At 36.8% G+C, this 72,089-nt stretch overlaps 3 protein-coding genes and 1 long non-coding RNA gene across 12 annotated transcripts in view; 2 read left to right on the top strand and 2 right to left on the bottom strand.

Moving 5' to 3' along the window:
• The window catches only part of sema5bb (sema domain, seven thrombospondin repeats (type 1 and type 1-like), transmembrane domain (TM) and short cytoplasmic domain, (semaphorin) 5Bb), a 116,883-nt gene extending 83,161 nt beyond the window's left edge, over positions 1–33,722 (bottom strand). Inside the window, exons 1-2 of the mRNA XM_087256449.1 lie at positions 33,596–33,722; positions 6,045–6,111 (exon numbers count right to left, since the gene is read on the bottom strand). The gene's annotated coding sequence lies outside the window, so the exon portion shown is untranslated. The remainder of the gene's footprint in view (positions 1–6,044; positions 6,112–33,595) is intronic.
• A 17,029-nt stretch (positions 33,723–50,751) lies between these two features.
• LOC110439848 (uncharacterized) lies at positions 50,752–60,638 on the top strand. Of its 8 annotated transcripts, none has more exons than XR_015493024.1 (11): positions 50,752–51,415; positions 51,838–51,975; positions 52,944–53,078; positions 54,327–55,208; positions 55,312–55,406; positions 55,508–55,558; positions 57,965–58,457; positions 58,726–58,839; positions 59,232–59,661; positions 59,780–60,011; positions 60,130–60,638. XR_015493024.1 is itself a non-coding variant. In XM_087256466.1 (9 exons), the coding sequence occupies exons 1-8, from the start codon at positions 51,172–51,174 to the stop codon at positions 58,803–58,805; spliced, it is 2,118 nt and encodes a 705-aa protein (XP_087112592.1). In that variant the 5' UTR covers positions 50,752–51,171; the 3' UTR covers positions 58,806–58,839; positions 59,237–60,638. The 8 variants fall into 8 exon arrangements, 2 of the variants coding, with proteins under 2 accessions (XP_087112592.1, XP_087112591.1); XR_015493027.1 differs by having other exon boundaries at positions 50,991–51,415; positions 59,237–59,661; positions 59,780–59,970; positions 60,134–60,638; XR_015493026.1 differs by having other exon boundaries at positions 50,991–51,415; positions 59,237–59,661.
• Positions 60,639–62,392: 1,754 nt separating this feature from the next.
• On the bottom strand, positions 62,393–66,099 carry LOC147843313 (uncharacterized). Its single transcript, XR_015493102.2, has 4 exons — positions 66,051–66,099; positions 65,625–65,688; positions 65,215–65,341; positions 62,393–64,248 (listed from the first exon to the last, which is right to left on the bottom strand). It is a non-coding gene; the product is annotated as an uncharacterized LOC147843313 (long non-coding RNA).
• Positions 66,100–69,581: 3,482 nt separating this feature from the next.
• The window catches only part of unc50 (unc-50 homolog (C. elegans)), a 14,038-nt gene continuing 11,530 nt past the window's right edge, over positions 69,582–72,089 (top strand). The window contains 1 exon segment of one of the 2 annotated variants that reach the window (NM_200247.1): positions 69,582–69,722. The gene's annotated coding sequence lies outside the window, so the exon portion shown is untranslated. 2 annotated transcript variants of the gene reach the window in all.

Genomic DNA, 72,089 nt, shown 5'->3' with positions numbered 1-72,089 from the left:
GAAATGAAAATCAGGTTGACGTCAAAACCCAACGTCAGGCCGACGACAATGTCCAACGTCCAACCTAAAATCAACCAAACATCAACGTCTAATCATGTTACACCTTGACGTTGTGTGGACGTTACCACTATGACATCTATCAGACGTTGGATTTTGGTCACTTTCCAACACAACCTAAAATCAACCAAATACCAACGTACTTAGTTTGAGTATCCTTCTTCTTTTAAACACAAATGAAGACATTTTGAAGAATGCTGAAAACCTGTAACCACTGACTTCTATAGTATTTGTTGGAAGTCAATGGTTACAGGTTTTCAGCTTTCTTCGAACTATCTTCTTTTGTGTTTAACAGAAAAAAGAAATTCAAACTGGTTTGGAAGAAGTAGACAGTAAGAAAATGATGAGAGTGCGTCTTTCTTGAGTCTTTTAAAAGAACTGCAGCACCATGTTGTTGGAAGCAGGATCAGGTAATTGATGCATCTACAGCCACATTCATGAATTCCACAATAAATCATATGCAAATCATCACATTTCATTCACTGCAATGATTTTGCATGAGAACGCTTTCATAGATAGGGTCTGCAGTATGTGATTACCAGTGTAAAATGCACAGCACATCATCAATATGACAGAAAATAACTGAACAGACACTGCCCTCAAAGGGGCACAAGATAAAGAGCTTCTATTTTGCAGATGCGCTAGAATTAAAATGCAAAGCGCATGCAATTTAAGCTAATTTGTCTAGAATCACTAAAACTACCTGCTAAAAAAACCTCCTCCTCAACAAACATGGCCTTTGACATCGCCCACAGAGACCATACAGTTTCAGCCCATGGGAGTCCGGCCACCCTCAATCCCACTATTCCTCCAAGAACTGAAAGGGGTCACACAACCGAAACCTTCATCCCCTTAAAAAGACCCCGAATGAAGTGTGTTCCCATTCACGCAGCTGGACGTCCACGCACCACCCCTAGTTAGGGCACTACGATGGGCCAGCCAACAGTCAATGCAGTCATCCTGAGATAGACGTACAGTGAGTCTGATCCAATAAATTAGCAGCTCCACATATATTTGTTGTATCTCTGAAAGCGTTTGCCTTTTCAGATGTGTCCTTGTTTGCTATTTCTCCCCTCCACTCCTTCACTGTCTCTGCGTGAAAGCCTTCTCTGTGCAGGCGGCCAAATATCTGCCAGAGCGGAGGCTCTTTAGCACGTGAATGAAGTCCGTTGAGCTTTACAGGCGCTCCGTGCGAGCACGTGGTCATCCGCCAAAGCTGAGCACTTTCACTCAGGCCTGACCACGGACCCGACACCGGGCAGAATCTTAAACAGCACGGCAACAAGACCGGCCTTTTATTGTGTCCATCCTCACGCCATTCACGTTTCACTCATTCTCTCACTCTCCTTTTCTCCGGCCGTCTCTCTTTCTCTTTGTGTCACTGAAAGCGTCAGAAGCATCCGATGGTGAATTTAATAATTCAGTGTTTTAAAGTGCACAGAAAAAAAGTGCGACTTTGAAAAAAACCTGTGTGGACAGGACTTAAAGTACACATGAAATCAAAACTAACCATATCGATTTTGTGAGCTCGCATTGCTAGTTTTGTGGTGAACAATTCATCTCTGCATGTCATTAAAAAAATTTATAGTTTGGCCTTGTAATCTTAAACTGAAATCCGAAAAAGCACTTCCTGTTTGTTTTCAGTTAAATTATCAGATTAGGTCTGTCTGAGGTATTGGGCGTGGCTAACATAATTAACCACGCCCCTCCAGCGGTCAATTTCACAACAAACAGAGATGATGAAAACCATCAAATTTTGCATAAGAATGTTTTCATGAATGAAGTCTGCAGTACAGTATGTGGTTATCCAACCCAGGCTCATTCTGCAAACGTACCCCTATATACATTTCTGGAGAGCGCAGATGAGCTAAGTTAGTTTTGTAGTTTTTGTTTTCGCGAATTCACCAAAGGCAGCTGTGTACCATTTTTTGAGGTCTCAAAGCGAGTGCCATTTGTGACTGCTGTTCTCACGTAAATCCACCAGTGGCCGCTGTAGACTGAATGACCAACCGACTGGTCCACCCACTCACACCCTTACATAAACCCAACCGATACTGTTTTCAAAAGTACTGATTGACCTGTGTGCACCCACTTCCCTAAACCCAACCGACAGTGTTTTCAAAAGCACCAATTGACCCGCCTACCACCTTCCCTAAACCCAACCGACAGTGTTTTTTGAAAAGCATTGATTGACCCGTGCGCACCCACTTCCCTAAACCCAACCAACAGTGTTTTCAAAAGCACCAATTGACCCGCCCACCGCCTTCCCTATTCCCAACCGACAGTGTTTTCAAAAGCACCGATTGACCAGCACCCACAGCCTTCCCTAAACCCAACCGATAGTGTTTTCAAATGCAATCCAGAAATAGAAAAGCCATATTTGATTTTACCACGTTTTCAGATTTTACCACTTCCTCACCCTGTTATTTACTTGTTTATTTTATTTTATTAGCTTTTGTTTTTGTTTTACCTGCTTTCTGGAACCATTCTTCGCTGGACGTGAACCCCGCCATCGCGGTTAACTCCTCATGACAAGTCCGCCAATGTACATGTCTAGCCACAGGACAAACTGGTAACAGCGGGAAAGCCGTCCATACGGCGGTAAGCGGCCTGCTGTTAAGCGCGAAAAAAAATGCCGTCATACCACCCCATAGCATTAATTTTAAAGATGAAATGCAGTCATATGTTCCTACGGCTACATAATGCGCGATCTCCAGAAATGTATATAGAACAAGGTTTTCACATGTGTGATTACCTGTGTAAAATGCATTCACGTTTCACTCATTCTCTCACTCTCCTTTTCTCTGTGCATCTCTCTTTCTCTTTGTGTCATACAGTACACAGCCTCAGTCTGTGAATTTAAAAATTCACTGCATTAAAGTGGGAAAAGAAGGTTTAAATTAACTTTATAAGTCTGAAACTGAATCGCGGCTCGCAGCTGTATGATATTTGCATATTTGTTCATGAATGGTTGCACATCGACGGCTGGCCCTGAATAATGGACAACATCTACTTAGACTCAAACTTGCAGATCCATGAATTTTCATCATGCTTGTGTTTAGGTTTTCTGCTAGCAATTAATCCTGAGTTATGAAATAAATCCTACAGTTTATATTCATAACATTTCAGAGACTTTTCCAAACAAAAATGAATTCCCAAACATTTCTTCAGCCTTTTTCTATAAAAACGGTCTATATTAAGTTAGTTTTTCCAACACATCCAGCATGATTTTTACAGCATTCAATAAAGGTTATTTTCAAATAGTTCACCTTTATAAATAGCCAACATAAAGTGGCAATACAATTATTATTGTTAATAAATGTAGTAAAAATTATTTTATACTTTTAAAATTTTAGATAAAAACATAATATTAATGATGATATTTATAAATATTTATGAAGTCGGGGCATCATGGTGGCGCAGTAGGTAGCATGATTGCCTCACAGCAAGAAGGTCGCTGGTTTGAGTTTTTGTGTGGAGTTTGCATGTTCTCCCCGTGTTGGCATGGGTTTCCTGCGGGTTCTCCTGTTTCCATCACGGTTCAAATACATGCGCTATAGGGGAATTTGGTAAGCTAAAACTGACCTTAGTGTATGTGTGTGAATGAGTGTTTCCCAGTGATGGGTTGCAGCTGGAAGGGCATCCGCTGTGTAAAACATAAGCTGGATAGGTTGATGGTTCATTCCGCTGTGACAACCCCAGACTAATAAAGGGACTAAGCCAAGAAGAAAATCAATAAATGGATTTATAAAGTCTCTTATTTTCACTAAGGCCGCATTTATTTTTTAAGAAATAATTCAATAAAACAAGAAATACTGCAAAATGTTATTACAATTTAAAAATAATAATAAACAAATATAAAACAGTTTTTCTGTTATATATTTCCTATATACAAATTATTTAAGAGATGTCAAAGCTTTACAATCATATATAAAAACAACAGAGCAAAGACAATAGTTATATATGCTTCATGGTTTTTTAGAGGGTCTAACATTATTCACGTAACATTTCATTTCACAACATTGAACAATCAATGTAAAATAACATGGTCATCATTGTATAAATTATTTAAAAATAATATAATATATAATATCTCTTAAATTTGACACATTGCGTCTCCAACTTGCTTCAACACACCTGCCAGGAAGTTTCTAGTATGTCTAGTAAGAGCTTGATTAGCTGATTCAGGTGTGTTTGATTAGGGTTGGAGCTAAACTCATCTGTACACCGCCCCTCCAGAACCGAGTTTGGACACCCCTGTACTGGAAACTTTCTGGCAGTTGTGTTGAAGCAACTTGGAACCAAACTATGCAGGACAGAGTTTGGACACCCCTGGCTAAAACGATATATTGTTTGGCCCTACTTAGTACCATTACTTCATTCTGTAGTATTGCAGGAGCCTTTTGAAATCTTTAGATTTCGTGCATTGAAAAATTAATAACACTAAAGTATTATTGCATTATTATTATTATATATTATTATTAATATATTAAAAATCTTTCAAAAAAAAGATCACAGACCTTAAACTTTTCTTATTTTAACTGTATATACTTGGTGTAAGCAAACCATATTCTACAATATACAATAGATCGAAATTCTTCCATATCTGCAGGTCAAATTACTGCCATGACAACAAAAACATGAATTTGATTACATTGAAAATGAAACCAAATTACATTGAAATGGAACTAAAATGAGCAGAGAGAAATATAGAGCAGTGAAACCCAGACAGACGGAGCCACAAAATTAACAATCATGACTACAGACTAATATAATAACACTGAAATTAAAAAAGAATTGAGTCGACTACGCTACACTTGTCCGGTTGGATGGATGGATGGATGGATGGATGGATGGATGGACGGACGGACGGACGGACGGACGGACGGACGGACGGACGGACGGACGGACGGACGGACGGACGGACGGACAGACAGACAGACAGACAGACAGACAGACAGACAGACAGACAGACAGACAGACAGACAGACAGATAGATAGATAGATAGATAGATAGATAGATAGATAGATAGATAGAGCTGGTTTTGGCTGGACTCCCAGCTTGGCTAGGCTGGTCAAGCTGGTTTTAGCTGGTCATCTCCCAGCCTGACCAGCTAAGACCAGGCTGGAAATGGCTGGAAACCAGCCTGGAAGTGGCCAAAACCCCTCTAAAACCAGCCTGGTCGACCAGCTAAAACCAGCCAACCAGCTTAGGCTGGTTTAAGCTGGATTTTTTAGCAGGGAAAATAACTGAAAGGGATCATTTTCCCAAACTTGTTTTAATTCTGTCACAAATTCCTCACTTTTCACTTGTTTCAAGCCTTCAGGAGTTTCTTTCTTCTGTTGAAGACAAAATAAGATATTTTGAAGAATGTTGAAAACCTGTAACCATTGACTTCCATAGTATTTTTTTCCTACTTTGAAAGTCATATTTCCAGCATTCTTCAAAATATCTTCTTTTGTGTTCAACAGAAAAATCGCTTGAGGGTGAGTAAACAGTAAATTTAGATTTTAGGGTGAACTAACCCTTTAACCGAATTGACAGACAGAATAAACAGACACAAAAGAATGAAAACGCGGTGACACTAAGAACAATATGGCTAAATTCTTGCATGGCAGACCTTTCTATTCACTAAAACACACTTGAAGTGGTCAATCACACACACACACATATACACACACTCAAATCCACAGGCTGAGAGAACAAAGAAAATTGGACACACAATGGGGGAGGTCTGGAGATGACGGCCAAACTATTTATCAGAATACCTCAACAAAGACACGGAGTGAGGGAGGGGACAGAAAGAGGGAGCGACGGAAGACAGGATGGAGCGCAAAGAGAGAGAGAGAGGGGGAAGAAATCGGAAAAGATACGGGAGGACACGAGGGGAGGGAAGACATGTGGGCAAAATTGCTTTCCAGACAAAAAAGAAGCAGCGCAACAAAATAAAGTGCATAGTCTCGTGCACAAAAATAAGTGTACTCACCCAGGAGTGTGCTGTCAACAAGGGCTCATTCCTCAGGAGCGCATCGGATACACTTCAGATCTGAATCCTTACGGAGAAACAGACAGACAGAGAGAGGGAGAAATAATTTTAGTCAGCCTCTCTCTCACGGACCGGAGTAAAGGGGGGAGATGAAGGGGCTTGGGTAATGTGTGCAGTGAGGCATTCAGCGCTGTGAAAAACAAACTGTTAACTTTCTGAATGGAGGGAGGCTGCTGGGGGCACAGCGGCGCGTATATGTGTGTGTGGCGTCTGTGGGGAACGCAAGGGTTAAAATTCCTCTAATTGTTCCCGAAACTGAGGCTGGTGCACCTCGCATGTGTACGGCAGCTTCAGAGAGTGTTTCAGCAATGATGCTACACTTTCAGATGTCTCAGTGATGTTAAATTGATGCACTAATGCAATAGGATCTTTTTGCTTCACTTTTGTTTTGTGAAATCACACATGAAATAAAAAATTCAGAAGGGTAGTGGGTGGTGGTTGAATTAAGATACAGTTGAAGCCAGAATTATTAGCCCTCGTGAATTATTAGCCCCCATGTAAAGTTGAAGTCAGAATTATTAGCCCCCCTGAATTATTCGCCCCCCTGTTTAATTTTTCCCCCAATTTCTGTTTAACGAAGAGATTTTTTTCAATCCACTTCTAAACATAATAGTTTGTTCTGTAGACTATCAAAAAATTTTGCTGAATCTTTGTCTGAAAGGCACTAATATGCACGCAAACCACATGCCTCCAATGGAAATAACGAACTTGTGCGCGTAAAATATGGGATATGTGAATGACCCTTAGTTAAAAACCTCCCCAGCTACAAGCTCGGAACTTTAAACTAGTGCATAAAGACTTAAACTAGTTAAAGTCGGCATAACTTTAAGTTGCAGCAGTTTTGTTCTATGCAGAAACACGGTGTTGAGAAGCCTTTACGATTTATTAACCGTGACAAATTAAATCGCGATGAATAGTGAAATCCTCAGGCTGTTGATGTTGCCATCCACTCTGCAGATCTCTCACACGCCCCCATACTGAATGTAACCCCAAACCATGATTTTTCCTTCACCAAACTTGACTGATTTCTGTGAGAATCTTGGCTCCATACTGGTTCCAGTAGGACTTCTGCAGTATTTGTGATGATTGGGATGCACCTCAGCAGATGATTCATCAGAAAAATCCACCTTCTGCCACTTTTCCAACTAGAAGTCAAGTTATTATTTGTTGCTCTTGCGACTGGGATCGACGACAAGACTTTAGTCAGGTAGTGCAGGGGTTCCCAAACTTTTCAGCCTGCGACCCCCAAAATAACAATGCCAGTGACTCGCAACCCCCAATATCCTCTGAGGTGGTTATAAATACAGAAACCTTGCATGCAATGACGCAGACACACCAATTAAATTTGTGTCAGTGCTTTAAATGTGCCAGAAAGTATAACCTGATGTTATAAAATCAAAATGCATCTGACGCTATTGCTGCCTTTAATATAATGTAATTACCCCAGGGGTCGCAATCCAATAGAACTAGTAACTATAAGCTACTATAGTAACCATATAGTATATAGTAACTATAAACGACTATTTTTATGTTCAGTATAGTTATGGATAAAATATGTTAATTCTTATGGTTTAATAAAAATAAATAGATTTTTGGAAATCACCAGGCGACCCCCCCTTCATTGCCCCGCGACCCCTCGGGGGGTCCCGACCCCTACTTTGAGAACCACTGAGGTAGTGTAAGGTCACAAATGACAAGTGACTGTAAGGTCTGTACAGTTCATTCCATAGGTTGTAACTTGACCTGTTGCCCAAGTCAAATGAAACTCTATAACTTTGTCTAAATATTTTAATTACAACCCACTGTATGTCTCTCTATCTCAGACTTCCTTTCATATCTAATCTGACTCAGCTCCAGTTTTATTACATAAAAAACGTAACACAATTTTGGAGAATTGTTCAGTTTATTAAGTATACATGTTCCTTTAATTACTGTAAATACCACTTGGGTTGCTATTTTATTTTTATGCAGTGACATTCAGGCATTTTAAGCATAACCTAAGTGTCCAAATACTTTTCGTGCCAACTGTATATTCAGCATGAGACCTTATGCTTACTTATTAGCTAAGAACAGCACTTTGAGAAGCAGCAGTCTAGTTTCTGTGGCAACAACACCCCTCCCCCGACGCCATCCCATAATACAGCTGTAATTTTCTTTTCAATCAATTCAAATTTGACATTTCACAGTGAGAATAGGTGAAAGGAGATCAAGAAACATGTTCAGTCCCCTCTGTCATTATTGGGTTTTCCTCCATCTCCAGGCCCCCGGCGCACACAAAAACACAAAACGCAACGGGGCGGTTGATTTCGAGTTCAAGTTTTTGTAGCACTTTCTCTTCAAATCAATCAATTCACTCACTCATTCATCCATTCATTTGTGGCTCCATTCAACCAAGTTGCTTAATTCAGCAGAGCAAAATGAGATATTCATTCATTTATTCTCTCAGAGTGAGATTTTCTGCATGATGGGGGTTTATGAGACTCAAAAGATCGACACTTGTAGAAATGTTGCTAGTTTGTTGAGCAAAAAGCTTAAAACTTATGATACAACACATTCAGATTGACTACAACACATTCAGATTGACTTAAAACATATTAATTGTAATAGTAAATCATCATGCTTTAAAAAATCTACTCAACTGGCTTTCTCAATGTCTTGTTTTTTTTTTTTTGTTGTTGTTAAACCATCTCCGAATTACCAATAACTAGCCTGAAATTGCTATTAAGCTTCTAAAATAGCACAGATCAGATTTACTGACCTGTTTCAACAGCAAGAAAAGCTGATTTGTTTTAATTAACCACAACGTTAACAAGTTTACAATATCCACCAAACAATTTTGTGTTTAAAAGACTATCTAAAGGATGACCAAACAAAGACATCTTTGCTAAAACAAGGCAACATTTTGGCTGTCATGCAATGAAAGTGTAGGTGACATCTAATAATAGTTCAAATATCACCTAGTCATCAAATATGGCGCATTGGAAATATGGCCCATATGGCCAATGGAAATTTATGCATCAGCCTACAATAAAATACATTGCTCCAGGTTCATTTCACAGCACGTTTCAGATGATAAATCCACTAGATGGCGCTGTCTTCATTTTTGCGAATCTGAAATATGTTCATAAGGGTAATTTTTACTGTAAGCTTTAGAGAAGGCAGAGCTTGTTGTAAAGATGACCAGCAAGCCTGTTTTTTTTTTTGTTTGTTTGTTTTTTTTTGCTGTTAAACCATTCTCGCATTTCCACTAACTAGCACAAAACAGCCACTTAGCATCTATAATATCAGACTTACTGAACTGTTTTAAGAGTAAGAAACTTAGATTTTTTTGATTTACCCAAAACGTCAACGAGTTTTACAAGACCCACCAAACAATCTTGTGTTTAAAAGACATCTAAAGGATGACCAAACATAGACATCTTGGCTAAAACAAGGCAACATTTAGGCTGTCATGCAGTGAAAATCTAAGTGACGACTAAAAATATTCTCAAATAGACAGACTAGACCAACACAGGCTCATTGGAAATTTATGCTTCAGCCTACAATTTTCTAGAAGGTAAAATGCATTGCTTTGTGTACATTTCACTGCACATTTGTAGATGATAAATCCACTAGATGGCGCTGTCTGCATTTTTGCAAATCTGAAATATGTTCCTTAGGGTAATTTTTACTGTATGCTTTAGAGAAGGCAGAGATTGTTGTAAAGATGACCAGCAAACCTGTTTTTTTTATTTTATTTATTTATTTATTTTTGCTGTTAAACCATTCTCGCATTTCCACTAACTAGCACAAAACAGCCACTTAGCATATCACCGAACTGTCTCAAGAGCAAGAAACTTTGATTTTCTTGATTTAACCAAAACGCCAACGAGTTTTACAAGACCCACCAAACAATTTTGTGTTTAAAATACATCTAAAAGATGACCAAACGTAGACATCTTGGCTAAAACAAGGCAACATTTAGGCTGTCATGCAGTTAAATAATCTAACTGACGACTAAAAATATTCTCAAAAAGACAGATTAGACCAACACCTGCTTCAAATTCCTGCTTCAGCCAAAATGCTCCAGGTACATTTCACTGCACGTTTCAGATGATAAATCCACTAGATGGCACTGTCTGCATTTTTGCAAACCTGAAATATGTTCATAAGGGTCATTTTTACTGTAAGCTTTAGAGAAGGCAGAGCTTGTTGTAAAGATGACCAGCAAGCCGTTTTTAAATTTTTTTAATTTAAATTATTATTTTTTTTGACCAAACAAAGACATCTTGGCTAAAACAAGGCAACATTCAGGCTGTCATGCAGTGAAAAATCTAACTGACGACTAAAAATATTCTCAAAAGGACAGATTAGACCAACATAGGTCTTATTGGAAATTCATGCTTCAGCCTACAAATTTTTTGGAAAGTAAAATGCATTGCTTTGTGTACATTTCACTTCACGTGTCAGATGATAAATCCACTAGATGGCGCTGTCTGCATTTTTGCAAATCTGACATATAATACTTAGGGTCATTTTTATTGTACATTTTAGTAAAGGCAGAGCTTGTTGTAAAGATGACCAGCAAACCTGTAATTTTTTTTCCTTTTTTTTTTTTTTTTTTTTGCTGTTAAACCATCTCATTACCACTAACAAGCATAAAGCAGCCACTTAACATCTAAAACAGATTTACTGACTGGTTTCAACAGCAAGAAACTTCAGTTATCTTGACCACAATGCCAACAGGTTTACAAGACCCACCAAGCAATTTTGTGTTTAAAAGACATCTAAAAGATGACCAAACATAGACATCTTGGCTAAAACAAGGCAAAATGTAAGATTTTTGACATCATAATATCTTTAGAAAACAGAAATAAGACATGTAAAGATATTATTTTTGGGTGAACTATTTAACATTCTTCAAAATATCTTTTTTAGTGTTCAACAGAAAAAAGAAACTCAAATAAGTTTTGAACAAGTGAACTATCCTTTTAATGTCGTATTCATGAAATGAAGTAGTATCAATATATCCTGACTACACTACTGTAGTCTCAAAGAAGAGGGATACTACTAAAACAAAAGAGTTGTACAATATGTTAGCATTCAGCGTGGATTTAGTCTGGTGTTAATTATTCCAGACTCCGCCCCTCATGGGTGTGTACCCTCTCCAGGGGTTCACTATGAGCATGTCATGTCTGAACACACGCCAGTACCATAAGTCATTCTGGAGATCTGCATGAAGAAACACGAAACAGATTTACCCAACATGATCTCACTGCGAAATACATGACTTATGCTGTAATCATCTCAATTCAGCACACATTTTGAGACGCTTTATTCGTTCCACTCTCTATTCCTCTCACTGATTTGACTTAATTCTTAAAAAACGTTCTTTATAAACGCATGCGTTATGCTGGATGTGTGCCATGTCCTTCTCAGCAGGCGCTGAATGTGGGTGTTTGTGATTGAGACAGATGGGGAAATGAGGTAGCAATTTTCCAGGGGAGCCAAATCAAACTCAAAATTAAAAATAAAGAGATTATTCCTGTCAAATGTGAAGTCTCGGTGTCTGAGCATGAAGTATTTAAAGGACACGAGAACAGAGGTCTATTGGTTTGGGTTATTTTAACTTATTTTCAGTGCACCTCACAGAACGGCCTGTATGTTTCTGATTTTCCCGCGGTCAATCTGATGGCAGCAATCACGAGATCAGCACAGCATGAGGTGACAGGTTTATTTAGTTTTTTTTTTAGTATTTATTTAGTCTTTTAGCAATACTTTACAACTTAAAAATGAACATTTTGTCATAAATAATTCTGTAAATGGTATTTTTTGGGTCTTTGTTTTTGAGCAAAACTTTCTAAACATTTATAAATGTACAAGAAAACAACAAGAGTTTTTTAGGGTTTTACAAATAAATAAAATACAATTGAATAAACAAATAAAATAACATAAACAAATAAAATAAGATAAAATAAATAAAATAAACAAAATAAAATAAGATAAAATAAAAAACAAAATAAAACAAAATAAATAAAATAAAAAATAACTAAAATTAATTAATAAAATAAAATAAAAATGTAAAATAAAATAAAATAATAAAGTTAATTAATTAAATTAAATTTAAAAATTCGATAATAAATAAAATAAATAAAATAGTAAAATAAATAATGAAATAAAATAAAATAAAATATTAATCAAGTAAAATAGTAAAATAAAATAATAAAATAAAATAAATAAGTAAAATTAAAAATAAGTAAAATAAAAAGTAAATAAAATAAAATAAACTATTTTTGTTGTTATAAAAATCCTTCATTAAAAAATATTTTAAACGTGCAAATTTTTAGTTTAATGATTAAAATATTAACTCTAAAATGATTACAGTTCAAATGAAAGTGGTTGAAATGGAGTCCATTACATAAAATATTGACTATATTTTTGAAAAAAATATATATATTCCTATTTGCTAACAAAACAACTGTGAACATGCAAATATTTAGTTAAATGATTTAAATATTAACTTCGAAAAAATTACGGTTTTAATGAAAAAAGGATAAAATAAAGTGGTAACACTTTACAATAAGGTTCATTAATGCATTTACTAACATGAACTAATCATGAACAACACATGTACAGCATTTATTAATCATAATTGAACATTTACTAATGCATTATTAACATCCAAGTCCATGCTTGTTAACATTAGTTAATGCACCATGAGTTATGAACTAACAGTGAACTACTGTATTTTCATTACTAATGTTAACTAACATGAACAAATACAGTAGTAAATGTAATGTTCCTTGTTTGTTCATGTAAGTAAATGCATTAATTAACATTAACTAATGAACCTTATTGTAAAGTGTGACCAATAAAGTCTATAAAATATTGACTATAATTAAGAACAAAAAAAAATCCTGTTGTAATACAATACAAAAAATGTTTCTTAAAATTGCGTAAAACAAACAAACAAAAATAGATCATCTTGACAATTAAGGCCAAACACAGATTTTGCAGTGCATTAATTTTAAAGCTCTACTACTGTATGTCAATGAATCTCTCATTCGCATCTATTTTTATTTCCCCAAATGGGTAAAAATCACAAGTTAAGCTGATGCATAAATAAAGCAGAACTCCCTTAATTCTCCCAAGCTGTGAAAGAGCAACTCCTGAGCAATAAAATAATCCTCAGAAGAGCGACCAAAACAAAAACAGGAGGTGAGAGAGAGTGATGGTGTGATTTAGAGGATCTTTCAGCTCTCAGGTGGGATTCAGTCAGGTTTGAGTTCTCTGGCAGAGCGGAAAAATCTCTCTTGAGACAGAGATGTTCACACAGTAACTACACTCTTATATGGTACCTCAGAGACGGAGAGAGGAAATAGATAAGAGAAAATAACATGAGTGAAGACTCCCTTGTCGAGCAGACAGAAAGAGTGGTTGATGTCTTCACAAGAGCATTAATAAAGCAAATTAAATCCAAATCCAAAAGCGAGAGGAACAGAAAAAGACCATAATTAATTTTGTTCTTCACTTGCACTTAGCTGTAGCTCTCAAATCCAATTAGCTCTTTTAGATATTCACTTTTTGCAATGTGATCAGTCATGTAATGCGCAAGTTGACATGCAGAAGTGACATCAAAGCTGACTCTAAAACTGAAATAAAGCATTGAAGACTTTATGAAACTTTATTTCAGCTAGCTGTTGTAGTTGAAGCAAGTCAGTATGGTTACCAAATGATTTAACAAAAATAACATTTTTAAAAACTCTTAGGAAACAAGAGAAATGGCAGAACAAAAGTCAACAAAACAAACTGAAACACAAACAATATATAATGAGTAGCTAAATTAGATACGGATGTACATAACTGATAATTAAAGCAACGAGTAACCGTGGAAGTTACGGCAGGGCGATACAGCAAAAAAATAAAAAATAAAAAATCACGATACACTGTGGATAATTATTGAATATTTTTAAGCAAAACAATTAGGAATATTAGGATTTTATTTATTTAACCACTTTATTTTAGTTTACCAACATTACTAAGACAAATAGATTTAATAGTCAAAAACAAAACAAAAAAATACTGTCTCTTATCTCTTATAATAAAACAAACAAGAGTGTTAAAGCGACGCTTAAACTTGATAAATAAATTATTACAAAGTGTGTGCAATGGCAAAATGTACACGCTGAACAATCTGAAAACTTTTTAAGGTAGATCAACATCTGTAAGATGACAATAATAATAATACAGTAAACCTCAAACTCTGTAAACAAAACAAATTATGATAATCAAATGTGAGCGTAAAAGTAAAGGAATGAACCATCATTATTCAAATACATACTGCAACATTAAATTGTGAAGTTTCATCGTTACATTACCACTATGCTAAAAAAATCTTTCAGATGGGGAGCTAGCTGCAGGGATGCACAAGAAAAGAAACCAAAAAGCTACTCTGGCGACATCCTTACATCCTTTTTTACTTACAATCTCCTCACTGCTGCTGGTCACAGCACTCATTTTAACGTGTGTTGTTCTGACCTGAAGTGGCGATGACAAAACCCAAACCGAGTCCGTTTATATTTTGCATCTTAAGCAGGTGAAAAGCGAGCGAGTGCATGGATTCCATCACCATCTTCATTGCACTTTGCTTTTTAATAGCACATTTTAATAAAATTATAGCTCTTCATTCCAAACTTTTTTTTTTATCGTTATTGATGTTCGGTCAATAAATACCGATTCCATGTTATCGGCCCAGCCCTAGAAAATTCTTATTCAGATTTCGTCCAATCAATCCAGTTTCGATTGCAATGTGTATAAACATATCAAACATATCCTGAGGATTCAATTAAAGGACTGGACTTGAGCTTCGACTCCTAAACCTACACTATGAAAAATGCTGGGTTCCACACAATTCTTTCATGTTGTCCCAACGCAAATTAAGTTAACTCAGAGGTGCTCAATCTCTGTCCTGGAGGGCCGCTGTTATGCAAAGTTTAGTTCCAACCCTAAACAAACACACCTAGGCTAGGTAATCAAGCTCTTAAGCCTGGTTTATACTTCTGCGTCAAGTGACCGGCGTAAACCACGGCACATGCAACGCGTGTAGCTGTGCATTTATACTTCTGCACGCTGTTGCTCTGCATTAACACTTTTGAAACGCTAGATGGCAGTGAGGTGTTATTGTTCCTCTGTGTCATGTTTCTTCGCTGGTGTTTTGTTTTTTCTGAACGCTTCTTGAATGTACAAGCAGCTCAAACTCGCTCATTTTGAGGTAGGAACTGGCAGACGTGCAACAACTTTAAGCATGAGGTAAACACAAAACAAAACTTTCCATCCGGAGCTCCTTCACGGGACTCCACACTTGTAAACAATCGCTCCATCTGGCTTGCGCGGCTCTCGGCCCCGCCCAGACTCATCAGCACTACCAAGCTGACCAATCACAGAGCTTGCACTACGCGTCGTTGCGACGTGCAGTTACATTTTTTGAGAGGTACATGTCAGCGACTACAACGCCCGCGGCGTAGGGCTATGCGTCAACGCGTAGGCTGCGCCGTAGCATATGCGTGCGCTTGACGCAGAAGTATAAACCAGTCTTTCTAGAAACACCCTTGCAGGTGTGTTGAAGCAGGACACTAGCCCTCCAGGACAGAGTTTGGAGACCCCTGAGTTAACTTAATCTTTTTACAAATCTAGGTGGATTGAACATAAAACAATTAAGTTGTCCAAAAAAACTCAAGAATTGTAATGATTCAGCTCATTTTAAATAAGTACTTTGAACAAACTGAAATTAAAACAACATTATTAAAAAAACTATACAGACATTTAAAGTTAAAAAACACTAAATCCTAAAATACGAATAAAGCACTAAATAAAAAACACTAATTAAATCAATTCAAAAATCAAAAAGCTTAAGTATTATTAAATATCGCAATGATAACAAATAATAGTGGTTTCTTAAATTTTGCACATTGTTTTAAAGAAGCCGTTATAATGGAAGTCAATGGGGCAAAAACAGCCTCAAACATAACGAAAGGGTAGTAAATTTGTCCAGAGTGAATTGTTGAAAATTTTCAAAACATTTTCCCAAAATATGTGTCAGAATAAGATTTGTCACCAACAATCATTCAATTTGCTGAAACACAGAGAAAGTTGCAGCCAAATTAAGACTCAAAATCACCTCAGAGTAGATGAAAACCTCCCCAACAGCACACAAGGGTTAAAAACACAATAAGCAGTCGGTCAAAAAGGGTAAAAAAAATAAATAACTAGTGCCTCCACTATGTTGACGTCGAATAAAAAACAGTTGCCCTCCCTCTAAATCAATGCAAAAGACACAAGATATAAGTGTAATCATCACACACATCCATCAAGAGCACACTCACACAGAAAAACCAGCAAAAAGTATTGCATTGGAATGAAAAAGCATTCCACAGTCCAAACACATGTGGTATAGGTGAACTGGGTAAACAAAATTGGCCATAGTGTGTGAGTGTGTGTGAATGAGGGAGTGTATGGGTGGAATAGTTGGCGGTTCATTCAGCTGTGGCAACCCCAGATAAATAAGGAACTACGCCTAAGGAAAATGAATGAATGAGAAAAACACATTCTGTGTGAACAGCCCCTTACTAACTAAGTGACAAATTGAAATGTCAATCCTGAAACCAGACGGAGAAAAGAGCACAAGTCCCAGCCTGACCTGTCGGACAAAACAAACACAACAGCAATTACCCACACACATAGATCATATCCCGCATCTCAGGAGGGAGTAAGCGGCCCTTCAAGGGTCCGTCAGAGCACAGGAGACTAATAGCTCTGCTGTTCTGACATTTTCTTAACCTTTAAAGCCATCAGCCAGAGCGCCATTCATCTTCCTTTGCAACGCTCCAAAAACAGACAAAACAGTGGGATGCCCCAGCAGAAAGAGTTATGTTAAAGCAATTTCGATAGGATTGAGACAAATGCGAATGAAGGTGAACAAGCGGTGAAGAGAAAGCAAAACAGAAAGCAAAAGAACGGTGCAGATATTCATTCGAAGCGATTTGTAGTACATTATTTGTAGAGACCGTCTCCCTCCTGGGTCGAGCTCGGGTTAAGTGCTTCAATCAAGAGCACTTCCATAGTTGGAGATCTCAGAAAATCTACAATTCATGTGTCGCACGACCTGGAATCGAACTTTTGGCTTTAGGAACTGGCTATTTGAATACACTGTGCTGTTTTTGCTCCCCTGTGAAAACAGATGCCGTGTTTTCCTGCCCTCGCTCATGAAATCACTCACACTAAACTCACTGTTCTAATGCGCATGTAGGAAACTTTAGGTCACATTTGAAAGGGAAAAATGGCCCTGTTCATGACTTTTGACAGGTCACTGCCTGGAAGTACTGTATGATTACAGTCTTATTTAAACTAACAGTTCCCCCAAAGTGAGCATTCAGTCATCGTTTACTCACCGTCATGCTAAAGCAAACCCTGAACAGCTCCTATATTCATTCATTTTCTTTTCAGCTTAGTCCCTTTATTAATCAGCGGAATGAACCGTCAACTTATCCAGCATATGCTTTACGCAGCAGATGCCCTTCCATCACTGGGAAACACCCATACACTCTCATTCACATTCATAAACTAAGGACAATTGAGCTTACCCAATTCCCCTATAGCGCATGTGTTTGGACTGTGGGGGAAAGCTGAGCACCTGGTGGAAACCCACACCAACATGGGGAGAACATGCAAACTCCACACAGAAAGGCTAACTGATCCAACCAAGGCTCAAACCAATGACCTTCTTGCTGTGAGGCAACAGCGCTTCCCACAGCGCCACCACAGATCTAATATTACTTAAAAAAATTCATATGACTTAATAACTAAATTGCAAGTCTTGGCGAACAATTGACTAAACTATAATCCTGCATGGACTCAATTTGCAGAGTTTGGCATCAGTTACATCAATAGTTCGCACATGTAGGAAAAAGTTTGGCCAGTCAACTTTTTGTTACTTGAAATAAAAAAAAAAAATGATCATATTTGTGTATATATATATATATATCAGGGTATATATCAGGGCTCGAAATTTCGACCATTTTGGTCGCATATGCGCCCGAAAATTAATCTATGCAACCTCATAATATATTTGGGAGCATTTGTGCGACTGCATATAATGGGTGTAGTGCGACCTGTTTTGATTTTTTCTAAAAACGTGCTGAATCGCTCTTCCCTGCCGCTGTATTGATTCATATTAGCTGTCAATCACTCAAGGCATTCCGCTGTTAGATGATAGAGAAGGAGTTTTAATAACCGCGCGAAATGCAAATGGCTGAAAAGTGAAAAGCAGTTTTGCAAACCCCACCTAAAGTTGAGGCTCAGATGAGAGCGATCATGACATGTGGTGAATGTTGATCCGCCAGCTGAGATCAATCGAGTCGGAGAAGGTGCCCGAATCTCGATGCGTTGCATTCACCGCATGTTCAGCGCAAAAATCCGCTAAATGTAAAATCTAATACTGTACATATCATTGCCAAAGAAGCTCACCTTTACTAAGTTTACACTGAAACTGCGGCTTATAACAAAGAGCGGTATTGCGCCGGTGGTCACCGCGAGAATCCTGCTCTGCCTGCTCATATATTGGGTCGGCTGACTCGCCTGCTTTTCCACCAACACAGAAAAATGAAAATCAGCTCATAACGAGACTGAACATTTTAACGGACACAAACTGAAACTAAAACCTTTAAAGAGTGATAGAAGTGAGACTTTTCTTACTTTCTTTTGTCCGTTCTTTCTTGAGATGTATATTATTTTTCTATTTAGTTACTGATGACTGTTTTGCAGCTCTCAGCCTTGAATGGAATGATTTATTATAGTCTTTTGTTTGTCTTGAAGCAGAAATATTATTTATTAAATTGACATGCATATAAAAACAAAAGTGCAAAATAAACATTTCTTACTGCAATGCTTCATTTTTGTTTGATGCAAACCATCAATTTGTTTTTCATAAAGTAACAGACTTTTTATAGCAGATTACTCACATTCAAGCACAATAAAGGCAGCATGATGATGAGAAATATAATTCATTGTTACTATTATTGTCATTTTCATCATCATTAATATTCCACAGTTATTAGAAATACATTTTGGAATTACTGCACAAATATTAAGTCATCTCAGCATTAGGTGGGTAGTTTCTGGTTTTTGTTAGTCCTAATTGATGTTGTTTTCAAATACAATAAACCCCTTAAAATACAATTTGCAATGGTGCTCATTTATTTTTGGTGGGTGCTTCTAAATTTTTTCTGGTGCTCCTAAATATTTGAAGTTGGGAGCAGTGCTACCAAGAAAAAAAGTACATTTCGAGCCCTGTATACATATATATATATATATATATATATATATATATATATATATATATATATATATATATATATATATATATATATATATAATTGGAATGTTCCTTTAAATCAGAGGTCACCAAACTTGTTCCTAAAGGGCCGGTGTACTGCAGATTTTAGCTCCAACCCTAATCAAACACACCTGAACAAGCTAATCAAGGTCTTACTAGGTATACTTAAAACACCCAGGCAGGTGTGTTGAAGCAAGTTGGAGCTAAACCCTGCAGGGACACCGGCCCTCCAGGACCGAGATTGGTGACCCCTACTTTAAATGTTGAAAAGCAATCTCATTGGATGCTGAGGAGACAGCAACCAGTCACCTGCACCATAAGTGGTAGATGAGGTTGTAATGCAGATTGGATAGGACCTATCATTCTGTGCACCCAATAGAGTTTCATAACCAAACATTTAAAAATCTAAAGTCCTCTCATGCAGCATGCTTGTCATGATTATGCCAAGTACGATGTGTTCCTGGGATTATCATCTATGTTGATCCTGGAACATCATTTTTGCTGCGAAATGTAATCCATATCTTTTCCCTACCCCTAAACCCAACCATAACTGTATTATTCCCAAAATCAGAGAGGAATAATAGTTGGATAACAATCATGTACAAGTGCAGATAACTGTAAGCCTAAACTCAACTAAACTGTAAACATATCCCTTAATTCTGATTGGCTGATTGGAATGTTGTACCAGGATCAACATAGATGTTAATCCAGGAACATGTCCTACTTGGTTAAAGCAGGTTGGTGCATGCTGCACAACCTGTAAGAAATCTTTTATTAGAATAATCTACACTTTATTATTGTAAGGAAACACAACTCATGTGTGGCTTCATCACTTTTAGACTAAACACAAACCACAACGTCAAAAAATGGCAAATCAGTATGGGAAAACCTACATCAGAAGTGTGAATCTCGACCACAGAGGTGAACGTTTCACTGCAATTCACACTCTGACAGCAGGTGAGGACATCTCTAAGAAATACATTAAACACATTTCAGAGTTAAACCTACAGCTCAAAAGCACTCAGCTTATTTTAATTGGTTATATCAATGGTTTTGTTGCACCTTATTATATGCTCAGTACAATGCGGCGCCAGGCATGTTGCATGTATTTTTTGCTAGTCTCATCAAGCATCATTTTCATGTCCTGCACCACGTTATTTAATCGCTCGCGAAAAATACACCCTTAGCCCCAGGGCCGGAGTGGGACTCTTTTTCAGCCCTGGAGTTTCAAGCCTTAGACCGGCCCACCTCAGTTTACGACTGACTATATTAAAATAAGGTCATTTCCAATTCAGTTTCTAATTACACTATCACGTCCTTTTTTTTTTTTTTTTTTTTTGAGAAAACAGCTGCTTTAGAACTTTAAATGTTCAAAAACCCTAACAGTATTATATGTCTTAACAATAAAACTATAATTAAAAAAAAAAAAACCATACTCAGACAAGAATCAAACCCGGGTCGGCGGCGTCGTAATCTAACGTGCTAACCACTGGACCACGACAGTTGTATATGAAGGACTGACTCATCTGACTAATATCATCATTAACCTGTAGGCTGGTTATATATAAAAAGAGCAGAGCTGCGGTGAAATAATGAATAAGAAGACTGTAGTCAAGTAAGTAAATAAATTCATTTAAAAAGTGTGACTGCTGACAGCAACAGATTCTGGAGCCAGGGACACCGGCCCTCGCGGCCAAAAAACGGACCGGCCCACCGGGAATTCTCCCGGTCCTCCCGATTAGCCAATCCGGACCTGCTTAGCCCCATTTAAACTAATACGTCTTAGTGTTAAAATGGCATGTTAGAACGAAAATGATCCACATCCACACTGTGTTTTACCTAGCATTTCTGAACAGCCCTCCGTCTGCTGAAAACGCACATCACGTTACCACACACACAGACACACACTGTCATGCACTCCTCTGAGCTCCAGAGCAGTGCACGTCGGACAGTTTATCAAGGATATACAGCTGGATCGCGTCACACTATAGTTGTTAAACGTGATATTCAGACATCCCAAGTCTCTCGAAAGATCCGGGAGTCTCTATGCATTTGTGGCAAACGAGTAATAAAGCCCGCAACGAGTGATAATCTTCCGGAAATCGCGGAAGTCTCCCACCCGGTCCTAAAATATAAGTCACGCACCTTTCTCACCCTTGGATCCCTTCTCGCTTTTCTGACACGTCGCGCACACTCTACCACCCACCACCCATCCTCTTTTAAACTTTTGTTTAATGTTTAAAATGCAAATCCAATTAGATTCACTTTAATTGGTAAATAAAGCAAGTTTGTCATATAATATATCTAGTAAAAGACAGAAAATATGACTGTACAAACTGCATTGTACATAAATCAGATGAACATTTTCTCATTAGTCAATAATATTACTGAAATTAATTTAAAAACTGAATAAATATAGATTTACACACATTTACGCAAGTAGATAAACAGAACTAATGATGGGCTAAAAATCTGCGGGAAGTCTGCGTAATTCTGCGTGCAGATTCTGGGTTACAAAAATGTTACACAAATGTTAAAAAAAATGAAAGCTGTGAAGAACAATGAGGAAAAACGCTGAAGTAAATTCTGATGACGACTAGCGTGACATGTTGCATAATAAAAGCAGCAGATCTTTTATTATGCCACAATCCACCTCTTCCAGTTCTTCCGTTTGTGATCGCGTGGAGAAGAAGCGCTGCAATAATTCTGCAGTTTAATAAAACACACAACATATTAAAGTCTCACTGCTGAGCAGAAAATTGAAAGTTTGTGACGTTATATGCATGAACACACAGCACTAAACCTGCATGATATTGAAAAAAATCTGGCATTGCGATATTTATTTTCTCTGAGATATATATTGTGATATGAATGTAATTTCACCCAATAACTTGAATACAATTAAGCAGTCCAATTTCTTTAGCCCAATTGCGCTAAACTCTCTTGAAATGCTTGCCTTAAAAACAAATGCAAATAATAAACATTGATGCTGAAACAATATATTGCAGCAGCCCTAGACAGCACACACTCCGTCTCACTCCATCTACTTAAAATAGCCTAATGCTCTGGATTTGAACCTACTTTCCAACATTTGAGATAATGCAAGTACACAAGTCAGCAAAATATATAACACTGTCTTAGTAGTTTTAGGATATATTCTAATTTAAAAAATCACATTGTGCCCTCAAGCCTCCATTAGTAGACATTTGTCAGGCAGGGGTGTAAAAACCTCTACACTTAACAGATGGATGGTCAGATAGAGCAAAGAAAACTGCAGTACCTTATATGAAAACACTTTCCTCTTTAAAAAGACCTGCTTGTTTGAGTAACCCAGCCTTAAAGTGCACAGACCCTCCAGGGCTAAAACACAACACACCCCACCGTCCCGGTCCAGCGGCATCAATGACCCTCTTGTGCCTGACAGAGAACGTCACTGTGCAGCCTGGGGCTTTGGGAACGGCAATATTTGCTTTAATATTTCAAACATTTAGCTTGACCCATTTCACACAAGCTTGGCAGTGTTGTGCGCCAGTCCCCTCGGGTCCCGCTGCAGCGGTTCTGTGGTTTACTACAATCCGCTTCCACAAACCACCCCTAAACAAGGCCCAATACTCAGCCCAATTCATTTATTCCTGGAAAACCCAGCGCTCCTCATCAGGTGTGGGTCTGCTCCACCCAGTTTTCCCTCATCTATCTTTTCTCCATCTTCATGACCGCATGAGATGCACTGTAAAGTGGGGAACAGTGGTACTAGTATATGAGGTTGTGTTTTCGGTCAGACCTGAGGTTTTGATCTCCGCTAGTGGTTTAGATTACTGTAAAAGGGTTAAGCTGAGGTTTCTGGGTAGATGGAAGATGGGCAGGTGAAAAGGAAATATATTAAACACTACACACACTCATTCTGCACAATTACTGCTTTGGGACCAATACTTGCTTATTAGCAGAATATTATTGAAATATTAGCTGTTTATTAGCATTGATTTATGCTTTACTTTGCATCACCATATTTCTGTTTCCTTAACCCTGTAGGCCAGCAGCATTTACTATTTGAGTAAACAGCAAATTAGATGTTTACTTGTGGCAAAGGTCATGGTTAAAAGTTCATGAATAAGGTAAACTGGTCACTGAACCAAAGCATGACTTTCAAAGAGTAAAAAAATAATGAATTATTTATTAAATTAATAAATTATTAATTTATTACTTTAATAAAATAAAATGATAACTAAATTAATAAAAAATGTAATAAATATGATATAATTAAAAAATATTATATATATATATATATATATATATATATATATATATATATATATATATATATATATATATATATATATATATATATATATATATATATATTTATATTTATATATATATATATATATATATATATATATATATAATAAAATAACAAAAAACTAAACTAAAACAAAACAAAATAAAATAAAACTAATTAAAATATAACAAAATAAAACAAAAATAAAATTTTATTAAATAAAACAAAAATAACAGAATCAAACAAAACAAAACTAAATAAAAAATATTAAATTAAATTAAATTAAATTAAATTAAATTAAATTAAATTAAATTAAATTAAATTAAATTAAATTAAATTAAATTAAATTAAGGTTTAAACCTAACACTGCATTAATGTATCCTTGTTTTTTAAGCTCAACATCCCCTGGTCAACAGAAAGTCTTATATTAATGTCTTATGTTGTATATTTTCAGCAATAGCCAAAATAGCCATTGTTTGGGTTTAAATTTTATTTAATGTCAAAAATCATTAATTTATGATTAACAATGTGCATTACTAAGGATAAGACAACTTTAATGGCAATTTTCTCTACATTATATTATATTATATTATATTATATTATATTATATTATATTATATTATATTATATTATATTATATTATATTATATTATATTATGAATAAGTTAGTTCATTCCGCTGTGGCGACCCCTGATTAATAAAGGGACTAAGCCGAAAAGAAAATGAATGAATGAATTATAATACACTATATTATATCCTATAAAACCCCAAACCAAGGGAAAGTCTATTTATTTAGAAATCTTGATTTACAAAAATGACCCTTATCACTTGGTTTTGTAGTTAAGGGTCACATTTTTTAATTAAATCAAACATATTTCCTCTTTTTTAGCCAGACATTTTTACTTGTTTTAAGCTTAAACTCCATTAAACGTTGGAATCACTGCCCGTTTTTTTTTCAATGTAATCAACAACTTGCCATTTTCAGGAGGAGCAGGGTCTAATTTGGTTCATTCCTCCCTGACTTGATTAACCTGACCTCTAACAGCGGTGAACTTGACCTTTACTGTGGCAACTTCACTTCAATCCAATCATGCACTATTTAACATCGACTATGAAGATAACCTGAATGTTACACACACAAACACTGTTCAATGTACAGAAAATAAAGCCGCTAATATATCTCAATTTATCCATTTTAAAAATATGATGAATAAAAAAAAGTTCAGTCAGGTCTGTGCAAATGCTGGATGGTCTGATACTAAAGTGGTTTCCTTTTTCCGTGCACATACCTTTTTTTTATAATAGCAATTTAATGAATAATACGTACTGATTGCCCTGATCACATCTTTCATCCTTTTCTGAGGCCATGCATAATCTCTGCATTGTTCCACATGAATATTTACCCGAGCACTCATGCATAATTTTACATATGCATATGTAGGAGTCCTATTCATTGCCTTCAAATGGTATAGTGCATAAAAACATAACATAGAAAAATCACTGCTGCAATGCACTGACTATACTTACATTCATCTACAGCGAAAACGATGCTGTCTTTTGATAAAACGTCTTAAATAATCTATATCAAGATAAATTTACAAGCTCTATTTGTAAAGCATTTTAAAAGAATGTATCTTGAATGCCTTATTTAGACAAACGACCTAAAAAAAATGATTAAAATATGATGTTACAGCTCTTTTTGATGCAAAAAGTCAACAGGAACACATCATGCTCCAATAATGGCGAAAATAACCATGACAAATTCTGTATACCTGTGACCTGTAAAATATCCGCACTCTCAGAAAAAAAGGTGTACACAGTGGTACAAATAATGTTCCTTGAGGAGCAGGTTTGTACCTTTGTAAAGATTGTATCTTATATGGTACAGAAAAGACTTCTTATGATACAGTTCTGTACCTTTTAGGGTACATTTTAAATGAAGGTATACAATTGTTCCTATATAAAAGGTACAAAAGTGTTGATTACCTTTTTCTTTATTACAATATCAGTGAAAATAAAAACGACAAAGTGATTTTATGATCAGAAGAAAGAAACATAAACATTACATTAAGTTCTATAATACAATTAGAGCTGTGAACCTACACTAGTCTCGCACGGTTCGGTTCGGCTACGATTATACCATCGATTCGATTCAATTCGATAACTCGGTGCACTGACGGTGCTTTTTAGTTTTCTTAGTTTTATATTTTCTTCACAGCAGCAATTCTTGTATTAAAATGTTTGAATATACTTATATTTATGTACTATTTGTAATACAGTTTTGTAATTTAATACAAAGTCACATAGCTATATAAACTGAACTATAACACACAGTGAAATTGTGCACAGTTTATGAGTTTTAAGTCGTTGGAGCGTTGTAAATACTTGCGCTCACCTCCCTCGCGACAGAGCGCATATGAGATAATTGACGTCAGTACACAATAACCAGTTATGATTATTACTGAACGATACCGAATTGTCCGCGTCTGCATTGCGGTGTACTGAAGAAACAATTAATTTTGACACCCCTAAATACAATATTACAAAACAACTGGTAAAACATACTATAGGTATTGTAAACTAAACATTAAAGGCATTTTAAATAAATGTTTTGTAAGCATTTTTGACACTGTTAAGATACAAAGTGTCTTGTCACTGTGGTGGTACCTTTAAAGATCAGATTTGTACCTTTAATGAAGGTACAATTTAGTGTCTGCAGGTTTTAAAAACCAAAAGTACATTTTGGTTTCCCATGGTACAAATGATGTCCTTAAAGGTACAATCTGCAACGGTACAAATTTATTTCTTTGTCTTAAGGTGCAATTCTGTCCCATACAAGGGTACTGCACCATTTTTTCTGAGAGTGCATTACAAACTAGTCAAGTTTGTTTTAATGTTGGTCAGTTTTATGATTATATTTATTCTTCATAATCAAAAATGTTTTTTAAAATGATAATAAATTCATAATTATTTACAATTATTAATAATTTATTGCAATTTCTAACAATTTAATACACTTATTAAACTGATACAATAAAGGTTATAGGTTTAACAAAAATTATATTTAGAACCATATGAAATAATATCTTTGACAAAACAAATTGAATAATAATTTTTATCTGTTTCTGAGCAGAAATTTGACTTTAAATCTGTTTGTTGTCAAGTGTGAAAGTCTCAAAGGTTATAAATTCTAAGTCAAATGTTACCAAGCATATTTTGTTTCTTTATGAAAGTACCAGCATAACCAACTAAATGTTTCATTGTGCTATTGATAAAATAGCTTCCCCAGATATGAACTTTAAGAGCCCCGAGGGAAGATTTTTTAAAAGGTCTTTATGGGACACATTTCATTCATGCCTAGGGAACTTTATATACATCAAATGTAAAAGATGCTGAGATGGGTCTACCATATATCTTTTAAACGGCATTGTATAATGTTACATCGTGAATATATAATGTTTCTAACATGTACATGCATATAAACAAGGTTCCCGCTCTAAAACAAATGACATCTTTCTGAGTTTCACTGGCAAAAAAGCTGAATTTAAGTTATAATGAATAAATCAGCAGCTGTAGTTTCTTTCCAGAACTTTGCGATTCTTGTGATTGTAGAATTTTAATGCAAAATCTAGGAGTTTGCGTTTTGTTTTTTTAATTGTGGCAGATATCCTTCAAACAGCATGGACACTGTTCAAAGTCCTTTTGTGCCTGTTTTACAATTTTAAATATCTTTATTTCATAAACAACTTTGAGTGCTATTTAACCCTCAAACTGACTTTTATATCTATTGACTAATTCTGTAATAGGGGTCTATGTGACTCTATGTGAGATATGAAGAAGATCAAAAAGGTGGCGCAGTGGGTAGCGCTGTCACCCAACAGCAAGAAGGTGAATGGTTCGAGTCTTGGCTGGGTCAGTTGGCATTTGTGTGGAGTTTGCATGTTCTCCAGTGCTCTGCTTTTCCCCACAGTCTAAAGACATGTGCTGTAGGTGAATTGGATAAGCTAAATTGTCCGTAGTGTATGGGCCCTATCATAAACCCGGTGCAATGTTGCGCAAGGCGCTAGGAAATTGTTGTTTGCTAGTTTCAGCTTTGGGCAAGACTCGTTTTGACTTTTAAAAAAATAATAATATATATATATATATATATTTTATTTTATTTTTTTTTCTGAATGAAAAGATATTTCAGAAAATCCAACATTGTATATAACAGACTGAATATTTTTAGCACAAAAACTTTTAATTAAATTTTTACTAGTTTAATTAAATTTTTACCAGTTTAAATTCACACCTCATTTCACTACAAATTCAGATTATAATTTAGAGCAGTCTGGAAAGACTGCAAGACTGTTTTTCCTCCAGTAACACTCCTGTGTCTCCGACACCAGCTCAGGACATTTCTGATTGATTCCACATAAAATAGCGGTGTGTAGGACAGCTAATGGACCGGCGGCTGCTGAATGACCATTTAAATCAAGACACTAAGTTTGGATGGCTCTCTGAAAGAACTTTAAGGTTATGAACACTTTCAGAGAGCAAGTTTCCCATGTCCTTGTCCAACTCTGCAAGGTTTGCGTTTCTCAAATTGCACACTGTCTCCACTCGGGTGAGTTGCCGATGCGAGATATGAGAGAAACAGAGAGCGAGGGCTGACAGAATGGGGTTGAAGGGTCATGTCGAGGAGACTAATTGAGCTGACAGAGAGAAGTCTCTACTTTGGTATCACATTTCAATGGTGACCTGTCAGAATCACTGAGATTCTTCACGGGCCATAAAGACACTTTCTGACAGCGCCAAATCTTTTTGGGCAAACTTTTTAGTTTAATGGCTCTCGCAGACAAAAACTTTGTTTTAAGACAAGCACTGACAATGCTATTACTAAAACACATCCAAAATCCAACAATCAGCAACTTAAGAGTGTCACAGTGAATGTAATTCCCTATTAAAGGTTATTCAATGACAAGAAAATAAATCAGAATTAAAAAAAAACTGCAGATTTATGCAGAATGATTTTAGCAGTATAATAACTAAAAACTTTTAACTTTTATTTAAGGTTTACCATGCAAATCCAATCAGATCCACTTGTTTGGTAAACAAAGCAAGTCTTTCATATAATATATCCACTAAAAGACAGAAAATATTAATTTACAAACTGTACTGTAAATAAATCTTATTAATATTTGCATATTAGTTAATAATATTTCCAAAATTAATGTTAAACTGAATAAATGTACACTCACCGGCCACTTTATTATCCAACTGCTCGTTAGCGCAAATTTCTAGTTAGCCAATCACATGGCAGCAACTCAATGCATTTAAGCATGTAGAGATGATCAAGACGATCTGCTGCAGTTCAAAGCGAGCATCAGAATGGGGAAGAAAGGGGATTTAAGTGACTTTGAAAGTGGCATGGTTGTTGGTGCCAGACAGGCTGGTCTGAGTATTTCAGTACTGCTGATCTACTGGGATTTTCACTCACAACCATCTCAAAGGTTTACAGAGAATGGTCTGACAAAGAGTAAATATCCAGTGTGCGGCAGTTCTATGGGAGCAAATGCCTTGCTGATGCCAGAGGTCAGAGGAGAATGGCCAGACTGGTTCCAGCTGATAGAAAGGCAACAGTAACTCAATTAACCACTCATTACAACCGAGGTCTGCAGAAGAGCATCTCTGAAAACACAACACGTCAAACCATGAAGCGGATGGGCTACAGTAGCAGAAGATTACAACGGGAGCCACTCCTGTCAGCTAAGAACAGGAAACTGAGGCTACAATTCACACAGGCTCACCAAAACATGGACAGTAGAAGACTACATTGCCTGGTCTGATGAGTCTCGATTTCTGATGCGGCATTCGGATAGTCGGGTCAGAATTTGGCGTCAACAACATGAGAGCATGGATCCATCCTGCCTTGTATCAACGGTTCAGGCTGGTGGTGGTGGTGTAATGGTGTGGGGGATATTTTCTTGGCACACTTTAGGCCCATTAGTACCAATTGCCACAGCCTACCTGAGTATTGCTGCTGACCATGTCCATCCCATTATGACCACAGTGTACCTATCTTCTGATGGCTACTTCCAGCAGGATAACACCATGTCATAAAGTGTGAATCATCTCAGACTGGTTTCTTGAACATGACAATGAGTTCACTGTTCTCAAATGGCCTCCACAGTCACCAGCTCTCAATCCAATAGAGCACCTTTGGGATTTGGTGGAACGGGAGATTCCCATAATGGATGTGCAGCCAACAAATCTGCAGCGACTGTGTGATGCTATCATGTCAATAAGGAGCAAAATCTCTGAGGAATATTTCCAGCACCTTGTTGAATCTATGTCACAAAGAATTAAGGCAGTTATAAAGGCGAAAGGGGATCCAACCCAACCGAATAAAGTAACCAGTGGTTGTATAATACACACATTTACATAAGTAAATAAACAGATTCAATGATGAATAAAAAAACATTCTGGAAATCTGCTAATTTCTGCATGAAGTCAGGGATGAGAAAATGATGATAACATTGTCATTTTTGCGTAAACTATCCCAATAATATAAATGTATTTTTTTCTTAGGAATTCATAAACATAACTTGTTAAATTATTCATGTAAAAAAATTATTATAATAAAAATGATACTACTATTATAATAAAATGAATATTTATACATTCAGTTAATATATGGATAAGTGGATTTATGTTTGTTGTTATCGTTCAACAACAGAATAACTATTGGGTCAGTTCTGTTCATTTACTTCAACATGAAATATTAATGATTTTGTTCCTGCTGCAGCAATAATTCATGTAACAGACCTTTAAAATGCACCTCTAAATGTTTGATAACTGCTGAAACAGTGCTTGCGGCCACTGGGGAATATAGTAACTGGGGTGTTTATTTATCCAGCAACCCCTGTACTAACCCAGATTACAGCAGATTAGCGCTTATCAGATGTAGACCTGTTCCTTTTAAACAACAACTGCTGATTAACAGATCAACTAATACGCTCCAAAAATATACATGCTTGCTGCTTTTTCATTCATTAATTTTACATCGGCTTAGTCCCTTTATTCATCAGGGGTCGCCACGGCTGAATGAACCACCAACTTATGCAGCATATGTTTTATACAGCAGATGCCTTTCCAGCTGCAACCCAGTACTGGAAAACACCCATACACACTCATTCACACACATACACTACTACGGCCAATTTAGTTCATGCAATTCACCTATGGTGCATGTCTTTGGACTGGGGAGGGGAACCGGAGCACCCGGAGGAAACCCAGGCCAACACGAGGGGAACATGCAAACTCCACAAAGAAATGCCAACTAACTGAGCCAGGACTTGAACCAGCAATGTTCTTGCTGTTAGGCGACAGTGCTAACCACTGTGCCACCTATGTTTTTATTTAAAAACTTAATTGTTTTATGTTTAATTCACTTTAAAAATTAGGTTGAACAACATTAAGGCTGCATGATATCACAATATTTAGTTTTTCTGCGATTATTCATTCATTCATTTTCTTTTCGGCTTAGGCTCTTTATTAATCTGGGGTCACCACAGCGGAATGAACCACCAACTTATGTGTACGTTTTACGCAGCGGAAGCCCTTTCAGCTGCAACCCATCTCTGGGAAATCTGTGATTATATATTGCAATATATACAATTTCTCCAGATAAACTGAACAGTCCAATTGGACTATACTTTTTATTCACTGTAGGGGAGTGAATAATGCATAAAATGTAATAAACAATTAATAAAGTAAAAAATAGAAGTCAAACAAACAGTGCTTTACAGTTTTCAAGGTAGTCAAAAAGTATTCAGGTCTGCAAAGTCTTTGCTGTATAAATAATTGAATAAAATTATTCTTTATTAAAGTTAAAAATGGTAAAATGTCTTGTGCCTGAATGCTTTAAACTCTTTAAGGTCTAAAAAAAGCATTTGCACATTAAAAACTTCCACTTCGTTATGATTAACCTCTGCAGTAACTCAACAAATCTCATGTGTTTTTGATCTGCGGCTCCTGGTCAAACATAATACCAATTCAACATTGCACATCCTGCGATTATAAATGTTGTGTAAAAGAATACATTTACACAGAAGAGACAAACTGCAAGCTTTGAGTGTTAATATCAGGTTTATATCTTCTAAATCTAAATTTTGTCATAGTTTTGAAGCACACTTGGTGTCATTAAAATTCTCATACTATAGTAACATCTAAAAAGTGTTATTTTTAATTTTACAGGACCTTAAAATAAGCAATAAGACAAAAAAATCTCCATTTTGCTTTAAGTATTTTTATTTTTCTGATTTTACTTGATATTTTAAGGTTAATAAAGGTTAATTAAGGTTAATAAAACTACTAAAGGAGCTACTAAAGTGGTGGTGATATTTATTATTTAATTATTTACGATGTTAAAATCTCTTATTTGTGTTATGCATGTGAAATCCATGGCTATTTACTTTATAAAGTTTTAGTGATACTTTCTTGTCTCTGAAATTATATGAAACATATGTTGGTTATAATATTATTGTTAACATTGTATCGAATAGAAAATATATTATTTAGCATCGCATTTTCTTCAATATTGCACAAGACCAAAAAAGAAAGAAAATCCCATTGTTTAACCCTACAGATTGAAGAAAAGTTACTGAAGTTAATGTCTCATATTATTCTTGCATTAATTAACCAAGATAACAAAGTCTTCAATCGAAAGTTGTAGATCTCAACATTTCTTTCCAAATTCTTCCAAAACCAAAAAATCTGACTTGCTAATATCTCTTTACTCTTACAGTATGCAAACAATTATCTCATTTGTATATTTTTGTCAAGCCAGACTAAAAAAAAAGTAGTATTATAGTGATAGCTGCGTATAAAATGAGAAGTGTTTCTCCTCTGGGAAAAGAGATCATAAAAACCCAATAGGCATACATACAAATAGGCCAATAAAAACTTTATAGGCCATAAACTAATGGATGATTTCAAAATAATAACACTAATAATTCAGATATGCCAAAAAATTCCTGTTTCAATAGTAAACACAAGAAGGAATGAAGGCAAAATGTGCCCCTCAAGTTATTTAAACATTCGGATGGAATGCAGAATAACAAATAACTTTACAAAAAGGAAATATTACATTGAGAAATCGCATGAAGAGGTAAGCATGACAAGACTAGGAGTTATATTGTTATTAGTGAAAATATGAAGACAGTTTTGCAGAAGAGAGAGTGTAGTTTCATCTAACAGTGTCTGAAATGCTGGACCTCTCTATCATATTAACTCTTGACTAAACCTGGTGCAGGAAATATAAAAATATCCTACAATGACTAAACATTTTGATTTCAGAATGAAAATCAAACCGTCTTCCAAATGCATAGTAATTATTAATTCAAAAGAAAACCTCACAAATCAGACCATCTAAAAGTCACCAACACAGCTTATCAAAATTGTGATGAAATGTAAATCAACAAATTAAATTATATTCAAGATAATACAGTATTCATTAAGTATACACAAATCAATATCAAGATATTGTCATTAACATTAACAGGTGATGAATCAAACCGTTGACTCGCTAACGCCCTCCAGCGGCCTGCACGTACATTACTATTTACATCACTCAATTACATTTTCTAACAACTTAATAAGCTGTAAAGTGAATAAATGGTCTTAAAAGCACAATTAAAAAGACAACACGTTTATTAAATACTAGAAAATTTGACATCATCTTCGAAAACCTCCTGACGCAACTTTTCCTCAAACTCATAGGCAACCATAATACGCAGTTTTGCTAGCAAATACGGTTACATTTTACACACTGTCTTTGAAAAAAACACACAGGAATGTCCATACCTATGCAGTCTGGTAAATTCAGGAGTATTTTCAGCTGTGTGGGATGTCCAGAAGACTCTGTTTAGATCTGTGAAGGTTTCTGCGCGCTCTCGCCGACCGCACCGCCTCACACCGGGGCGAATCTACTTTCTACTACAGTACTACTGCTGCTACCGCTCTGCTCATGAATATTAATGATCTCGTCATTCCTTTGCTCGCTAACCTGCCAATAAGGAAGGTTTGCTCATGAATATTAACCATTTCACTCCGACGCATAATTAAATGTTAAATGAAGCAGCAAGCTATTAGATATAATAATACGTAAAAAAATTCTCAAAGGAAAACATAGAGGCTACATAAACCAACAAAAACATTTAGAAAAATTACTGGATTATAATAAATAAACTCAGGCTACAGTTTCTCCATCTGGCAGGGTAATAATAATAATAATATTATTATTATTAATAATAATAATAATAATAATAATAATAATAGTAATATATATAAAAGTGCACTTGGTTGGATACTTTATTATAAAGAATTTTAGAATTTTACTTAAAATTTACATTTCGGAGCCAAATAGCCTTTACAATTAGTATTTGATGGATTTGTTTTTCTTAAAAGTTTCATGATATGTATCCACAAAATTCTTTAAAATTAACATTATATGTTAAATTGATTGTAAATCCTGTTGATTGATTTTCTTATCAGGAGTTGAAAAGTGGTATTATAATTATTTAATGAATTCTTATTAGGGCTGTCAAATGCATTGATATTTACTTCATGTCATTAATAAAATTGTAATTAATCTACTGTAACTGTATATTTTTTTGTTTTCGCTCTTAACCATATCTTTGTACACCTGTCAGACTAAATATGTTATGCTATTAATTTCCCTTTGCATTAAATGATTTTATCTATGTTTATTTTACCCTATACTCTTAGTTAAATAAATGTTTGAACAGTTACTGTTTTAACTGAGTAAAACATTTGCACTTATAGTGTACTTATACACTACCTGATAAAAGTTTTGACTTCTAGTTGATCATTTGGTATCAGAAGTGACTTATATGAAAGGCAAAGGCCTCTAGATTATGTTTATTTTACCAAAATAAAATATGATCATGCCTTGATTTTTAATTATTTTATTAGGACAGTAAGGTCTGACTGTGCTTAGACAAAATTCTTGACACTTAGCAGAATTAATGTCCAGTACAAAATATAAAGTCATGCTGCAGTGGAGACAGAATGAATATTGTGTCTGACTCCATCATGAGCTTGGAGGACTGCATTCATACATCTCTGCAATGACTCAAATCACTGATTTATAAAGTCATGTGGAATGGCAAAGAAAGCGTTCCTGCAGGACTCCCAGAGTTCATCAAGATTCTTTGGATTCATCTTTAATGCCTCCTCCTTTATTCATGCTCAATAATGTTCATGTCTGGTGACTGGGCTGGCCAATCCTGGAGCACCTTGACCTTCTTTGCTTTCAGGAACTTTGATGTGGAGGCTGAAGTATGAGAAGGAGCGCTATCCTGCTGGAGAATTGTCCCTCTCCTGTGGTTTGTAATGTAATGGGCAGCACAGATGGTGTTTGGGGGTGGGGGTGGGGGTGGGGTAACTGAAGAGCAGGGGTGCACTTCAGATCCTTATGGAAGGGCACTTTCTATCCAAGACTAAAAAGGGCATGTGCACTGCACAGGTTGAGCCCTATGTGTGCACGTGCCTGAAACTTACAGACTCTAAAGCAGTCTTTCTCAACCACGTTCCTGGAGGACCACCAGCTCTGCACATTTTCCATGTCTCCTCAGCCAAACACATCTGATTCAGATCATCAGCTCATTAGCAGAGACCGAAAGACCTGTAATGGGTGTGACAGACAAAGAAGACACCCAAAACATGCAGTGTTGGTGGTCCTCCAGGAATGTGGATGAGAAACACTGCTCTAAATCACATGCTTAATAAACAATTACAATTTTGCTTTAATTTTACAGTGTAATTGCTAATATTAATGTTCAGAGCGCTTGTAAATTTACAGTCTTACTGGCAACCGAAATTATACTGTAAGTTACTGTAAGTTTTATAATAATCTTTTACAGTGTAGTTAAACCATAAAAAGTTGAACAAAAAGTCCTGTTCGATCAAACAAGGCAGCATTGACACTTTATAAAACACGTTTCACCATTCAGCAATGAAAAAAAATTTTTTTTTTGACAAATAGTGGGCTGGTTGAAAGGCTGAGAGATCATGTGAGGTTGGATAATGTGGTATTTGGCAAAGGAACAGAGGCAGGTATTGGGGTTCAAACACTACTATGGGGAATTTGCCAACTGGAGACCCATCAAGGCTCTTTTACCGTCTAATCAGATGTTTTTAAAGGATTACATGCAGAAAATATCTGAAGAAATAGTGCTGAGAGCAAGTAATGTATACAGATATGCTATTCATTGTAGCTACCCTACTGAAAAAAACAGCTTAGCTGGTTTTAGCTGGTCAACCAGGCTGGTTTTAGAGGGGTTTTGGCCACTTCCAGGCGGTTTCCAGCCATTTCCAGCCTGGTCTTAGCTGGTCAGGCTGGGAGATGACCAGCTAAAACCAGCTTGACCAGCCTAGCCAGGCTGGGAGCCCAGCCAAAACCAGCTATGTCCAGGTTAAACCAGGCTGGTCAAGCTGGTTTTAGCTGGATTTAGCTGGTCATTTTCCAGCCTAACCAGCTAGGACCAGGCTGGAAATGGCTGCAAACCAGCCTGGAAATGGCCAAAACCCCTCTAAAACCAGCCTGGTCAACCAGCTAAAACCAGCCAACCAACCTTGGCTGGTTTAAGCTGGATTTTTCAGTACTCGAGTTGTACTTGCTCTCTCAGACTTGATGTGCAGGGATCAATAAATTAAAAGTGTTTTCATGCATTAAAAACAGAGCATATCAATTTATTTTCATACAATAAGTGTGTCCTGCTTTATTTTATTTTGTGAGCAGAAAAATAATGCATATTTAAGCATAATTTAAAGAAGACACACACTAAACGTCATTTAGTGTATCAAAAGTAAAAAAAAAACTCATACATAAAACTGAAATAATTTAATTGCATATTAAAAGACTCTATTTAACATACAAAACTATTATTTTGACTTTTACTTTGCCACTATCTTATATAGCAGGGGTGCCCAAACTCGGTCCTGGAGGGCCGGTGTCCTGGAGAGTTTAGCTTCAACCCTAATCAAACACACCTGAACCAGCTAAAGCTCTTTCTAGGTATACTAGAAACTTCCTGGCAGGTGTGTAGAAGCAAGTTGGAGCTAAACTCTTTAGGACACTGGCCCTCCAGGACCGAGTTTGGGCATCCCTGTTATATAGTATAGTATAGTATAGTATAGTATAGTATAGTATAGTATAGTATAGTATAGTATATTATAGTATAGTATAGTATAGTATAGTATAGTATAGTATAGTATAGCATAGCATAGCATAGCATTGTATAGTATAGTATAGTATAGTATAGTATAGTATAGCATAGCCTAGCATAGCATTGTATAGTATAGTATAGTATAGTATAGTTTAGTTTAGTATAGTATAGTATAGTATAGTATTGCATAGCATAGCATAGCATAGCATAGCATAGCATTGCATTGCATAGCATAGCATAGCATAGCATAGCATAGAAGAGCATAGCATAGCATGGCGAAGCAATGGCGCAGTAGGTAGTGCTGTCGCCTCACAGCAAGAAGATCACTGGGTCAAACCTCGGCTCATTTTTGTTTCTGTGTGGAGTTTGCATATTAATTTCTATTAACTCAGCTATATTGAAATAATTTCTGAACACACATGTGACTGTAAAATATTATGCCTGTAATCTACTCTATTGTTATCTGAGAAAATGGAGATTAGAAATCGGCAACTGTCAGTCACAATAAGTACAGGCACTAACTGTACAAGTCGGTATGAAATGAGATGCCGTATATTTGGATGAATGCTACCTGGACGCTACAGACTGAGCTGTCAATCACTTTAAAAGCTGCCACAGGTGTGCTGAAGCTCTCCTTTAATTTCTGCAGTAAATCTCCCGATGATAACGTTTGCTCAAATGCCTGGAAAGCAGATGAAGGCATAACACTAAATGTCCTAAACGCCCTCTGAGCCTTCGGGATTAATAACAGATCTCGATACACAAAAAAACAGTCAATCAGTAGACGATCGACAACCAGATCTTGTCTTTACAATACTTTAACTACAATTCATCACAGATCTAAAGCTGCTTTGAAGCTCATCTTTGATATCTGATTGATGACCTGCATTTGTGAGCGTGTATTAAACTCAGCTGTGGGTATCACATGTGAGTGCAGATACAAAGAAACAGACATTCACTTCTGTATTCTCGCATCTGAAGAAGCATTATAACTTCAAAAGCATGTTTCGGAAAATATTTCAAGACAAAAAGATTGAATGACAGAGACATTCACATCAAAAACAATTATAAAAGACATTTTATTTACACGGGAAGCATCAAGAAATGTAATGTTGCGTAATATGTCAACATATAGGTCAAATAGTGGCAGCACGGTGGCTCACAGCAAGAAGGTCATTGGTTTAAGTCCCGGTTGGATCAGATGACATTTCTGTGTAGAGTTTGCATGTTCTGCCCATGTTGGCATGCTCCGGTTTCCCCCACAGTCCAAACACATGAGCCTTAGGTGAATTGGATAAACAAAATTGTCCATAGGACATCCGCTGAGTAAAACATATGTTGGAATAGTTGGTGGTTCATTCCGCTGTGGCGACCTCTGAATAATAAAGGGACTAAGCTGAAAGAAAATGAATGAATGAATGTATTAGTCACAGGTGACACAGTGGCTCAATGGTTAGCACTGTCGCTTCACAGCAAGAAGGTTGCTTGTTTGAGTCCCAGCTGGATCAGTTGGCATTTCTGTGTGAAGTTTGCATGTTCTCCCCATGTTTGCGTGCTCCGGCTTGCCCCACAGCCCAAACACATGAGCCATAGGTGAATTGGATAAACGAAATAGTCCAGAGTGTATAAATGTGAATGTGAGTGTGTATGGGTGTTTCCACGTACTAAGTTGCAGCTGGAAGGGCATCAGCTAAGTAAAACATATGATGGAATAGTTGGTGGTTCATTCCGCTGTGGCGACCTCTGATTAATAAATGGACTAAGCTGTAGGGAAATGAATGAAATGTATTAGTCACAGGAGACACAGTGGCTCAATGGTTAGTACTGTCACTTCACAGCAAGAAGGTTGCTTGTTTGAGTCCCTGCTGGATTAGTTGGCGTTTCTGTGTGGAGTTTGCATGTTCTCCCTGTGTTGGTGTGGGTTTCCTCTGGGTGCTCTGGTTTCCCCCACAGTCCAAACACATGCGCTATAGGGGAATTAACTAAATTGTCCACAGTGTGTGAGTGTGAATGTGACTTTGTATGGGTGTTTCCCAATACAGGTTTGCAGCTGGAGGCGCTGCGTAAAACATATGATACAATTGTTGGTGGTTCATTCCGCTGTGGCAACCTTTGATTAATAAAGGGACTAAGCCGAAGGAAAATAAATTAAATGTATTAGTTACAGGTGACGCAGTGGCTCAATGGGCACTGTTGCTTCACAGCAAGAAGGTCGCTGGTTCGAGTCCCAGCTGGATCAGTTGGCATTTCTGTGTATAGTTTGCATGTTCTCCCTGTGTTGACGTGTGTTTCCTTCGGGTGCTTCGGTTTCTCCCACAGTCCAAAGACATGCACTATAGGAGAATTGGAGAAGCTAAATTGGCTGTGGTGTATGAGAGTGGATGTAAATGAGTGTGTATGGGTGTTTCCCAGAACTGGGTTGCAGCTGGAAACCCTAACCCTATGCTGGATTAGTTGGCGGTTCATTCAACTCTAGCAACCTCTGATGAATAAAGGGGCTAAGCTGAAGAAAAATGAATGATTGAACGATTAAGTCACATTCACTACACTTACATGACCCATTTATTTGACCATAAGCAGTGTAAGAGTAACTGATGCAGTCAATGGATCTACAGTAGGAGTGTTCACACACACAAGACATGAGAGATATTGTGTAATAATTGCGTTGGCTGAGATATTCTGATGGATGATTATTACTGGGGTCTGTCTCTGTGCCCACACACTCCACTGATGCCTTTCTATTTTCAGACTCGCTCTGATTAGCCTCTTTCATCAGAGCTGACTGCATGAAGAGAGACGTCGCATTGGATTCCTGCACAGATGGACTGGAGTCGGAGTGTGTTTATGAGGGATGTAGGAGTGTTTGTGTGAGTGTGTGTGAGACATATAAGCACACAAATTTGTGAATTTCATTCATTCATTCATTCATTCATTCATTCATTCATTCGACTTAGTCCCTTTATTAATCAGGGGTCGATCCAGCGGAATGAAGCAGCAAATTATCCAGCACGTTTTACACAGCAGATGTCCTTCTAGCTGCAGCCCAACACTGTGAAATACCCATACACACTCATTCACACTCATACACTATGGACGATTTAACTTATTCAATATAACACATTTGTTTGGACTTGTGGGGGAAAACGGAGCACGCAGAGGAAACCCATGCCAACACGGGTAGACCATGCAAACTCCACACAGAAATGCAAACTGGTCCAACCGAGGCTCTAACCAGCGACCTTCTTGCTGTGAGGCGACTGTGGTACCGTGACGCTGCATAATGTTTTCATTCCAAATGTTTTACAGTGACCCCACTGTGTGTGTGTGTGTGTGAGAGAGTGTGTGTGTGTGTGTGTGCTTTTGTGTATGTGTGTGCTTTTGCAGGTGATTGTGTGTGTGCATATGTGTTTGTCTGTCTGTGTCTCTGTGTGTTTGTTTGTGCATGTGTGTGTTTGTATGTCTGTCTGTTTATCTTTCTTTGTGTGTATCTGTCTGTGTGTGTGTGTGTGTTTGTGTCTGTCTGTCTGTCTGTCTGTCTGTGTTTGTTCCTGTGTATGTATGTGTTCCTGTGTGCCTCTCTCTGTGTGTGTTGCTGTGTGCCTCAGTGTGTGTGTTCATGTGTGTGTGTGTCAGTCTGTCTGTCTGTCTATCCATGTGTGTGTGTGTGTGTGTGTTGCTGGGTGTGTTTCTCTCTCTCTCTCTCTCTCTCTCTCTCTCTCTCTCTCTCTCTCTCTCTCTCTGTGGTCTGTCTTCCTGTCTATCCATCTCTCTGTCTGACTGTGTGTCTGTGTGTGTGAGTCAGTTTGTCAATTCGTCTGTCTGTCCGACAGTGTGAGACTGTGCAGTTTTATGTGTGTGTGTGTGTGTGTGTGTTTGTGCGTGTGGTGTGTATGTGTGTTCATCTGTCTATTCATCTGTGTATGTGAATCTGTGCATGTGTGTGTGCATTTTTATGTGTGTGCATTTTTATGTGTGTGTGTGTGTGTGTGTGTGTATGTGATTACGTGGGTGTGTCATTTCCAGTCACTGCAAGTAGTTTTGAGAAGATCGTGATCTCATCACACACACACACACACACACACACACGATGTAATTCCCCCTGTTTGGCATTTCTCCTTCATTATTTCTTGCGTTGCATCTCTTAATCATAATAGTTATCTGGGGCGTCACGGTGGCACAGTCGGTAGCCTGACAGCAAGAAGGTCGGTGGTTCGAGCCCCGGCTGGGTCAGTTGGCATTTCTGTGTGGAGCTAAATTGCCCGTAGTCTATGTGTGTGAATGCAAAAGTGTATAGATGTTTCCCAGTGTTGGGTTGCGGCTGGAAGTACATCCGCTGCGTAAAACATATGCTGGACAAGTTGGCGGTTCATTCCTCTGTGATGACCCCTGATTAATAAAGGGACTAAGCCGGAAAAAAATGAAGGAATGAATATTTTTTGATGACTTTAAATGAATGTGTCTGATAAAGTGGTGTTTAATAAAGTGTGTGTGATGAAAAGTGTGTGTTTGAGGGTCTCCCGCAGAAGTAGGGCACAGAGGGCTGTACAGTAGGCGTCATTAGCAGGTCAGCGCTCTCCCTCTGATCTGTCTCTCCTCTTCTGCACTTACAGTCATTAATATTGCATGAGCATGAGCGGTGCCGTGTTATCACTGTATTCGCATATTTTCTCCACCTTTGATTTACTTTAGGCTACACTTTGGTGGAATTAACGGCACAGTTCACTGGTGATCTGTAACTATGAATATGAAGATTTGTGAAAGTTCATTCCCACATGCTTTAATGTCTACATTTAGCCTTCATGTAAGTAAAATGCATATGACATTTAAGGTGGCGCGGTGGCGCAGTGGGGAGCATGATCGCCTCACAGCAAGAAGGTCACTGGTTCGAGTCCCGGCTCAGTTGGCATTTCTGTGTAGAGTTTGCATGTTCTCCCTGTGTTGGTGTGGGTTTTCTCCGGGTGCTCCGGTTTCCACAGTCCAAAGACATGCTGTACAGGTGAATTGGTCATAGTGTATATGTGGGAATGAGTGTGTATGGATGTTTTCCAATACTGGGTTGCAGCCGGAAGGGCATCAGCTGTGTAAAACCTATGCTGGATAAATTGGTGATTCATTCAGCTGTGGCGACCCATGGTGAATAAAGGGACTAAGCCGAAAGAAAATGAATAAATTAATTACTAGCTTGATTTAGCATGATGCTATTATGTTATGACCTTGCAATGATAACACAAAACATTGCTAGCATGTTGATAATGTTTGCCTGATTTTAAATTTCTAGCATACAGCCTACATATATTTTTAACACATTGCTAGCATGAGTGTTTTTCATAGCTAGCATGTTTTTATCCCAAAACTAGCTTTTTGCTATGTTTAGTGGGTTTCTAGCAACTAGCATATTGCTAGTGTATTTACACATTGCTAACGTAGCACATATAAACATGGTGCTAGCATGATTTAACATGCTGTTATGTTCTAAAACGTCACTAGGATATTGTAGCATGTTAGCTTGTTGCTACATAACATTTCTAATGTTTTCCCTACTAAAAAAACAGCTTAAACCAGCCTAGGCTGGTTGGCTGGTTTTAGCTGGTCAACCAGGCTGGTTTTAGAGGGTTTTGGCAATTTCCAGGCTGGTTTCCAGCCATTTCCAGCCTGGTCTTAGCTGGACAGGCTGGGAGATGATCAGCTAAAACCAGCTTGACCAGCTTAGCCAGGCTGGAAGCCCACCCAAAACCAGCTATGTCCAGCTTAAACCAGGCTGGATTTACCTGGTCAGGCTGGAAAATGACCAGCTAAGACCAGGCTGAAAATGGCTGAAAACCAGCCTGGAAATGGCTAATACCCCTCTAAAACCAGCCTGGTCGACCAGCTAAAACCAGCCAACCAGCCTAGGCTGGTTTTAGCTGAATTTTTCAGCAGGGTTAACATATTAACAATGCTGTGGTGTGATTTAACATGTTTGCTAATGTTTAAACACTTTGCTAGCATTTTAAAAAGTTTGGTTAACATATCTTAGCATTGTGTTAGCCGGATTTAACATGTAAGACGTAAGAATATATGCTCAAACATGTCAGATGGTTGTTATGCTTTGCTGATAGATAGATAGACAGACAGACAGACAGACAGACAGACAGACAGACAGACAGACAGACAGACAGACAGACAGACAGACAGACAGATAGATAGATAGATAGATAGATAGATAGATAGATAGATAGATAGATAGATAGATAGATATTCATGTCTGACCCATTTTCCTGTTTCTGAATTGTGAAGTTGAGAGAGTTCAACTCTCTAATAATAATATTAATGTCAACACACGTTAAGAGCCCGTTTGATCACATAAATCCATTACGAGTAGTCGCCTTTATAGTATTATTAGACTAAAGGAAAGAGAAATAAAGATTAACCTGTTTTGCTGTGGATTAGGCTAATCCACAGCAGCGCTATTTCCCTTTAATGTCGTATGACTGACATTATGATTCACAACGAACAGCTCTTTTTACAACTTTATATCTCAAAAGGGTCCGAGATTGAGCACACCAACTTATGAGACAACTTTTTTTTTTTTTCTTAAACAATTACTTGACAGGTTTAGCACATTGACATTAGTTATAAATATGAATGCAAATTAACCACTAATCATCTATCCATCCAGAACCACAGGGATGTTTTGAATAACACCTGAAGGATGATCAATATCTAAAATGATTAATCACAGCATCAGCCTGCGCTAAAAATTACCCCGCAAACTACTCCATAATTGAGTTATTTGAGTTATTTGACTGAATGCGAACAGTCAACTACTCCACTCCAAATGGACAGTTTGTCTCTAATAACCTTACAAAGATACACTTTAAAACCCAGCTGTCAACTTAATCAAATGAAATGAGTGTAGTTAACTCAACATTGGCTGAAAAGTAATTACTCATTTGAAAAGAGTTTTGAACTTAGTGTTGAAGATAATGAGTTAATTAAATACCTCATTAGTACTCATATAGATTAATTTAACTCAAAGGGTTTGTTGCAATCGGTTTTCTCAAACGGTTTGAGTTGCCTTAACTTTTTGGGTTTTACAGTGTATCTTTTATAAATGCTGTTGTTTTAGTTTATCGATACTTGTCAATCAGAGGGTTACAATATTCATTTATTAATATTTAAAGAGAGGATAAGACAATCAGTAACTGGCAGAAATCCTTCCGGACCGGCCGATTCATTCACTGCACCTGCACAGCCCCAATCACCAGAATACTAATCACCTTCACCTGTTGCTCATCACTCACTCACATGAATGCTTGCATTCACCTGTCGTTGTATCCTGCCTGCCTGCTCGCTCACCAGTTTGCCTGTCATCTCGTCCTGTGAATCCTGTAGTGTGTTTTCCTCCATCGGCATCATCTTGTTTTAGTTACCACCCGAAGTTAACTTCTGTTTGTTTCGTTTTCTTTTATTATGTTGGTATTGATGATATTTCTGTTCTGAACTACCTCCTTTACATAGTTTAAAGTATCATTAAACATCCATTCTTTCTGTGAATCCGCCATTGTCTTCTCTCTCATCTGTTACAATAATAAAGGTCAAAATTCTCTGTACATGTTTTTCAATGCAAAAAAAGTCAGATTTTTGTGACACATCCTGAAAATGCTCAAGGCAGCACTATCTACTACTTGCAGAGCTGTTTGAAAACTAAGGTAAAGTTAGACATCACTGCATTTAGTGAGGTATCTGAGAACAAGACACTGAATGTGTATGTTTCACATTTTTACTGCATTTGCTCTTTGCAATACTAATTTATTCACATCATTGTGCAAAAGAATAAACACATCCTTATATACAGCAAACACAAACTTCCTTTGGGTAGAGCTGTGCCCAACTGTACACAATATTGCAGAACATATTGGAACTGAACCTCCAACACACACAGGTCTGTAAATCATTCTTTAAATTGTTCATTTTAGAAGACTTTTTCTGGCGAAAAAAAGATTTAAAGATGTTTATAAAATTATCTTGACAGAGTTTGACAACTAGTTCAACATTTTTGTATGTAATGACTCAAGTAATGAAATGAGGACTGTTAGTTTTATGTGGAATGACTATTCAGCATTCACAAGTCTAGTTATTCTTCACTTACATGACATAAGCAAATGAAAATGTTATAAACGGCAGAGAGTAGTGTGAAAGCAGTTGATGCATGTCCAAAAGCATTTGCAGTTTGCTGGACGGAATGAGAAAATGCTACTATGATGTGCACAAATGACTAACTGTTTTGAGAAATGCATTAACCGTTGTTCAAATGTAAATAGTGTAGTGAGAAATGCACCAAAGCCACTAAAAAAACTGTAATTGTAATTTTATTAAACTTGAGTCTCCAAACTTTTGTACTTTGATTTCATGTTCACATTAACCCCGACGACATGCTTGCCTTTCTCGTCCATTTGCTTCATGTGCATTATGTAAATTTCTGAATAATCCATGAATCAATGCAGACATCTTGAAGAGCAGAGTGTTTGATTTGCTGATCGCAGCAGCTCGAGAAGCTGACAGACGCGCTTTCCTTGCTGGAACTGAGAAAAATGTAAGTGCAGGATCACAAACAAAACTGTAAATCAAAGCACTGACATGAACACAAATAAAGAAGACAATACCTTACAAATGTTGCATTCATTTTTTGGGGCTTAGTCACTTGATTAATCAGGGGTCACCACAGTGGAATGAACCGCCAACTTATCCAGCCTAGCGGATTCCCTTCCAGCTGCAATCCAACAGTGGAAAACACCCATACACTCTCATTCACACACATCAATCATACGAATTTAGTTCTTTCAATTCACCAATAGCGCATGTCTTTGGACTGTGTGGGAAACCGGAGCACCCAGAGGAAGCACATGCAAACTCTACCAAGAAATGCCTACTGACCCAGCCGAGACTTAAACCAGCAACCTTCTTGCTGAGGCGATCGTGCTACCCTGTGCTACCCATCGTGACACCTATATTAAAACATGACAGGATCAAACTATTTTAGTGTGTTAAATCTCATTAAAACATGTCAACATCTCTTTTGTTGACTTTATCAGGGTTTAAACCTTCACATTTCAAACTTTAAAAGTTTGTTGCTGTTTTAAACTTTCAGACAATTCATTTGTCAAGCAAACGTCAAAGTTTTGTTTTACTGTTGCACATATTATCCAGGTTGCAAAGAATTCTGTCCCAGATTTGGCATGAAGCTGGCACAGCAGGCATTCGTCCAGCACTGGCATACAGCACAAGGGCCAAACATGGCTGAGGTGGCACCGTCTTAGAAGACTTGGGCCAGATATCAAACGTAGTATTTGGCCCAGATGTTAAAAATGTATGTGTGGGCCACTTAAGTTTGGTCTACCTTGACCCACTTTTGAAATACATTTAAATTATTTTTGAGTAAAGAAACAATTCTATCAATCAGGCCGCTTCAAGAAAAAGCACATGCATAAAGCGAAATGCTTCATGAGTTTATAATAAACATTGCAGTCGCGACACACCAACATATTTGGCCCAGTTCAGGCCCAGTTATGGGTTATTAACTTGGCTGAGACTTGGCCCAGATATGGTCCCAGATATGGTCCATCTTTGCCTCTTCTCAAGCCAGACTTGGTCCAGTCATGTACCGTAATTCACTGCGGCATGTGGGCCAAGCAAATGCAGATACTGTGGGCCGGATCCAATAGTATCTGGATGCAGCCTTCATAATGCAAGCTGAGTTTGCATCACTCAGCGATGCAATGTCAGACACAATGCTCTCAATGGAGTGAGTGACGTCACTGTGACGGGTAGGGTTAGGGGCGGGGTTAGGTGAGCGCATTAAAAAGCATTGGATGCAGCTCAGATTGCACGGCATCCAGACCCCTCTCGCCAGATCTGGGCCAGAGAAATTTTGCTATGGGGGTACGTTCCTTATGTCCTAATGTTTTGTGATTTCCTAATCATGATCACATTGTATGGTTAAAAAAAGAGTGCTGTGATTGAATAAAATGACTTTTTTCATCCAGACTGTATTTCTGGAGCTGAGATGTGGTGTAAATTTAGCTCAAGTCTTGATGTTGTTCACATGCGTTTCTGTGTGACAATGAAGTCATTCATTTCTGTCCAGTATTATATTTAGGACACTTCCAAAGCTTCCTTTACAAGAGTTCAAATTGAAACCAGCAACGTTTCAGAAATCTTTTGTAAAACATCTATTGGTTTGGGGCGACACGGTGGCTCAGTGGTTAGCACTGTTACCTCACAGCAAGAAGGTCACTAGTTCGAGTCCCAGCAGGGTCAGTTGGCATTTCTGTGTGAAGTTTGCATGTTCTCTCCATGTTGGCGTTGACTTGTGGGTTTCCTCTGCATGCTCTGGTTTCCCTCACAGTCTAAACACATGCACTATAGGTGAACTGATTTGGCCATAGTGCATGTGAGTGAATGAGTGTGTATGGATGTTTCCCAATAATGGGTTGCAACTGGAAAGGCATCCACTGTGTAAAACATGCTGGATAAGTTGGTGGTTCATTCCACTGTGGCAACCCCTGATGAATAAAGGGACTAAGCTAAAGGAAAATGAATGAATTGATAGCAAAACATTATTGTGCAGTTTGACATCTAAAAACCTGAAACATGTCAAGAAGAAGGAGGTTTTCTCTTCATTAGCAAAGCAAATATCATCAGAAGTGATGCTCCACATCATTCTGCATTTGAAGCGCTTTCGGTGTCATTGCTCTCTGTAAATCCTCCTCTTGATGTGCCATTCATCACTCGTTTCACATGAGCTGCTTTGCTCTGAAGTATCTAAACGCATATTAAGAGCAACAAAACAAACCACTCACTCATGTCTTGACTGAGTTTGTCATAATCTGTTTGATGCATGCTCTGTGGGTAATATTAGAAACATTTGTATATACACATACAGTTGAAGTCGGAACTATTAGCCCGCCTGTTTTTTTCCCCAATTTCTGTTTAACAGAGCAGATTTTTTCCAACACATTTCTAAAGATAATAGTTTAATAACTCATTTCTAATAACTGATTTATTTTATCTTTGCCATGATGACAGTAAATAATGGCAAAGTGACAAACAGTCAGTCAACCGTGACCTCTGGTGGATTTACACGAGAAGAGCAGGCGGGAATGGCATTAGCGAGAGAAATTGGAGATCTGAAAAAGCGTACACAGCGGCCTCTGGTGGACTTGCGAAAACAAACAACGCCAAAAAAGGTACCTCCTGGGACATATTTGGCGCTCTCCAGAATTGTATATAGTAGTACATTTTGCATTTAAGCTAGTACCGTCACTGAGCCTAGCTGCAACTTTTTTCTACAGTGTTTTTCTTGCAGCAGTCCTATTTACTCCTGTCTGCTTCAAAACCATTTGAAAACCTTTTTTCCATACGTTGACGCTGAATTAAATTTTTATTGATTGTGATGACCTGCCCTCCAGCAAAACAGTGTTTCACAACGTTGCAGGGACATGAATGAAGCTTGTTTTTGAGGTGATGTGCAAAGTGTTTTACAATCCATCACAGAAAGAAGAGATAAAAGAAAGATGAGGCGGTAGGTGGCTATTAAATAAGAATGAGGCAAAAGCTCAAGCTGTGCTTTTAAACGGCCATGAAAGAGAAGCACCTGTGATGTGCGTCTCTCAGGTGAGCCCTGCTCAATGACCCGCAGAAAATGTGGAGGTAAAAATAAAAACTATTCTGCGCTCAATGGTTTTAAAAGTCTTTTAGTCATGGACTTAAAATAGAGCTTTAAAGGGCACCTATTTGAATGGGCAACCACTCTAATAAACAAATTAAATATAAAACTGATGAAATAAAAAACTACAAATTAAGGCAGTAGTTTACTCAGACATTTAAAGCTGCTATGCTTTTTCTACATTGTTAAATAGAGAAGCCTAGTTAATTTCGAGGGGTAGCATATATTGTCAGCTTCAAATATCTGAATAACTACTACTCTATTGAACAATGTAGAAAAAGGCGTAGCAGCTTCAAATGTCTATCAAAGTAAACTACTGCCTTAATTTTTAGTTTTTTATTTCATTAGTTTTATATTTCCGTTGTTTATTAGAGAGGTAGTTCATTCCGATTGACATTTGAAGCTGACAAAATGTGCTACCCGGGTAATGTGCTACTAGGGCCCTGTTTTTACCCCCTTTTTTAAAGTAGGTAGTTCATTCTGAAAGACATTTGAAGCTGACAAAATGTCCAAATCCTGTTTTTACACCCTTCTTTAAGTAGGCAGTTCATTCTGAAAGACATTTGAAGCTGACAAGATGTGTTAATCCTGCTGAAAATATGACAGATTGAGATACCGGTAGCACATTCTGAGGAGGTAGCACAAATCGTCAGAACACCGGCGATGAAGCTGCAGCCTAGATCTGCACTTCCAGACCTTCCCAGTGCCACCTGCTGTTTAAAAGATAGACTAACCTGAATTCAGCTGCTTCTAAATTATAATTTAAACTATTTGTCTACTATAAAATATTACGCTATGATTGAATACATTATTATATAAAATATTAAACATACTAGATTTTGATTTTATGCATTAATTCTGTAGTATTTTTATTAATTGTATTTGTAAATAGATATTGTTCAGTTACTTCAATATTTTCAGACAATTGTTGTAGTTTTTTTTAATCATTAAGCATTTGAGTTGAGGGAATGAATATTATTTTCATATACAATAAATTTCTTCACATACATAAAATTTTAGTACTCTAAGTAATTTTCTCACAACAATCTTTATTTTTGTTTTTTTTTCATGAGGTACAAGTCAAGTTGTAAACAATGCACGGAAAATTGTGAAAAATAATAATTGGAGTAATATTTTTTACGTAGAAAATTACATGAAATAAAATAAACGCTTTACATTTTTGTTGGGGAAATTTTTCATTTCTAGAGCAAAAAAACTGGAAATATCTGCAGTCTTTGGTGCAATGTGTTAGTGTTAGCAGAGACCCCCCTTTTTAAACTGTAATATCAATCTGTGGAAAAATACACACCCAAGCAAATTATTTTTTATTTAACATAAGAGAGCTCATATTGTAAATTCTATGCAGATTAACTGATATTTTGATTTCCAAAAACGTATTTGTAATCATTACAGAACCTATTATTAATTAATCAACTGTTATTGTGTTACTGTTATTGTCTTTGGTAGCACTATCAGATAGATAAAGCAGTAATATGTATAGACCTATACAGCACTAAATTATGTCACAAATGATAATCACGTTATAGGTATATTAAACATTTTATTTTAACATTTTTACTTTAAAGTTTTTTTTTTACATTTTGCCAGAAAATTGCAAGAAATGTGTCCCAGACAGGTAAAATAATACATAAATTAAGAGCAGTCTGTAAATATCATTAAAAATGCTCTTTTGGCACTCATTTTGATAAAATCAAACACTGAAATAATTGTTTGTTAGTGTAATATTTTATACCACAGTGATTTATGGAATAAAACCTAGTCATTTTCAGGAATCGCTTTAAAATTTCAATAACCTTACTGGCGTTTCTGAGGTTGTTACCAAGTGCTGGTCTGAGCCTCTGAGCATGCAGTTGGGTCTCCGTACCTGCCGCTTCACCCAACCCAACAGCAGGTGGCACTGTCTGAAAAAACGATAGGCTGGAAGTGCTAATCTGTGCGCAGGTCTCCGCTGGGCCTGCAGCTTCACCTTACTCCGCTCTGGCCAAATCTCTGCACTTTTGAAAGTTTATTTTTATTTTTTATTTTATTTTTTTATTAGATCTTATAAGAACATACAGAAAAAAGAACAAATGACCAAACAAAGAAACATCTTATTCATCTAGGAAGTCCAAATAGCAGCATCCACTCAAAAAAAAAAAAAAAAAAAAACAGGAAAAAAAAACAAAACAAATAAATTTATATAAAAATAATAAAATTAAAATAAATAAAAAGCAAAATAAGGAATTGAAGAAGACCATTAAATCTTTGTGGAAAAGCAAAAAAGTGTGTGGGGGGGGGGTTCACTTTTGAAAGTAAACTTACCTAGAGACGCCATTATAACCGCTCCATAAGTGACGTCACTCAGCAAACCAAGCTTCAGTTCAGTGATTATCAAGCTAGTGTTTGGATTATCATTTGAGCGCGTTTTCAGAGTTTGAGTGAATTTACCGATTTACGAATCATCTGTCGACTCAAAACACTTGATGAGTGAACTAGAACACTTTGTGAGTGAAAACACAATGCCTGTATTTGTCCACGCGATGGCAGCAACGGCATCTGTGTGTGGTGGAATGGAGATAGCTGAGGCGGGTTTGTGGATGGACACAATCGGCTTTTGCGACGACTTCTGTCCCTGGCTTGACCAGGTGGACGGGACTGTGGTTTCAGAGGCCGATACAGCACTTCACAAGCCCTCTACTGCTAATAAAGTGGAGGGAAATACAACCGGTGAGACTATCAGCAAACACTCAAGCTTTCTTAGGTGTAGAAATGATTAAAACTGGGGAAATATGTATATTAAATTATTGAGGGATTAAAATAAAAGTATAAATGACAAATAAGAGATGAGAAATTATCAATAATGGGTTTTAAATAGACTTTGGAATGTGAAATAGTTGTCATTTGAGGAAAATTGTCCAAAAGTGAGACTTTTGTTTTCACTTGGCCTACATATATAGGAATGGATATTTAGGAATAAATGTTTAGGAATAGCCAAAAAATACATTGTATGATTCAAAATGAATGATTATTACTTTCATTCCAGCAATCATCAGTCTATTAGGGAAAGTTTATAATTTTCCATTAAGATATTTTATGAATATATTTTAATTTTCATGAAGCTGACCCTGATGACTGATTTTGTTATCCAGGGCCATCTTTGGAGACCATCAGTTTCTGCAGTAACTTTTGTCCCTGGCTGGACGAGGAGGACTGGACTGTGGTTTCAGATGGCGGTACAGCACTTGATGAACCATCTACTGATAATAACGAGGAGAAAAACACAACGGGTGAGCTTTCTTAGATTTAAGTCATTTCAAAAACTGGAAGAAGATATATATGAATGTATTGGCGGGATTAAAATAGATGGGATATATGCACACAGACTTTTAATTTTCAACCAGACGGAGGGCTTACAGTTATCTTAAATAAAATAAATACCTTTATAGAGATGGTATAAGTATATAAGTTCACTCACCTGGGAAATGGAGGCCACGTGATTGGTTTGTGAGCACATTTAAGCGCACAGAGCATGCCATATCATCTGATAATTGTAAGAAATAATTCCAAAAAAGCAATTGACTGTGTAAAGCCACATAAAACAAATACAAATACGATGTACATGCCGAGTTCAGTGGCTAATCAGCCGGAATCTGCTGAGGTGAAGTGACAGCGACCAGCGAGACCTAGCTGTCACTCAAGTGGCCACACCCTTAATTATGCAGATCTAATACAACTTAATATAAACGAAACAGATGAGTATAAAAAAATTCACCCCCTTACAGTTGTCATGAAGAAAAATACTAGCTATATGGACCAAAATCGTTCTTTGTACCAGGCTGTAAAGACTTTTTCTCCTGTCAAGTTGGCTATTTTAACAGTAGGCTTAATAGAAATCTACTCTATCATAGAGCCAGAACTAGTGTAATTACAATGAATTGCAGTTTCAGTTACTTCCGTATTTGCTTTACGAGGGAGAGCGGGGGTTGCCGCTTGGTTTTACATGTGTAATTAGTTTAAATCAAGGATCAAAGGCATACAAGTGATTGTTGTAACAAATGCATCTCAAACAATGTTGTTTAAACTGACATAACTGAGTAAATGACACTCAATGACAGTCATAAGCATGCATAAAATCTCATTCATATTAATAGTGTGTCATGTGATGATCATAAAAGTGTCATGATGAGTTTAGTAAAGTGTTTCTATGATTATCAGTTTCTGAAAATTGACCATTATGACTGATTCTGTCATCCAGGCTCACTTTTGGAGATCATCAGCTTCTGCAGCAACTTCTGTCCATGGCTGGAAGAGGACTGGACGATGCTTTCAGATGACAGTACAACACCTTATGAGTCCTCTCCCGATAACAGTGTGGAGGAAAACACAACCGGTGAGACTGTGTGCAACCACAAAAAAAGAAATGAAAGACATTTAGCTGCTCTTAGTACGAGTATTTTCAGAAAATCAGCAGCTCAAAAGTCCCTGACAGAGGGAAAAATCTATTTTAAAATGGTTCACTGAAAATCATCAGATAAACAAGATGATATGATAGTTTTAATGCACTTACTTTAGACACAAAGCAACTATTCTCATAGGCCTATGACTCAAACATAATTTTATACTCCTTAAAGGACCCGTGAAATTAAAATAATAAGTGTCTAAAATAACTTGTCTGAAGTTATTGCTGACGGGATCGTCATAGCAGCGTCAGCCAATAAAATTAGTCGACTACTCTCTGAGCTGGGGTATTTGCAAAAAGCAATCTGATTGGCTGACGCTTTCGTTAACACATGAAAAGTTGAGAGGTTCCCAACTTCTACAGCGAGCACCTTCACTGAAGCGGTGCCAATGGATCCACATTGCAATGACGTCACCCATTCAAAGTGAATGGGAAGCGTTGACGTTGACGCCCTGTGTGAATGTCTCTATAAGCTAGTGTGGTACAAAACAGTAACAAAATTCACATTTAAAAGATATAAGCATGTAAAGCTTGCACTTCAGCCTAAACCAATTAAATATTTTGACCAATCAAATGCTCTCTAATATGTTATGCCCCGCCCTCTTTTCCTTATTGGCTTTTCATTTGATGTGCTTGAGCTCAATCACTCTCACTGGCAGAACTGTGAGAAGAACTAAAGGCTATTGGCTGTTTTTTAAGGAGAGGGGCTATTCTTTGCCCCGCCCTCGCTTAATGTTTCAGTTGAGATTATATATATGTTGTTATATATATATATATATATATATATATATATATATATATATATATATATATATATATATATATATATATATATATATATATATATTATATATGAAACATTAAACAATAAATGCACATCTCAAAGCCCTTAATAAGTACTTAATAATGCTTTTTATTTTATGATTGCTCCACATTTATATATGATGGGGTATTTGAAGTTGTTTGTGATTTTGATCACACAGCACCACAGTTTAGTCTAACCCACAAATTCACTGGTATTCAGGAGTTTATGAAGGAGCTACATTAGACCATAGGGGTCCCGCTTTAGGAAAATTCAGTCTATATCTAAATCATTATTCATATTTTACATTTATAAATTCTTAAAAGCCTGTACTATCTTGTTTCTAATATTTTCTTTGTTGTTTTTCTTCATTTAAGAAATTCAATCACAAGGAAGCAGGAGGAACAAAATCCGTGCTTTCTTCAGGAGGGTGTGGAAGGTCATGAAGAAGCCTTTCCTCCGCAGAAGACGGATAAAAGTGGAGCCTGATTCTGGTCCAGATCGAGAGCCAAATCCAGATCGAGAGCCAAATCCTGATTCAGACCACAATCTAGATCATGTGCTAGGTCCAGATCGAGAGCCAGCTCCAGATCGAGAGCCAGATCTAGATCAAGAGCCTGATCCAGATCGAGAGCCAGATTCAGATCGAGAGCCAGATTCAGATCGAGAGCCTGATCCAGATCGAGAGCCTGATCCAGATCGAGAGCCTGATCCATATCAAGTGCCTGAACCAGAGCACAAGCCAGATCATGAGCTGGATCCAGATCAAGAGCCAGGTCCAGATCAAGAGCCAGATCCAGATCAAGAGTATGATGAAGATCCAGATCCGGATCGAGAGCCAGATCCGGGTGAAGATCCGGATCAAGAGCCAGATCCGGGTGAAGATCCAGATCGAGAGCCAGATCCAGGTGAAGATCCAGATCGAGAGCCAGATCCAGGTGAAGATCCAGATCCGGGTGAAGATCCAGATCAAGAGCCAGATCCGGGTGAAGATCCAGATCAGGAGCCAGACCCGGGTGAAGAGCCAGATCCAGATCGAGACCCAGATCGAGAGCCAGATCCGGATAAAGAGCCAGATCAGGATAAAGAGCCAGATCCGGATGAAGAGCCAGATCAGGATGAAGAGCCAGATCAGGATGAAGAGCCTGTCCCTGGACCATCCGGTATTCAGAACACTACTAAACCTCATCCAGATCCAGAGCCTGTCCCTGGACCGTCTGGGCTCCAGTTCTCAGCGTCAGGAGCCAATAATAACAGTCGTCAGTACTATTATAAATATGCTAATTAATATATATTTGTTAATATAAGATAATATCAGCATGATAGACCTGAAAACACCTTAACAACCTCTTCTTTTTTCAGGATGTTTAGAAAGTTTCTACAAACTGGGAGCTGTTCTAGGAAGCGGGGTCTACGGCACAGTGCACAAAGGTGTCCGTAAATCTGATTGCATGGAGGTAAAACTCTCTTACTATACACGTGTGTCTGTGTTGATTAAATAAATTAGAGACTGAAGAATATGTGGGAAAATAATTATAATTGTATTTTCTCTTTGCAGGTTGCCATCAAACGGATTCAGAAGAGAAAAGGTTACTGTAACACCTTTACGGTAAGTTGAAAAAATCACTGAATATTTAATTCTTTAACTGTACGTTCACACCGAAAGCAGCGAGAGTGTCAAAGTAGCCGGAAGTCATTCATTTTCAATGGGAGCTGGTGGTGATAACCAGGGCCGGACAGAATCTGCGGACATTTTTTGCTATTTCTGTGGAGAATTTTGTGAAAAATCTGCGTATTTATGCGGAATTATTTTGAGTATCGTAACTAAAAACCTAATATTAAAAATAATTTCTTTTTAACTTTTACTTAATGTTTGCAATGCAAATCCATCTAGATCCACTTATTTGGTAAACAAACCAAGTCTCTTATACATCTACTGAAAGACAGAGAATATTACTTTACAAACTGTACTGTAAATAAATCAAATGAATACTTTTATATTAGTCAATATTATTATTACTGCAGTAAAAGTTGACAAATTAAGAATGAAACATGCGAAATTACATGAAACTCCAGAGGAAATGTGGATAGTGCGGTGTCGAATTATGTGCAATAATATGTAAAATAAGATCATGAAATGTATCACTCATGTAAACACTTTCATATTATTGTCTTATTCACATTAAGGCAAGTTATTTGATCACTGATGTCCATGTAAACGTAGTCACTGTCTGCTTGCTCTGCATCTGTGTTAGCAGTGTGAAAATCAGCTGTAGTTCACTTATGCCGAGTTCAGACTGCATGATTTTCAAAGTCATCGTGTCACAGATGTTTTCACACTGCATGACTATCTGGGCGTGCGTTTCGTCGCTGTTTTGTTTACACTGCAAGATGGATCGGCGACAGGGGCTTTCACATTGCATGACTTTACAATAGGAAGAATCGCCGACAACTTCGTCCAAACTACGTCTCACAGCCAAAAACACGTCGTATATCTTTTGTTATTCACTACATGATGAGAAAGAAGTCTTTAATGGGGTAGAAAATGAACATATTTGCTCACCTGGGTTTGAAGGGAATTAGCAATTTCTCCTCAACTTTTGTTTTTAACTTTTGTAAGAAATGACAAACAGACACGGGCGCTCCTGTCTAACCTCCACTAGTTTTTTCTCCGTTTCTTAGGTCCAAAAAAAAACAAAAATGAGCGCTTTTACCTTCTCCCTCAACCTCCCGCTGGCCTGCAGGCACACACACAAACACAAGTGAATGCTGCTCTCTCATTGGCTGATCGCTGATGTTATTATCAGTCAAAACTCATTTCACACAGCATGATTTGAATCGCCGACAGCTCCAGATATTCAGCACTCCAAATATCTCACAGGCATCAGCGACTCATCAGGGATTCTCTCAGATTGTGTCTTTGATAGTTCACACTGTGTGATTGTCACTCAAGTGCACGAGGACCGACTTGCCTGTGATTTCAGGCATTTGTCGGCGATTTCTCAAAACCTGCCGGCGAGTCAAAAATGGGGCTAAAATCATGCAGTCTGAACTCGGCATTAATGAAACTCCCCTTTTCATTCAAAACCATCCCTCTTTAACCATTTGACACTCCCACCTAACACTCACCCAATTTTGTTCAAATTAGAGGTGTGAAAACACCCTGCAGAGCAGGGGGGTTTAGTGGCCCTTTAAGGCCCCGTTTAAAACGCATAAGTTTTGCTACGGTTACGCCATCCGTCCACACTACGCCAGAGTTCTCGAGTGCTGAAAACGGAGCGTTTTGAAAACGCTGGAGAGGCTGTTTTCATTCTGAAGCGCGGCTGCTCCATCTCAGTGTGGATGAAGGAAAACGGAGACATCTGAAAACGGAGGTGGGGCTGCTGAGATTCGCTACCTGATTGGGGCTTTTGTGTCATTGCGTTTCCTTCCTTTATTTGTCAAGCCCCTATCACATGACTATAACACATGGCTTTAACGCTACCGGAAGACAGCAGACCAGCCTTCACTGTAAACAACAACATGGACACAGAAATGGGAGCGTTGTTTGCACTATTGTCTATTTTAGGCGCCATTGTGCAGTTATTCATTTGTTACGTTTAGTAACAACTCGACCTCGTCGTCTGTCCACAAAAATACCTCTCTTGCTTTCTTTGGCATCGCGTTCATTGTTCAACCGGCGTTTGTTGACTTACAATAACCAAATGCAGAGCAAGACACATGCTTCCAATTAATACTAGAACGCGCATGCCCAGAGTGCGCGAATGGTCACGAGTTGTACGTTTTTGGTGGCGTAGTGTGGACGGAGATATGTTCAGAAACGCTAGTTGATACGCTAGTGTGGACACGGACGCCGTTTTAAACTAAAACACAGTGTAAACGGGGCCTTAGTGGCTCTTTAAGTGCATGAACTTTTTCAGAAAATCTGAAAACATTTTCTGCATGAGCTAATCCTTTAAATGAAATCTTCCTTCAGATCTGCATCAACTAACCCTTGTGTTTTTTTTCTTTTTAGCTTGCTTCAACTGCCGAACCGATGTTAAAAGAAGTGGCGTATATGCTCAGGCTTCAGCGTCCGCCATTGTGCAAAAACGTGATCCAAATGTACGAGTGGTTTGAAGAACCTGGAAGCTATTCATTGGTCATGGAGTACCCCAAGCCTTGTGAATCCCTGTGGGACTTTGTAAGCAAGCAGGATAAGCTGACCGAGCCTGTGGCACGTGGCCTCGTGCGTCAGATAGTCCTGGCAGTCCAGCATTGCATTGACAAAGGCGTTGCGCACAATGACCTGCATGGCAACAACATCCTGGTCAACACAAGGACGAGGCAGATCAAGCTGATCGACTTCGGCCGCGCTTACAAAGTGGAAAGTGGAAACTACAAAAAAGCCGTCTTCACCAGTACAAGGGCTATAGGCTACCTGCTGTGTTACATGGTGACCGGAGACTTGCCAAATGACTTCGATAATGCCAAGCGCAGGATTTTGCTCACGCCCGGCTTAACCAATGGTGAGTAAACAGACTCTATCTGTGTTTTATAAACAGATTTTAACTTTATTTTTTAAGTTAAACCTACATTTTTATGCACATTTTGAAGATTTATGCACATCTTGGCAAATACTGCACTATTAAGGGTATAGGGGGCGGTTGAGAATACAGCCATTGGTGGTATTTCAGGAGGTATCTTGATGAATGTCAGCTTTAGTGTATATTATACAGCCTTAAAGTAAGATGTAGTCTTATAAGCAGTGCATTAACCCTCTTTCCCCTTGTACAGACTGCTGTAAACTGATCAAAAAGTCTCTGAGCCAAACGATGACACTTAAACAGTTCTTACAATATAACTGGATGAAGTGACACTGGATGAAGACGAGACGCGATACAGATGAAGGTAAATACAGCTCAGCCTGAAGGAAACTACAGTTATTGGGTTTTAGATCTCACTCTGATGTCAAAACGACGAAAGTATTACATAACAGAAAGTATTAACTGAAATGTTTTATTCATCGTAAAGCTTCAATTACAAATTTACGCTGGATTTTGGATCTCTACAATGCATGTAAACTAGCTTGACAGCAAAACAACATCAAATTGAAGTCTAACATTGGCATTAAAAACATGTCTAGTTAATTAATTGATTTGCATTTTAGCATGTTTTTGATGTAGTTTTGACATCAAGGTCCCCCTGGGATGCTTCTCATTTTATATATATATTTATATTCAAGTATGCGTTAGACAAACACCAGACATGTTTTTAACATTGTTTCTTTTGTTTTTCCTCAGTATAGACTTCACACTTTAAATGCAAAAGGGTTTTCTATAAAAAAAACCTCATAAAAACCAACACAAACTGCAAATGGAAAAAAGAAGAACTCGCATCTAACTGATCCAGAACCAGGACCTGATGAAAAGTTTGTCCTGGGACCCAAACACTGCATCGTCATCAATCCCAGGAAAATGCCTCTTCTGTGCAGTTAGAAATGGAAACCTGTGGTGGACTCTGAGGATGCATTTCGAGGAGGACATGTTGTTTTCCTAGAGGATGATAATGATGATAATGAAACACCAGCACTAGTACAATGCATTGGATCAGGTTTATATGATAAGCAGAAGGTTTTAAATACAAATTGTTAGACATTCCTAGGCTAAAACAATGTGTATTTTTTTTAATTGGCGAAAAAAATCCACTGAACACAAATAAAAATATTTTAAGGTGAAATCGGAGAGCTCCCTCATCCTCCATAGACAGCAACAGCCCCAAGTTGCTCAGAAACAAAGTCCAGAAACTACCAGAAAAACAATCTGGCATTTTTCAGGACTTTAAGGATGAGGGAGCTCTCAGAACTAGCGATATAAGAAATGAGCTAGGAGGAGTAGGGGGTGGTGGAGGGTCTTTTTCTTTCTCAGTTTGTGTTGTGGATGGAAGTGTACATTACTAACACTGACCCTTAAAGTAATTGTAGATTTCTAATGATTTTTGGACAGTCCTAGGCTGAAATGAGCATGCTTTTTTTTTTAATGGGCGAAAACATCCCCTAAAAACACAAACAAAAATATTTTTAGGTGAAATCGGAGAGCTCCCTCATCCTCCAGAGACAGCAACAGCCCCAAGTTGCTCAGAAACAAAGTCCAGAAACTACCAGAAAAACAATCTGGTATTTTTCTGGACTGCGAGGGTGAGGGAGCTCTCAGAATTACCGATATTAGAAATGAGTTAGGAGGAGTAGGGGGTGGTGGAGGGCCTTTTAATTACAATACATTTGCAGTTTTGGATGAACTGCCTATTTAAGCGATAGAATTAGTGGATTTCAGCATGGTAATAAGGTGCTGTGTGCTTGCTCATTAAATTAAATAATATCAATTTCATAAAAAGTTACTGGAAAGTTAAGAAAACCAAATCCTGTTTCATCATTAGAACATGGAGGAGCTAACAAAAATGATGTACGGGTTTTGCTTCTCTTATAAATCTGACTTAATGCATTGCGACCCAGGCTAAAGTACTGGGGAATTCAGAATGCCGGTGTTCAACTCTTTCAGGGTGGATTTATTTAATCATCATCCTTATAACCTCTGGAGAAACAACACATCCTCTTCAAATGATGTTTCCATCAATATCTTGGAGAATCAGCATTAAAGAGTTTCTTCTGTTTAAAAGTTTTTTTCTGAATAAATTGAAGGGATGATACAACATTCTTGCCTAAAAAGCCTGAAAAGTACATTTTGTTGCAATACTTTTCAAACTGTAGAGTGTCCTCTGCTTGTTGCTGTATGTGGGCGGAGTAATACACAAGGGTGAATGGTGAAGAGGCGGTACCAGTGCTGTTACTGGTAGTATATGGCACGGCTATCAGCCAATCAGATTCAACAGCCAGACAGGACTGTTGTGTGTGTGTGTATGTATATATATATATATATATATATATATATATATATATATATATATATATATATATATATATATATATATATATATATATATAAAAGTATGTATAGGTTTAATTGTGAACTATAAAAAGGTAAATAAAAGGTAAATTATTTTGTACACTGTTTTGAACAAAATTAAAATAAAATAAACACTTGGAATTAAAATACTACACTGTGTGACCTTTTAAAACAAAATAAAGAAATCTGTAAACGGTGATTAAAAATACTTTGTAGTCCTAAATGTAATCAATCAAGGAAAATTAATCATTAATAAATAACTCAATACAACTCAAAATACAGGGTAGAATTCAATATTTACACATTATACTCAATAAATCGTTATACTGTTCAAGTGAATTGCTTCAGTATTCGAATGAATTGTTACGCTGTTCAAAAAATCGTTACACTGTTCAAAGGATCGTTGCACTGTTCAAATGAATATATTTGCGGTTCAAATGAATATATTTCCTGTTCAAATGAATCATCTCACTGTTCAAATGAATATGTTTCATGTTCAAATGAATCATCTCACTGTTCAAATGAATATATATGCTGTTCAAATGAATCATTTTGCTGTTCAAATTAATATATTTGCTGTTCAAATTAGAGATGCGCGGATGGGCTATTATTTCATCCGCAACCGCATGACGAAATTCATCATCCGTCCGCCATCCATCCGCACTAACATTTTTGACCAATTTTTAAAACCGCACCCGCCCGCCATCTGCTGACTGAACTCTTTATTTGAATGGCTTATTCCTTTTTTTTATTAAAAGAATGTTTCTTTATTAATCATTTTATAATAGAGAATGACTTTAATGTAGACATGCAGTTAATCCAAACGTGCAAGTCATTAATTGACGATGCTTTGAAGTTACGCTAAAGATACGAGGACGTGTCTTTTCACTTGATTCGATTCCTCGGTCCTTCAGTCTTTTCCTTGCGTCCTTCCCTCGTAAAGTTATCCCGGTGGGGTGGAAACACGAGGAAAGAAAGCAAGGAAAGGAAACGAGGATGCACAAATAAGAAATGAGAAGCACCCGAGCTCTCAGAATATCAGCAGTGAACTCTGTCTCCAATCGGCGCACAGGGACAAAAATAAATAAATAGCCTAAATTAAACGCACTGTACTATACAACTTTTTTTTTGTAGCCTAATAGAAAACGCATTGACACATCCCAGCCGGCATTTCAACGGTGATTCAACGTTGAATCAACGTCAGGTCTATGGTTGGATCAACGTTGAATTACCTTTCGATTTTGCAAATTGGATCAACGTTTATATAGTGACGTTGTTTCACCGTTGGACCACCACCGGTGATTCACCGTTGAAATCACAACGTTGTTTCACTCTTACCTTTTTCATGGGTGAATTATGGTCGTTTTGTAGACGTTGAATGAAGGTTGAATTACCTTTCGATTTTGCAAATTGGATCAACGTTGATACCGTGACGTTGTTTCACCGTCATACATTTCAACGTAAGTTAAATAGGCATTACATACAACGCAAAGTCCATAAATATAGCAAACAAATTTTTACTAATTAAAAATACACGACACAAATACACAACTTAGCCTGTGTATCAATTCATTTAATACACACCTCATTATTTTAATTATTCTAAATACAGCAACATTTACAGCATACATAGTTCATTAAAACCATGCAGGTTACTATACATGCTGTACACTCAAATACAGAAAAAGGCATACAATTAAATAGTCACTTTTTAATTAGGTTTCATGAATTAAAGTTAGTTAATGTTTACTAACATGAACAAAGAACAAATACTTGTACAGCATTTATTAATCATTTAATTAATTGAAATATGTCCCGATGCTATTAAAATCAAAATGCATGCTTGTTAACATTAATGCACTGAGCTGACATGAACTGTACTTTCTTTATATGAAAGATGCTTCATTGTTCTGTTCATGTTAGTAAATACATTAACACCTACTAATACAACCTTATTGTAAAGTGTTACCGTCTTCAGAAAGACAGATACTAACTAAATTAAACTAAGTAACTAAACTACGCTTCAACCATCACAGTCTCCAAAAATACAATTCCGTTTACAAAGTTTGCAAAATACCCATTTTTAGTGGCTGCAGTAAAAAAATAAAAATAAAAAACATCACTCACAACTAAGAATCACAAGTGAAATACATTACATCTGTTTGAGATTTTATAGGTTGAGAGAAACACTTGAGGTAAAAGATGGCACTGGGACAAAGAATCAACACTAAAACATCTATATCAGTCTAGCAGTTAAATACATATTTATTTCTCAAACACCAGGTGAGTTTCCTACAAAATCAATAATGAGGTTTGCTATTCCAATTCATTGTGAATGAATGGCTTCACTTTCACAATAGTGAAAACTCATGCTATAATCTAAACCTGACATTACTCCTTCACTTTGCAGGTCTGCATGCTAAATATTTATTTATTTTTTTGGGGGCGGGGGGGGGGGGGGGGGGTTCATAAAGTACATCTATTGTGTTTAGCATTACTGCAACAAAACTGAGCACCTGTGACAGTGGAACATGTAGACAAATATTTCAGTAAATCATCAAGAAAATGTGTAGAATATATGGTTTGATTCTCTCTCACAAACACAACAGTAAAAGCAATTTGTTATTCCATTATTATTAGTATCATAAAAATTGCATGTTCACATGGGTCTTATAATAATGGCTCACATTTGTGAATGTAGGACCACTATTTCACTATTACATGTCACATTAACTGTTCATATAGGTTCTGTTATTAAGTACTTGTGTCATCCCAGAGACCTGTTAATCTTCAGAACACAAACTAAAATATTTTAGATTAAATGCCTCATCCTCTACAGACAGCAATGGTCCCAAGATGGTCATTGTCAAGATAAGGCACAAAACACATTGTCAAAACGTTCCATGTGACTTCAGTGATTTCCACTGAACATACCAAGCTCCAACAACACTTTAGTGAGGCAAAACAAAACAGTAAATACAAATGTGTTTGCATATATCTCTCCCGCATCAGATCAGCATGTGTGTTTATTACGAGCAGTAAGCACACACCATGACCTGTTGTGGCAAAGGCAAACAAGTTATTTTTACAGTACTTTCTGTGATTTAACCTTTATGACAAATGTACTGGACCTGTTACACATATCTTTTATGAACACAAATTTCACTGTAACGGATGCTGTTGTTTTGCTCCAGTTATACCTTTAGAGAACACCGTACTAGTCAGACATCCATACAAAAGCAGAGAGTTTGGTCTTGTGTAGCAGAACTGCAATAGATGTCTGTCTGTCTGTCTAGGCTGACACTGGTTTAGGCCATCAGTAGGTCCTTGATGCCCTCAAATGGAGCTTCCAGAAAACCTGCAATAAATGAAATATGAGGTTACAACTAAGTTGGTATCAGCTATTATACAAAGTGAAATTCAAATATTTATTTTTTATTGAATCCAAATTTGTCCTATAATATCGCCACACTCAATAATTTTGACTCATCCATCTGAATATTCCTAACTAAGAGAAGTGAAGAATTAGGTGTGATGTCGTCAGGAAGCCCTTCGCCACCACCGGTGCCAGCATTTCCAGAATTCAAATTTCAGATTCTCGAAAAAATTGCTTTTTTTTTTTTTAACAAAGGCTGCAGTAAAGAATCATGAAACATTCAACACATCTAATAATTACAAGTTGTTGTAAACCATTACATGTACTGTAAAAGCTGTTTAAAGCTTTTTAGACATATGGTTGAGAAAAACTCTAGAAGGAGTAGCACTTCTGCAAAAGTCTGCATGTAGGACAGAGAATTAAAAGGATAGTTCAAAATTTGTATTCTGTTGTCATTTACTGACCACGTTGAACACAAAAGAAGATATTTTGAAGAAAGCTGCAAATCTATAACCATTGACTTCTATAGTATTTTTTTCTACTATGGTGGTCAATGTTTACAGGTTTTTAGTTTTTTTTTTTTTTCAGAATAGCCTCTTTTTTTTTGTTAAACAAAATAAACTCATAATGGTTTTAAACCATTTGGGGAGTAAAATGTGAGTAAATTTTCATTCTTGGGTGAACTATCCCTTTCAGTTGGAAAACACCAGAATTCTTAAGTAGACCCTTTTCGCAAGACAGATGATGCATTTCATTTCTCATCTTAATCCTCAAGTTTTTAATATTTAGATTTATTTAAATAGCATGTTTATTTATTTGTTTTAATGACATTTAATAAAAACAACTTCTCAATGACATCACATGTACTGGACCTGCTACACATGTATCACTATTTTTATGAATACAAATTTCACTGTAACGGGTGCTGTTGTTTTGCTCCAGTAATACCTTTAGAGAACACAGTAGTAGTCAGACATCCATACAAAAGCCTTGGTGTGGAGTAGCAGAACGGCAGTCTGTCCAGGCTGACACAGGTTTAGGCCATCTGCTTGTTCTTGATGCCCCTCAACTGGACCTTCCAGAAAACCCAGAAAATTAAAACGCATTACACCTCTTATCTACTACTATACAAAGTGTAATTTAAGCATTAATTTCTAACTAAATATATATTTGTTCCCCAATACGGTCACATAGTATAACATCACAACATGATTTCACAATAATAATATCAATATAACAATATAATATCACAACATAGCCTAACAATCAATAAACAAACAGATTAGAAAGAGAATATCACCAACCAAAGCACCAAGAAGATTTAACAGATAGCTTAGTTAAAGGTAAAGTAAACTTACATGGACAAAGCCTTTTCTATTCAATGATGTGCAAGTTAGTGCGTCTCTGGAGTAAGTTACATCTCTAAAAGCAAAAACAACAACAACAGTGAAACGACAGCAGTTCACTTTGTAATAATAACACTAATGATACAGCGTATGAAAAGGATATTGTTTTATAACGTTGCTCAGTAACTTTAAACTGCGTTTGGAGTTTATCGCTTTGAATTTGGCATAAAAACGCTCATTTAGACTAACGTTAAACATGTGACATTACCTCAAGGTTAGCTGCGCGTCACCGGAGTGCAAACAAGACTAAAAACAAGCTGGAAAGTTTTAAATGCTTCAAAATTCGAAACACTACACCAAGTCACATTTAAGATACACTGTGTGTAAAACAAAATCGGGTGGTAAATAAAACATTAAAGCATCTAAAAACACGCTTACCTCTGAATTCTGCTGCACTGCAGGTCAGGTGTTCGTAATTACGTGAAGTGAAGCGCTGCGCGCGGCCGCGTGCGCCGAGTCCTCCGATTCCATGGTAACCAAACATGTTGAATATTGGGTGAAGCCATGACGTAAATTCAACATACAGATCATGATAAAAAAAATGTCAACGTTGATTTGTACAAGGATTTCTGTAACTTTTTTCAACCATTTATCATTCAACATTGTTTCAACATTAAAGCAACTACTGACGTATTTTCAACCACATTTCAACGTTAAAGCCTTGTCATATGCAGGCTGTTTTTCAACCGTTCTACATTAAACGTTCTATCGACATTATTTCAACGTTCAAAACACATCTGACCTTATTTCAACCATATTTCAACGTTGAAGGTCGGTCGTGTGCCGGCTGGGATCATTTCAACATGCTGCTATTTAGCCTACTAATAAATGCCTATTTCACTTTATTTTTTAGTAAATAGATAGAATAATAAGTCATTTACATTATAGCCTAATAATGTTTACATTTGTAGTTGTCCATAGCAACCCCAAAAACGTACCTGCTTGCCTTGCACATCTAATTAATGGGCACAGTTTTTTGACTATTTTTTATTTATTTATTTTTTGCTGTGGATGTTATTGAGCTTGTAGAAATCGGAAACAACACAGTTCTGCGACACAGATAAACCTTTATTGATATCTCTATCAGACAATACCTATTTTATATGCCAAAAGAAACAACAGGCAGTAAAAAAAATATTAACATAAATATCTTAATGTAGGCATAGGCTATAGTCGCATGCTTTGGCAAACAGTTGAAATTTTTTTAATAAAAACGTCATATCGTGCCTAAACCTTCTAGGCTCAGTCACCCCCACAATTAGAAATTAAATTAGAAAAACAGATATGCCATCCCTCTTTGAGCGAACATAGTCTGACCAGGCTAAAGTGCATGTATGACAAGTGCCCCAATAACCCATAGATTTAGGATTATCCCCATTCCCCTCAAACTTGAAGCATAACGAAATACTACGCCATTAAAGTAGCGACAAAGAAATTCTGGCAAAATAACCTTAGCCTCGGAACGTAAAAGCGAGGCCAACATGTCTAGAATAGAATAGGCTAAACCAATATGAACGTAAAGTTATCAGCTGACCGAACTCAAAAGTTTATATTGAACATATGTGTAGCCTAAATAACATAGGCTAATTGGTTTAATATGCCTGACCTTAGGTCTAGTTCGATTTTTTTCTTGGCACAATGCAGGAATAAAATAGCATCTGTGTCAGGATTCAGACGGGAGCGCCTGCATAGCCACTATAATGCGCCCTGCTGCACTGAAGGAGCGCTCGCTCGCAGCACTTGTTGCTGAAATGCATAGAATTCTCATGGAAAGGTGCTGTAGTCGTGGGAATGCCTGCCTTATTTCTCCCAAAAAGAAAGTAGATTTTGCTCTGAATATCCGTCTATACGGAAGTTTGTAGAGGAATACTTCTGTACACTTCATCCAGAATTAGTGTATCCAATTCCTCCTCCCATTCTGTGAAGTCAGTCCTAGGCTTTTTCGTTGGTGCGCCAGCTATGTATATAAAAACAGTACAACCGCCCGCCACCCGCCCGAATTTAATTAAAATATAATTTTTTCGTAACGTCATCCGCCCGATCCGCGGTTTATCCGCGGAGTCCGCGGCTATAACCGCCAACCGCGCATCTCTAGTTCAAATAAATCATCTCACTGTTCAAAAGAATATGTTTGATGTTCAAATGTATCATTTCGCTGTTCAAATGATTCGTTTCACCACTTTAAAAATTACCACTTTAAATTTTGAAATTTACCCTACCTTCAAATTACCCTAAAACTCTGTTTGAGACTGAAGTGTCCAAACACACATAACTTATATTCGCCTGTTTTGCCAGCTTATCTTAAATGATTAACTCCCGATCCTCGATATATGTGTATATATCTCTGACTCGGATGGCCAGTCCTCATCTGCACATTGGTCCCACAGTGGCATTGGGCATTCGTTTCAAAGGAGCGCTATAGGCGACATCTAATGTAAATATCTACATGTATGCATGAAAGAAAGGAAGGTAGAAAGATATAAATCTATTAACATTTTGGTTAACGCAGATAGTTTTCCCCCAAAAAATGTCATTGATGTTAAACATTATTATTATATGTAAATATTACATACACAAAGGTAAATGGAATAACAGTAAACCCTTGATTAATTGCTTTGTAAAACATTTAGAGTCAAAAATAGTATCCAGAGAAAAGGCTACAGAGGAACTATGCAAAACGATGGCTGAGTCTCTTTCCTTTTAAATTGTATTTATTTATTTATTCATTTATTTATTTATTTATGTATTTTGTGTGTAACCCCCCTAAACGTTTTTTCTATTTAATGTTACACATTAAAATGTGTATTCAGTGTATAATGTAAATGTGATCGGAAGTGTGTATATATTGTTATATTTTTTATTTTTATTCCCCATTTGAGTTTGTAAATTAATAATGTTAATAAAAAATTAAAAAGAAATAAAAATAAAAAATGTCATTAGCGCCATCTGTTGTTTCTAAACAAGCATTACAAAAAAGAATGTATGGCAAAAATAATTAAAAATCCCTAATTATTTGTACATTGTAAATGTTATATTGCTATATTTGTATACTATTTTTTCACCCATATTTCTTTGCTGTTTTTTCGTCATACATAATCATAGACTATTCAACAATTACAAGGCATTACTTTTTCTGAACATTATTTGTTTTAGACCCCTTAATTGTGACTGATCAATCGATATATTGATTAAATTAATAAATGAATTAGATTTTAAAATTGCCATTGAAATAAAAAAGAAAATAACGTGAGAGTAAATAAATGTAGTAGCAAGTAATGTAAGTAGAAACGCTCAATAATGTAGGCTAGATTAATGCAAACGATTACATTTTTAAAAAATCTTTTAATAAGGTTTCACAATAAACTACATAGCCCTAGTCTAATTTGTTTATTATTATCATTATTATTATTATTATTAATATTAATAATAATAATAATATTATTATTACTATTTGTATTATTATTTATTTTAATAATTATTATTATTATTATTTTATTATTACTATTATTATTATTATTATTTTAATTACTATTGTTATTATTATTTATTTTAATTATTATTATTTTAATTATTATTATTACTATTATTATTATTATTTATTTTAATTATTGTTGTTATCATTATTAGTATTATTATTATTATTGTTATTATTACATTCTAGTATAGGGGTCCATGCATCACACAAGTATGATCACGTCCTATACATAGCATCTAAAGTTTGAAATTATTAAAAATCCGAATCTTCGTTTAATAAAAGCAAACGAATACCTCTCATTTTTGCATATTTTAATATGTATCCAGCATATGAAGTCTTAAACGATATAAAAATATATTAAGCTAAATCACACACCATGAAACGCTGTTGTCCACCCAAACACTACATTTCCCAGAAGGCCTCACTGACACAGGAAAAAGCGTCAGCGTATCGCTTGCGCTGCTACGTGTTCGGACAAGGCAGGAAGTTGACATGTCACGATTGCTGCATTGTTTTTTACACCCTCGATAATAAGATATTTACTTTATAAGTTTGCTGATACTGCCGTAGAGCAGGTGAGTGTCATATTTATACACATTCAGCTGGAGTGACGCAGTAACTAACTCGTTTAGCAGGTTATTATGAGGGATTGAGGCCCATGCAACACACACACTGTGATGCTTAGGGGTTTAGCATTTGAGTATCACTTTTCATCACTATATTTCTTGCAGGTTTGCTTTTAATTGGTGTTTGTGAATGTTAGAGCTAATGTAGAATTCCTGTTAGTTGTTTTGTAAAGTCAGACTGTCTGTGAAAAGTAAATAAGAATGATCTAGAATCAGCTCTGCATGTTTACATAGGAGTTCATATTAATAGGAAGTACAACTGATCAGTTCACAGTGTATTGTTGTGAAGCTTAATGCTTGAATATAGTTTATAGCTTATATCAGATAATAGATGTAGACTAGTTATATATCAGAGACAGAAATGCTGTAGAATTTACATAACTTGTGTTGTAACAAACTTGTAATTAAGTAAAATGTAATCCAGCGTAATCTTTTAGTAATAACCACACTGCTCAATATATGTTATTCAATTTATTCCTATTTGGATTCGCAAATTGTCTTTACCTTATATCAGATCTTCAGTTTTTATTATTTATGATGAGCAAATGTGTATGAATGGAAGACCAATGAATTAAAAAGTGAAAAACAGCTTTCATTTTTTCATATTTTGTTTATTGTATATTATTATTATTTTTTTTGTATTGTTTTCACCAAAAATCAATAGCCTAGTGATTGTCCTGTAAATAAAGGTTAAAACCCCTAATAATAATAATAATAATAGTAAAAAAATAAAATTTATGCAGAGAAATCCACAACATGGGAGCAGTACCAGAACACCCAAAGTTTTGAGTTTATAACCACTGAGATGGTAAAGACACTGGAGCAATTCCAACATTATGGATGTGACATTTAAAGTAAAAACTTCACAGAGAAAGTATATGTTAACATTATATTGAAACATGTGTTTATATTTTCAAAAACTACTAACCACAGAGTTATGGATTCAGAAAAATATCATTCTGTAAACACGTTATATTTTAAATGAGGAAAATAAACATGCGTTATGGATGTGACTAGGGTTGTAACAATATACCGGTATGACGGTTTACCACGATTTGAACGTGCACGATTATCATACCATGAACAATTGCATATCAACGGTTTTAACCCTTAAAGACCGAGACAGCCGCCCGCGGCTAAAAATAAGTATTGCTCTTAAATGTTTAATAACTTTTGATCCGCTGATCTGATTCATACAATTCAAAGATTTGCATAAAGAAGAGAATCTCAGCTTTCCAGTGCTGTATCACATAACATTCGCGGATTCGCTTTCAGAGGCTCCGGAATCAGTGCGGTTACATCATCAAAATTTGACAACGCTGATTTGACAAAGAAACGCTCGTCACTGTGTCTCCGGACAAACCAGACATGATACATTGATGCATTGTCCCTCCTCCATGCCCAGATTGGTTCAAACTTGCTATATCACAACCAATAAGCATAGGTTTCGCTTTTGTTTGTGGACCAACATGAGCTTTTTGAACAACACGGAATGAGAGATAGGCATACATTTCTGCGCGGCTAAATAAAACGCAAAAAAAAAAAGTTTTGCCTGAAATAATTCTCATACTAAGTACTTTTGCATGCACAGCAGCACAGAAACATGACAAAACAGTGACACAGCAAAGACGAACTGCTGCTCTTGCTGTTTTCAAAAGACACAAATGAAGATGCAGCTGTTTGTCTGCATTGCAGACAACCATATCCAAATCCATATCCACAGAGAACCATATCCATGCTGGCACATAAAACCTAGGGATGTTCCATATTGAATCTAGTTTCGTTATGTAACTATTTATAGTATAGTAAATATTTATATCTATTTTTTTACTGAGGATTTGCACCATGTTTATTTGGACTTTGACACATTATTTATTATTTTTTTATTTGTTCATTGTACAAGTGGACACATTCTCTCACCTCAGCGGTCAAGATTAAGTCCTGAAAATCTCAACATGCTTACATTTCTTCATTACAACCTAGACTGAAAAAAACAACGCTTTAAATACATGTTTACAGCCATAAACTTGGTATTGCACTTTTGGTCTCCCATTTATCCTGCTTATAAGGAAGGACAGTTTAAGTTTATTTTTGTCTAATCTTAAAAGACCCTGCTTGTTTATTCCTTCTAATTTAATTTATTAAAATGGGAGATTTTTCAGTTTATTTTTATAAAAGACTTCTATAGTTCTATTAAAATGGTTCTTTCAAAAGTTCGTTGAAATAAAACCTTTGTTCAGTCAGAAAACGTGTTCTTATTCTTTTCAGGGTCTTTGCTATGAGAATTACTATTTAATACCGTATACCGCGAAACCG

The sequence above is a fragment of the Danio rerio genome, chromosome 6 (genome assembly GCF_052040795.2).
Source record: "Danio rerio strain M-AB ecotype USA chromosome 6, GRCz13ab, whole genome shotgun sequence".
In the NCBI taxonomy this organism is placed as follows: Eukaryota; Metazoa; Chordata; class Actinopteri; order Cypriniformes; family Danionidae; genus Danio; species Danio rerio.
Note: the sequence above shows the minus strand (reverse complement) of the source record. Positions and strands in the feature narration are given on the sequence as shown.

What these genes read in the sequence shown, in the direction of transcription:
- LOC110439848 (XM_087256466.1), top strand. Translation starts at nt 51,172, where the DNA reads ATGAGTGAACTAGAACACTTTGTGAGTGAAAACACAATGCCTGTATTT. An exon ending in GTAAATCTGATTGCATGGAG is followed by an intron (nt 55,407 to 55,507) that starts GTAAAACTCTCT and finishes TTCTCTTTGCAG; the next exon opens with GTTGCCATCAAACGGATTCA. An exon ending in GTTACTGTAACACCTTTACG is followed by an intron (nt 55,559 to 57,964) that starts GTAAGTTGAAAA and finishes TTTTCTTTTTAG; the next exon opens with CTTGCTTCAACTGCCGAACC.